Source organism: Megascapheus bottae, chromosome 10, assembly GCF_031878675.1.
Source record: "Megascapheus bottae isolate mThoBot1 chromosome 10, mThoBot2.hap1, whole genome shotgun sequence".
Taxonomy (NCBI): domain Eukaryota; kingdom Metazoa; phylum Chordata; class Mammalia; order Rodentia; family Geomyidae; genus Megascapheus; species Megascapheus bottae.
The window spans coordinates 46,333,715-46,405,803 of record NC_143518.1 but is presented as its reverse complement, the minus strand read 5'-3'; the positions used below and the strand labels follow the sequence as shown (position 1 = coordinate 46,405,803).

At 37.8% G+C, this 72,089-nt stretch overlaps 1 protein-coding gene across 1 annotated transcript; it reads left to right on the top strand.

Annotated features, from left to right (window-relative positions):
* The first annotated feature begins 39,380 nt into the window (after nt 1-39,380).
* Nucleotides 39,381-71,393, top strand: Rrp15 (ribosomal RNA processing 15 homolog). The gene is made up of 5 exons (XM_090341182.1): nt 39,381-39,540; nt 48,767-49,038; nt 51,522-51,619; nt 54,648-54,834; nt 70,123-71,393. The coding sequence occupies exons 1-5, from the start codon at nt 39,396-39,398 to the stop codon at nt 70,231-70,233; spliced, it is 813 nt and encodes a 270-aa protein (XP_090197308.1). The 5' UTR covers nt 39,381-39,395; the 3' UTR covers nt 70,234-71,393.
* Nucleotides 71,394-72,089: the final 696 nt, after the last annotated feature.

The window sequence follows — 72,089 nt, the reverse complement described above, 5'->3', positions numbered from 1 at the left end:
GTGTGTGTGTGTGTGTGTGTGTGTGTGTGTGTGTGTGTGTGTATGTTGCTGGTCCTGGAGATTGAACTCAAGGCCTGGCACTGTCCCTGAGCTTTTATACTCAAGGATATTGCTCTACCACCTTCAGCTACAGTGCCATTCTCAGCTTTTTGTGTGTGTGTGATGACTTGAAGATAAGAGTATCAAGAATTTTTCTGCCTGGTCTGGCTTCAAACCATGATCCTCACATCAGTCTCCTGAGTAGCTAGGGTTACAAGAACAAGCCACCAGGCTTTATAAAGAGGCTCCTTGCAAAATAAATTTTAAAAGCATATCTTTAGAAGGGTATTCAACACCAAAATCATGGGAAAATATTATTAGCAGCAAATATATGTCATACAATAAGAAATGAACTTAAGAAGCAAATTAGATTATTTGTGAAGAAAATCACAAATTTTCCTGTCAGATATGAGCCAAGACCTGAACACAAGGTTTATTCCTGGCAGGTAAAAAAATAGTCAATTTATTAAAACTAATTTGGGGTTAAGATGATTCCTATCAAAATTCAGGGGAATTTTATTCTGTGCCTTCAGAGCAAACAAATGTATTCTAAGGAAGTAGTATTTTAAAATAAATATCAAATGGGAGGAGGGAGAAATAAATATTGCTTTATAGATGACTTTAGTTTTGGAGAACATTTTGGAGCAGAAGATAATCACCCAGGCTGAGTCCATAGTCTAATGGTAGAGTGCCTGCCTAGCATGCACGAAGACCTGTCTTCAATTCCTCAGTACCACATACACAGAAAAAGCCAGGAGTGGTGCTCTGGGTCAAGTGGTAGAGCTCTAGCCTTGAGAAAGCCCAAGGACAGTGCTCAGAACCTGAGTTTAAGCCCCAGTACTAAAGTTGGGGGGCAGGACGAACAGAAGACAATCACCCACTGGTGAATCAGGATACAGACATGATAGTGACTTTAAGTTCTCTATCCTGAATTTTGTGTCTCATCTGCAAAATACTGAATATTTTGTTTGAGTACCTCAAAGCCTCCTCTAAATGCAAGTTAATATAACTTTTACTTCTACTGTGGCTTCTGATCTATGGAACCCCTACTTTTCCTCTTTCCCTGTGTTACTAATCTCTGTAGACTATAATGCCATTCCTCTGCATTGCTTGAGTGAGAAACCTGAATTGCTGCTTGAACATTTTTTTTCTACAATGAACTGGTAGTTTCTGATTTTTGTCCTCAAAATACATTAAAGGGTTTGTGCCAATGTCTCACCTTACCCTCCTTCAGCTTCCTGAACTATACTGACCTTATCCCAAAGTGGACTCACATTTAACTACCTGATATTTCCGGACATCAACTTTAACTCTCTTTCCTTTTCTTTCCTTTCCTTGTCTTCCCCTGTTCCTCCCCTCCCTTCCATTCTCTCCCCTTCCCTCCTTCTGTTCTCTTTCCTTTGTCTTCACTTTCTCCTTTCCTCTCTCTCTCTTTTCCTCTGGCCCTCTCCCTCTCCTTCCTTTTTCTGTTCTCTCTCCATCTCTCTTTCTTTCTCCTTTTCCTCTCTCTGTCAATGTCTGTGTCTATGTCTGTGTCTCTGTCTTTCTCTCTCTCCACCCATATGTGTGTGTGTGTGTGTGTGTGTGTGTAGGCTGTGGACAAAATCAATGTTTAACCACTTTAAAGGGAGTTATTTCTCTGACTATGGACCAAAAGTTCTAATTTTCATTACCCAGTTTATTAATACATCAGCTCTCCTCCAAGAAGTGGCCCCCCACCATCTATCTAACTGTTGATTAATTTTATACTGAATAGCTTTTTAAATATAGTATGGTATTAATTATGGTAAATGGTATCCTGAGATTCCTCTAATTTCAGTCTTTTCCCAATTTAAAGGACGCATTTACTTAATAATTTTAAAAGGCTTAGTAAAATCTTGTATCTAAAAACAGATGTGAAGTTTGTTACTTTGTGTTTAGCTTCTCCCAATGACTTTATATTTCTAATTCAAATCCCCAGCCCCAAAGTCAGTTATTTTTTTCATTGTAAATTTGTATGTAACTAAGAAAAATTTGAGGGCCTATTACGGACCCAGGAAAGATTTTGAAACCAGGGAGATTTTGAAAAGATTTTTGACTCCTGGAAGCCTCCTGCACTTGGGGGCTGACAATTCTCAGATTTGATAACATCTCAATGTTTGCTGGGCAGAAGGTACTCCGTCAACTAAAATAATCACTTTCTGATGCAGTAATTACTATTTCACTGGTGCATTCAGAAGTCTCCTTAAGGCATCTTCCTTGTAGCTAAAATTGTTTTATTGAACACAGAACTGCTTTGTGTACACCCAAGATTTAAAAAAATTAAAACATCTCCAAACCTACACACATCTAATGCATAGATAAATTTGAATACAATCTAGCAGATTCAGGGGAAGAAACAATCACTAATAAAAGTCAGCTGATGAGTAAAAACCAATTTGAAACCAGAGTGCCATTATTTTAGCCATTTCACTTTTGTCATAATGCTATGTCACTGAATTATCTTAAATGGCTGTAAAGTAGCAGGTTGATTGTTTTGTCACAGATTAAGCAAAGCATAGTTGTCTGGCCTAATCACTGACCTTCCAAGATTCTGAGTTTAAATCTGTACAGCACAAATTATTTTAATGTGAACTTCATCCAGAAACTCAAAACCTGACAAAGGAGAAGTTGAAAGGCACCTTTCTACAAAACAATTGATTTGCTCCATTTCATTAAAATGGCTAATGCTTTGATGGTTCATATTTACAATGGCTTGTCCTGCTGTTCAGTGGAGTTGATACGTTGGAGTCTTTGACACCATCAGAACTTCCTCAGTAATAAACACTCAGGGCTGAAAAGATGTGCTTCCACCTTCACTGGGCCTCTGGAGCCCATTTCCCTACCAATTTGTAGCTAAAGACATGAGAATGGCGTTCTTCATGCTCAGCTGCTCCTGCTAGTGGGAAATGGATCTGGGAAGCTCAATATACAAACTGGTTTGGGAGCCTGGAAATGTGACCTTCCTCTAAGAGGCTGTTGCTCAGGTAGATTCATTGTTAAGTATACAATTCATAAAACATTTGGCAGATAGCAGTTTTCTTTGTGACTTCTTAAAAGACAATTCAGGAAAACAGTCAAAAGGGATTTCAGTTTGTCATTTTTCTCCTGAATGCCAAAAATATATCAAATTCCATATGTCAGAGTGTCTTCGAATTAAGTGTGTGTGTGTGTGTGTGTGTGTGTGTGTGTGTGTGTGTGTGTGTGTGTGTGTGTATGTGGGGCTTGAACTCAGGGCCTAGGCATTGTCCTATAGCTATTCCACACAGATCTACTACATGAGCCACCACACCTCCGCCTTTGTTTTTTGCTGGTTAATTGGAGTTAAGAATCTCACCAATGTTCCTGCTCCAGCTAGCTTAAAACTATAATCCTCAAATGTCAGCCTCCTGACTAGCTAGGATTCTAAGCAGAACCACCAGCGCCTGGCTCCATTTACTCTGAAAGTGACTCTCAGGGTTGAATTATGTATCTGTTAAAGAGTAATTGGCACCAAGGGATGTCCATGATTTCTCCACACTAAGGCACACCACAAAAAGGCTTCTTCTTAATCTACAACCAGTGCAGAGACTGAGTTTGTTATATTATTTTTCTCATTCCACATTTTTGGCTATACTCCGGGTGATTTCACTTTCTTTCTTTCTTTTTTTCTTCCTTCCTTCCTTTCTTTCTTTCTTTCTTTCTTTCTTTCTTTCTTTCTTTCTTTCTTTCTTTCTTTCTTTCTTTCTTATTTAAATGTTATTATCAGAGTGATGTATAGAGAGGTTACAGTTACATTCATAAAGTAGTGAGTATATTACTTCTTGAACATTGTTACCACTTCCCATCTTTTTCCCCACATTCCCTGCCCCTCACCCCCTCCCAAATTGTAAAGTTAATTTCCAACATATTATCTTGTGAATACAGTAAATCCAAATATAGTCATGATTGTAGTCATGCTGAAAACAAGACATTAAATTAACATAAAATACTGTCTAACAATGTCCCCAATTGTTTCTTTTTGTAATCATCAAATGAAAAGTATAGAATTTCACACATGTGACCTTTCTAGAAGTTTAGAGGGGGATTTCGGTCATGACAGTCCATGGGCCTCATAGTGCAAGTTCAGGGTTACCCTAATAATGCATAAAAACTATTTCTTTGCGTGATAAAAATAAATTAATAGCTAGACTCTGGTGGTTGATGCTTGTAAATCTGGACACTCAGGAAGCTGAGATTTGAGGATCGTGGCTTAAAGCTAGCTAGGGCAGAAAATTCTGTGAAACTCTCATCTCTAACTACCAACAAGCAAAAAGTGGTAGATCACTAGCTTTGAGAACAAAATCTCAAGGAGAGTACCCAGGCCCTGAGTTCAAGTTTCAGGATCAGTGTGTGTGTGTGTGTGTGTGTGTGTGTGTGTGTGTGTGTGTGTGCACATACACACACACACACACACACACACACAATAATGATTTAGCCAGATTACAGATTACACCTATGATCGCAAAGCTTAGAAAGCTATACAAGGGGAATGATGAAACTAAGGCCATCCTGGGCCACATAGTGAGATCAATTCTCAAAAAAGCAAATTTTAACAAGCACATCTGATTCATTAGATTCTTCAAAGAAGCAATGGTAATCACAACAAGGGCATGGTTCATAGTAAAAGTCATTTGTTCAGGATGAAAAAAGAGATAAGAAGAAATAATTTTATGCCAGGATTCCCCACATCTTTTAAATTTGAGCAAAAATAAGAAGATTGGTAATTCTTTGACATTTTGAAAATAACCCCCCAACCTGTAAGAATACTATATTATAAAGATCTTCTTTAAAGTTCTTCATTATCAAATGAGCATAATAATGTTCACTTGGAAAAACTTAACTACATATATTACAAGAAGAATTCTATCTGTTGAAAAGCAAAATAACTTTTTAAACTGAGAAAAGCCATAAACATATTAATTTATCTTGTTTTTAATGTATATGATGCATGTGTATGTGTGTATATTTATGAAAACAGTATGTGCCTCTTACCTCTCTGTGTCTAAGCTATTCCAACTTCCCAGTCATTCATAAAAACAAAAGAAATTAAAGCTCTTTATTTATAAACATCTGAATATCTGTTTTCATAACTATAAAAGATGCCAATAATTATTTTCTCACCTTTGTTCCTTAGCATTTTAAGTGGCAAGTAAATAAAACAGCATCTATATAAACAATGGCAACTAAAAAAAACCCCTAAATCTGACACTTTCATATGTTCTTTTTATATTTATATACATATGTACATGAATATAAATATACATATATACATACGTTTTACTAACTTAAATTACTTCATGTTAATCAGTCACTTATGGTCAGCAGCAAAAGTCTTTATTTAAGTTGTAGTTCATAATCTCAAGAGAAACACTAAAGAGAATTCTAAGTCCATTCCTCACTTTCTTATTAAATTTCTAGGCTATGCTTTAAAACTCATTTTTTTCCCTGCATCCTTGTGAAGTGGAAATTTGGGCTAAAATTCTTCCTTCTCCAGAGGTAGTTTATACAAAATGTCTCAAAAATTACATACTAAGTACAAAAATCAGGTTGTCATTTCCCATATATGCCTTCATGAATAATTGTAAAGTATGATTGGCATCATTACAAATAAAAGGGAAAATATTTTTTAAAAATAAAGTCCATAGGTATAAAACCCCAAAAGCTCTGCAATGCAATCAGACAAGGGAAGAGTTAAAATATGAGAACACCCAAAAGCTTAGATGACTTTGGAAACACAGATCAAAAACAAAGAGACGGAAAGTATAATTAACTCCATTACTGCTCAGTCAAATGAAAACAGCCATGACAGCTTTTCTTATTTATGACACCAGCAAATGGCTCAGTTCCACTTCTGGATAAGGCTTTAGGACAGCATTGGTTCCCCAGCAGGTGAAACAGAAGCAAGCTGTGAAAATTTATGTCACTCGATCATGTTAGAGATAGAAGATTTATGCAGAGGTCCCATAAAAAATAAGTGATATCCTCTTATAACAATTCTTTTTCTCTAGCAAACAAAAGTCTGTACATGCAAAGCTGGAATTTTCCAAAGTGCATTTACGATAATAAAAAGCATATTGGCTTAAATATATTTTCTCTCCGATACAAGATGTTATCCATAATAATAAAAGCCTTACATAATCAAGTCATCTGTTTTACGTTTATAAAATATTTTCATTTCAGAGTTGTCTTCCCCAGTAATTGGAAAATTCATCAATGTGGTATGTGTTTATTACTGGCACAAAAAGGATGAACAGCCAAGAGAATATACAAGTCATTTTACATTTCTTCCTAGCATATCTTCCAATTTTTAATCCCACATCTAGTCTCACCTTTTGGGTCAAATCTTACCATCTCTAGGGCACCCTTACATCTCTCAGCCCATGGGAATACTAGCTAACCTGAACTTGTTAGCTTTGAGAACAGATACTGTGTGAACCCATTTGATTTTCTTATTGCCTAGAAAAATACCTGGCATGAAGTAGTTAACAATAAATGTATCCTTGGAAAAATTTCATTGTGCACATATTCTTTTATCCTAACTCAGATGGCAAAGATGTCCTTATATCTCTTTTGTGTATTTGTGCATTTGTGTGTGTGTGTGTGTGTGTGTGTGTGTGTGTGTGTGTGTGTGTCATTGTATGAATCTGTCAGTACCAAGGATTGTAGGTTAGGGCCTTACACTCTCACTTAGCTTCTTCCCTCATGTCGGTTCTCTACAACTTGAGCCATGCCTCTTACTCAATCTGTTTTGGGGGATTTTTTTGTTGTTGTTTGTTTTGTTTTGTTTTTTGTTAATCAGAGACAGTCTTGGAGACTTTTTCTTTCCCTAGATTGGTTTCAAAACTAACCTTCTCTAGGTTTCAGCCTCTTAAGTAGGTAGGATTACGGGAGTGAACTAACACTATTTAGTCCATTCTTTATATTTTTAATTTGTCTTCAATATATAGGACAATGACTTTAATTATAATAGGTGCTTAAAAAATATTAGCTGGGGGCTGGAAGTGTGGCCTAGTGGTAGAGTGCTTACCTAGCATGCATGAAGCCCTGGGTTGGATTCCTCCATACCACATACACAGAAAAAGCTGGAAGTGGCACTATGGCTCGGTGGTAGAGTGCTTGCCTCTTATGAGCTGTTGATGGGAGTATATATTGAAACAACTATTTGAATACAATTTGGTTTTACACTTATTACCATAGTTTACAAGAAAAGAAAGAGTAGAATAGCTAAACTAAGGTATAATCATACAATGGCACAATATATTGGAAAGTTATCCAAGACCCATGCACCAGTCATCATAGCGTCTCCTAAATAAGGATTCTATTAAAAAAGACATGGAGAAAACATTCATTGGCTATCATTTATATAAAGGTTGTAATGATAGTGAAACTATCTATGAGGTTGCTGTAACTGTTAAACAAATGCAAATAAAGAGAAGTACATTCTTCAAAGTGAAAAGGAATGTAGGTTTTTGCCATCTTGGGGAGGCATGGGGATCACAGAACAACAGATCTTGTGATCAGCAGTGGTTTTACTATTTACTCCATATGCTCCATATGAGTTGTTTTTTGCTTGGTTGGGTTTTTCTTGCCAGTCCTGGGCCTTGAACTCAGGACATGGGCACTGTCCCTGGGCTTTCTCAAGGCTAGAACTCTACCACTTGAGCCACAACACCATTTCTGGCTTTTTTTTTCTATGTAAGTGGTACCAAGGAATCGAACCGAGGTCTTCATGCATGCTAGGCACTCTACCCTAGGCCAAACTCCCGACCCAGAACATGAGCTTTTTACATTACTACTGTTCTTCTTATCTCTTTGTATCTGAAATCATCTTTAAAGGAAGAAAATTATCAAATGCAACAGTTAGTCTACCATAGGATAAATATCTTAGACTTTTCCCTATGTCATTTCAAAATTAAGTGCACAGATGTGAGCTGTACCCCTTAAATCCAGTACTACAAAGAGCAACCATTTCTACATATGGAAGCTCACAGGCACAGCAATGTAACAAATGTGTGATATAATCAACTTATAAAATAAAAGAAAAAAGGTGTATTTGGTCTTATGAGTCTAGAGATTTTAGCCCATGGTCAAGGTGTGCCTGTGACAAGGCCTCTGTCATGGTCATGAGAGCATGCAGGATAAACCAGGCCACAGAGCAAAGAGAGAATGAAAGACAGGCTAGAGTTCCACAGTCCTTTCGAAGCACACACTTCCATAGACCTAAACACCTTCTTCTGAGACCTCCTCTTAGAAGTTCCACCACTTCCTGATAGTACCAATCTGGGGACCAGGGGAGAGTTTGGCCTAGTGGTAGAGTGCTTGCCTAGCATGCACGAAGACCGGGTGAGTACACTCCAACTATAGAGTAGCAATGGCTAGGAAGTAACTCTGTATCAAGAGACTTAGCTAGTTTAATGGTTGTTATGGAGACCACTTGGGAAAACTCAATGGAAACCTTGGATTACATTTGATTTGAAAGGCCATCTTTAAACAAATTGAAAAACAAAATTGCTAGAAAATAAACACAACTTTCAGGTGGACAGAATGGAAAGGCCTTAAAATTCTCCTCTTTCATTGTGACCAGCCTACAGATTTTGTGAAGATTGATCACTCAGTTGACAGAATTATGTAAGTGTTTTTGTAAAGCAACATAGTAACTGGGTGCTGGTGGTTTATGTCTGTAATCCTAGCTACTCAGGAGACTAAAATCTGAAGATTGAGGTTCAAAGTGAGCCCAGGCAGGAAACCTTGAGAGACTCTTATTGCCAATTAAGCATTAAAAGAGCCAGAAGTGGTGCTGTGGCTCAAGACACCTTGAGACAAAATGCCCAGGCATTGAGTTCAAACTCCAGGACTGGAACAAAATAAATAAAGAGGTGGGTGCTAGTGAATCCTACCTGTAATCCTAGATAGTCTGGAGGCTGAGATATGAGGATCATGGTTCAAAGCCAGCCCAGACAGGAAAGACTACAAGACTCTTACCTCCAATTTAACCACCAGAAAACTGGAAGTGGTGCTGGAAGGGATTACACCCAGGCCCTGGAATCAAGCCCCATGACTGACAAAAAAAGAAAGGAAAAGAAAAAAAAGGGGGAGGGAGGGAGACAGAGAGGGAGGAAGGAAGGAAGGAAGGAAGGAAGGAAGGAAGGAAGGAAGGAAGGAAGGAAGGAAGGCAGGCAGGCAGGCAGGCAGGCAGGCACAAGAAGCTGATGTTTAAATTTGTGCATGAGAATTCAAGGCACACATGATACAGAATATGTGTCTCAACTAGTTGCCAAACTGATGGTGAACAAATGCGTTGGCAGGTTATTTTCAATTCCTATTATATGTTTTTATCCATTGATTCAGCTTTTTTTTCAAGGAGAATGTTCACTGTGGCTCTCATACTCAGAAAGAAAAAATAACAAAAGATTTTTCTCTTTTAATAAAGTTACAAACATAGCAGATTTGTATGCATAAAATTTAATCCAATGTTAGTCTTTTAATCTATTCCACAAGTTTTCTTCTTCTTTTTATTTTTTTTAATCTTTGTGGGTATTTTTAAAATTGCTTGCTATTTATTTTTGGTGCTTGAACTCAAGGCCTGAGCTGTTCCTGAGCAATTGTGCTAAAAATTAGTACTGAACTTCTTATATCAAAGCTCCAATTCTGACTTTTCTATGTTAGAAGTGAACTATACAACTTGGGAGCAAGGAAGTGGGTGGGGGGGTATTGAGGATAAAGAGATTTTTGTTTGTTTATTGTTTATTTGTATTTTAATATTCAGTTTGGAAAGGGCTTGAAGGAGGTGGTCATAAGATGCAGGCCTGAAAAGCCTGCCTTCCTTCTTATTCTTTTCTAAGAGAATAGCTTTTAGGGAAAAAAATATAAGTCAATATATAAAATATAATTTTCTTTGGTCTGCTGTGGTAGTAAAAGCCATAAAAACCATATATGAAAAATGTAAGATTTGATAAAATAGAATTTAGAGAAGGAAGAAAACCACATTTATAAATCGATTTGTTTGAAACATAAGACCTTGTATACAAGATTCCAACACAGTGAATTTTTTACAGTGAAGCTATAAACTCTGTAACAGGGATTATGAACATAGACAATATAATTTACAATATTTCCATAGATCTCAGTTACTCAGGTACTCAAAGCCCAACAAACTGAATAATGAACAGGGATAATGAACTGCACTCTGAGAAGACCATAACAGAAAACTCCAGGTGTGTAAGAATAGCTCTGGAATAAATATGTTTGAAAGACATAGTTTCTCTTTCAAGGCAAAACATTTAATGAACTGTAATGCTCTTAAGAAATGTCTTATGGGGGGCTGGGAGTTTGGCCTAGTGGTAGAGAGCTTGCCTAGCATGCACGAAGACCTGGGTTCAATTCTTCCGTACCCCACATACATAGCAAAAAGCCGGAAGTGGTGAGAAAGCCCAAGGACAGTGCTCAAGCCCTGAGCCCAAGCCCAGGACTGGCAAAAAAAAAAAGAAATGTCTTATGGGTACTAAGGTCTTTCAAGCTACGAAAATAGTCAATGTCAAATGGTCAGAGTTACAATCGTAAACTGGTCTGTTACATAGTCTGACAATGTGGATTCTCCATGTTATTATTTTTAACGTGGGATTTTTAAAAAATATGGGATGGTCATATAAATACTAAGGACCTTTATTTAGATGTAATCTTGGAGGTGGGAGGGGGGAGTGTGCTGATATTCCATAGGATTAAGTTCTTAACAGTATTTCAAACAATGTTGCAAATCAGAAATTTGCATAATGAGATGGCTTCTGAACTCTATTCAGATTCTGACTAGGTGATGCATGTTTAGTGTCTCCAAAGAGAAGGTTTTGTAGGAATGATGTCTGCTCATCCTTTCACAAACATCTCTGCCCTTAGTGACACCAAACACTGAAACTCAGGTATAAACATTAACATCTTTCACCTTCCGCCCCTAATCATATCTCACACTGCTGGGTAAACTCAACACATCTAGTTATTCAATACAACTTAAAACATGATCTGTTTTCTAGAATATGGCAAGGTGGGAGGCACAGAGTGATTCATAGATTGCCTGAGAGATCAAACTCTGGTTTCAAATCTCACTTTTATTGTTTTCCAGAAGAGCATTAAGCAACCTACTTAGTTTGCTAAGTTTTTCTTCTTTTTTTAAAAATTTTTTTTATTTTTTTAATATATTTTTTATTGTAATTAATAAAAGGGTTACATGATAGTTGCCAGAGAGAAGGTGCATTAATTCACATACATTGATACCCTTTCACATGTCTTGGTACCCATTACCCTCCCCCTACACCCCCCCCCCCCCCCCCCCCGTCTTGGTTTTCCCCCCTTCCCTATCAAATTTCAAATAACCAAATACAAATAAATTCAATATATCAGATAACAAAGTGAGATACTGTAACAATATGAGATACCCAAGGGACAGCAAAGGAGATGAGAGATAACATAGTACATTAAGGACAACAATCATTCGTTATATGGCTTTTGTTTCAATATCCTGGTATTTCAATAAGGAGGGCAAGTCCATGTTTAGCCAGGAGCCAGTGGCTCATGTCTATAATTCTAGTTACTTGGGTAGCTGAGAATGGGAAGATTATGATTCAAGGTTAGTCCAGACCAAAAAAAAAAAAAAAAAGTTCATGTGAGCTTTTCTTTACCTATAGCTGAGCACAGGGGTGTGAATCTCTCATCCCAAACTCTGTGGGATGCTGAGATTGGGAAGATCAAGTTAGTTTAGGCAGAAAACTCCCATAGCATTCCATCTCCACGTAGGGAAATGTAATCCTGGTGTTGACGGAAAGCCTAAATGCAGACACAGGCATATACCTAAGTGAGAAGCAAGATGCTTTCTTAAAAAAAAAGAAAAAGAAAAGAGAAAAGCGGGCCGGGAGTTTGGCCTAGTGGTAGAGTGCTTGCCTAGCATGCACGAAGACTCGGGTTTGATTCCTTGGTACCACATACATAGAAAAAAGCTGGAAGTGGTGCTGAGGCTCAAGTGGTAGAGCTCTAGCCTTGAGAAAGTCCGAGGACAGAGCTCAGGCCCTGATCTCAAGCCCAGGACTGGCAAAAAAACAAAACAAAACAAAAAGCTAGTGAGAAAGTTGGGAGTGGGACTCAGAAATATCATGTGAACTTAGCAAGTAGGAGACAAAAGAAGGTGAAAGAGAAAGGAAGAGAAAGAAAGAAGAAAAGAAAGGAGAAAGACAGAGAGATAAGGAAAGAAAAGAAAGGAAAGAAAAAACTAGACTCAGGTAAATGCCATCTGCAGATAGGAGTTCTATCATTCACAGGAACTGCTTAAATGAACACTGCTGACTCAGGGCTTTGAAATAACTATGATGACAGCCCTAGACAAGTTCACATAGATAATGAGGGATTATTTGTCTCTGACAATTATTGTGATGTGTGGACAAAGGGATGCATGCAGCAGTGTGATGAGGGATGCAAAAGTCATGTTCTGGTTGTTAAATTTCAGCCTATGTAACCTGAGTATGAGTCTTTGGATTCTAAAACACTGATACAAAACGTTGATTTACACAATGCAGTTCATAACAACTAACCCAAATCTGTTCTGGAAATACAAGATCCACAGTGCATAGATTTAGAGCCAGTGTTCCTAGCAGGGGCATCTTATATAAAATTGTCAGTGGTGCTTATACCATGGTATAAGCATATATTAAAAATAATAACTCCTAGCAAAAGATTGTTTTCCATTGAAAAAAGCTTCAATGATATTTTATCACTTAAAATAATTTGAAACTATTAAGGTATATCAGGGCTTTTGTCAGATCTATCTATAAATCCCCTAGAATACCTGGAATATTTTAAATTCTAATTTGGGTCCCTCATTGCTGTGATAATATAGTGTGTTTAGATCACAAGGTATAAACTCTTCTTTGTTTTACATTTACTAGGAAAGTGGTGCTGGTGCTATGAATGCAAATCCATAACTCATTCTATTTTCTTCCTCTCTCTCTCTCTCTCCCCCCCTCTCTCTCGCTCTCTCTCTCTCTCTCCCTCATACACACACACATTTTTCTCTGTATTTCTTTCTCTTTCCTTCCCTCTCTTCTTCCTTCCTTCCCTCCTTACATCCTCTCCTTCTTTCTTTCCTTTCTTCCTTGCATGCTAAACCTGGAGCTTGATTTCAGGACTTGGGCACTGTCCCTTACTTTTCTGTGTTCAAGGCTAGATTTTGTGTTCAGGTTTCTTTAAGACAAAGCTGCAGGCACCTACTCAATGTTTTCTTCACATGATAGGTTTTCTTACACGAGTCATCAAGCATTTTAGTTTTTCTTTTTGGTATTTATATATTTCTGATATCATCCATTCAATTGTAAGAGCCATTCGTGTAGAGGTAACATTTTCTTTTTGAAAAATCTCTTAGAACGTAGGGAATCATTTAATAAATTGTTTTGTAATCCTGCAGAATGAAGGAGTCCTAAAAGCAAGTATCTCAAATTCTTGTAGGCTGAACTCTGAACCCTTAGAAACCATAATACACATTTTTTTTTGTCTAAGGGTGACCTGGATCAACAATAGGATAATAATTCACAATGTGACTGTAGGTGAGTCAATTAACCTCCAAGGACCTCCATCTCTTCACCTGTAAAATGAAGAGAAAAACCAGGTTGATAACTAGAGAGCAACCACTTGTACAGTTCTGTGCCTATGCTGACTTCTCTGTACAGTGTTAGGTTTCAGCCGTCACCCCTTCTAATAACCATTCAATCTTACTTCTAAAAGCCAGGGGCCAGTGGTGGTAGCCAGTGCACTGCTTGTATCTAGCTGATACTGGAGAGTTCAGTGGTGGGGAACAGATGAGAATTGATGTCCCTGCTAGGACCACATCTGGGAAGCAATTTCAACTCTTATGCATTGGAGCCCTTGCACAGTCCCAGGATATTTGAGACCCCTCTGAGGAACCTGACCACAGATACATTCTCACCACCAGAGCCTTGGGTTGTAGCATATGTTTTGCCAGCAATGTCGCTTTCCTATTCTGAATATTTGATCTAAAACAGATCTGTATTAGTCTGTGAGCATTTGCAAATGTCTTTTCTGATCATCAATGCAGAGATAGCCCATCTTGTGAAATTACAGGTAGGAAGAAAAATCCCTTTTTCCCTCCACTCTTAGGTCTCTGTTGAAGTCCAAGTTTATGGTTGTATCTTTGTTCAATCTTCTGGAGACTAGTGAAATACACAAATTTCTAAAAAACTACAAATATGTCCCCCAAATTTTGACACTAGCATGAAGAAGATACCTCTAGAAACAAACCCAAAGAGAGAGTTGGTTTTCGTAAGACTGGTATAAATAGTCTACCGAAACAAATATTAGTAGCTAAGGATATAACAAAACCAGGAAAACAGGACGACTCTCTACATAACAAGATCAAAAAGTGAAACCTGCACAGTTTTTCACTTGAAGATAGATGGGATGGTTTCATTAACAAAGTGGGGATTCAAGTAGCAATTTCTCCCTTGGACAAGCCCCTGAGCTGTCCAGAAGCCTAAAGAAAGAATAGGACAAATAAAAACATACTTGCTATTCCACAAATCCCTGTTAACATGTTTCCTAACCTGCCCAAAGATTTCCTACTAATGCATGATTAATGTTGAGAAATGATACAAGTATGCCCATAGAAATAGCCATACCTATTTGAGTGCAAATAATAAAGCAACCTTTCTCTGGGAAGGCAATTTCAAAATCATACCATTCCAGATTATCCTGTGGGTACCTCGGAAGCTAAACAACTTCACTTTCTGCTTTGTAGTTTTGTTTTAAATTTAACAGCAAGTCAGAAATCCCATTGCTAATGCCTTAGACAATTTCTAAAACTTCATTATCATTTATTCATGCATTCACTTACTCATTCTCTCTAGAAACAATACAGGAGATACAATTAATGTGATAATGTTAATTAAGGACTTATGTAAATGCTATATAATTAGCATCTAAAAATAGTGAGCATTCAAGAAAGTGAAAGCATTGTTGACTAATTTATACTATATTCTATCTAAATTTTCACATTCTCAAATATATCAATTAAAATGGTATTCACTCTGTGTATTACAACCTGGCTCAACATATCTTTCATAATTTCTATATTTTTAAATTTCACAAAAACAAGAAAATGGCCAGGGCACTTGTGGATCACATCTGTAATCCTAGCTACTTACAAGACTGAGATCTGAGGATTGTGCCTTGAGACCAAAGAGGGCAGAAAAGTCTGTGAGACTCTTAACTTTAATTACCAAAAAATCCAGTAATGGTGCTGTGGGACACACACACACACATACACACACACACACACACACACACACACACACACACACACACACACCCCAGAATAAAATTTTCTATTTCCTACTTCCTTAAATTAATAATCGTCAATAGTTTGGTGCATAAACATTAAAAACCAAGAGACCCACTCTTAAGATTGCTTTGTAAGTCACCTTTTTATTCACAGAAGATTAAGACATGCTTACATGTCTATAAATACATTGCCAAGACTGCATTATTAATGAAGAGAGCATACTCCATTATGTGGATATATTATAATTTATTTAGCAATCCCAAAGTTCACATTATAAAGTTGTTACAATTTTATCTATTTGAAAGTCTAAGCAAATCAAATCAATCACAAGACGAGGAGAAAACGGTTTCATCATAAATTTAATAAATATGTTTAATTTGTAGACACCGCACTGCAAGCTAAAAATATGGATCTAGTCATTAAATACACATTTGGCACATATCATACCAGGATCCAAGTCCCTGCCTGGGAATGTTTGTTGATGAAAAAGTATATTATCATACTACACTCATAGTACCTCTGTTACCCTAAGAACAAATTGATCTTGTTTTGCCCAGAGAGAGGAAATCAAGCCTATTTTTCCCTTTCTATTGACACATATGAAAAAAAATTTACAATGTTGATTTAGTTGTAAACAAGTAGAGCTAGACTTAAAGAGAGATTACAGTATATTAAACACACTTGATCCTAGCCAAGAGAAATTAGTACTTGGTCTATTTCACAATCTAGGCCCTATGGGATAGACAAGTGACTTGCCGAGCCAACTTGATAATTCACAGATCCTTCTATGATAAAGCCAATAATGGAGCTGTAATTTAAGCAGTAAAGAACAAGCCTTGAGAGAAAAAGCTTAGGGACGGTACCCAGGCACTTAATTCAAGCCCCAATACTGGCACCAAAACAGAAAAATAAATAAAATAAAATAAAACAAAATGCAGCAAACAACAGTATTTATGTATGCTAAGCACTTTCCAGAGAACCTTTCAAGATTTTAATTGTCAGAAAAATTTCATGACTTAATTACCAATATTACCCTATTTTAATGATAAAGAAATGACACAGAATGGTGAGTGCCTAGAGAAGAGATGGTAGGTGGGAGAACTCCAATCTTGCTCCAGCTTCTTTGCCTTTAATGGCTATACCATAGACTACCTGAGTTTCTGATGAATAATTATACGTATATACCACATTTGCTAAGGCTATACCAAGAGACCTGGGTACCACAGTTCTGAAATCAGTTGTCATATTCATGAATGCATATATGGTAAGAAATAATAGTTCTTAAAATCCTATCTCAGGAAGGACTAGAAACTTCAATGCAAGCACTCTAATACATCAGCTAGTTGGGTTACTATAGAAAAAGAAGCTTATTGATTAGATGGTATTTCCTCGTAGCCAAGACAAATTTTTAAAACTAATATTCATCTGGTTTTATGAAGACATGAGATGATTAAACTGAAAAATCTTGTTTGGGAAGGCATAGATAATTCTGTTTGGTGGAGAAAATACTATCATGATTCAATTTGATGTGTTCCAAAAAGAGTCTGTCTATAAAAGGGAAGGTAGGGCTGGGAGTTTGGCCTAGTGGTTAAAGTGCTTGCCTAGCATGCACGAAGACCCGGGTTCGATTCATCAGTACCACATACATAAAAGTGGTGCTGAGGGGCCCGGGAGTTTGGCCTAGCGGTTAAAGTGCTTGCCTAGCATGCACAAAGACCCGGGTTCGATTCCTCGGTATCCCACATACACAACCAAGCCGGAAGTGGCAGAGACAAGACTGCAACAAGCGACAGAGAGCGAAAGCAAGCAAGCGGAGCCCAACCGAGTGGTGGCCGGAGCGAGCGGGGCCGGAGCGAGCAGGGCCGGAGCGGAAAAAAAAAAAAAAAAAAAGTGGTGCTGAGGCTCAAGTGGTAGAGCTCTATCCTTGAGAAAGTTCAAGGACAGTGCTCAGGCCTTGAGCTCAAGCTCACGACCGGCAAAAAAAAAAAAAAAAAAAAAAAAAAGGGAAGATAAGCAAATAAATTTTTGCAAATAGTAGCAACAAAACTTCTTAATGAATTTACAAATAAAATACTTAACTGGTATATCCATTATGTTTTGTATATAGATTCTGCTAAAGGCAGACTACATGGAATTATAGAAATGGGTATTCCTGTTAAGAGGAACAAAATGGAAAATTCCCCTCTTCGTTGGTAATATTAGGATCATAGGCCTCACTGGTAGCTATTAAAAATGGGTTGTGGAGAGCATACAGTTGGCAGGTTGTGTCCATGTCTTTTAGATCTGTGAATTCAATACATCCCAGGAAGCAGGTACTGGTGACTCACACCTATAATTCTACTTATTTGGGAGGCTGAGATCTGAGAGTCATGGATTGAAGCCAGGTTGGGCTCACAATGGCCTGAATGTTTAGTGGAGTACAACCACATATCTCATGGCCAGGAGGTGAAAAAGAGGAAGTATCCATCATCTAACCATCCAAATCAAAGGCATACCTGCAGTGACATACAGTCCCACCCCCTAGAGGCTCTCCACTTCCAATAGCACCAAGTTGGGGACCAGGATCTCTAACTCCTGGGCCTTAAAAGATGTGCATGCTTAAATAGCAAAATACGTCAAATTAAAATGAAAACAAGTGTAAAAGTAAAATGATTGCTTACATTCCAGTTGATACTTCATACTCTTGTGTGATAGAATTCTGCCTCTTCAACTCCATTTACAGTGTTCCTCTCTTCTCTGTCCCAGTTTATGCTGAGGATGAACAATGAATGGTCTCTCGATAACCATTTTTACAGGAGAGCTAAAATTAACTAAAAATACAGGTAGAGATTTGCAATCCTCTCACACTGCTCCATCATTTCCAGGATAGTGTTTGCAGGTCCTTAATGGTGAAAAATGAATTTTCAAAGGGTAAACAATTAGTATATAAGATACAGAACATTAAACCGATTTCATAGCCTCTATTAATCTTGAACTTGGTAATTTCTGGAAATTTTAAATCAGTGGGTTTCTTGTTACTTTCCAGTGACATTTAATAGTTAGACTTAAAAATACAGATGGAAGCATTGTAAGTTTTGGCCAAAATAATTACAGCCATCATTTGAATAAAATGCCGATATTGTAAGCCATAAAGCATATCATTACTACATACTGGTCTAAGTAAGGTTTGGTTCACAAACTACAGAGCTCTATCCAAGTCATTAAATCTACCTAAAAGGGCCTCATTTGAGAAGCAATAAAATTTTTAATCATTTTATTATTAAAAGAGTGTTTAATATGTAGCTAATTAAATGCCAAAGGCAGGTTATCTGAGTTTAACCTTCAAAAGGAAAATGATGTATCAAAGTCTGCCTCTGGCATCGTGGGATAGAAATGTCATCCTCATAATCATTGCGTGACAACTAGCTGGTGGCCTTTTCTAGAGCTATAGTTAAATTACCTGATTAAATTAATAGCCATTTAGATGTTTTAGGAACTGCACAGACCTATACTAAATGAAAATTAGATCCATTATATTTTCTGAGTGCACTAGATAGACCCTAAAATAAAACACGTATGCCATTGCTCACATTACTTAGATTAAGCAATTAAAAACTCTTTCTAAAAAGCGACTAATTCCCTGTAATGTGTAGACAACTAGATTTACACTAATGACCAAAGGTAAGGGCTTTCTCCCCCTCCCCCTGCTTCTTTATCCCTTCCCTCAGATGATTTCTCCACTTGTTTATTTTAAAGCGAAAGGTTAAATCTTGAATATATCACCTGACATGTGGCTAGATGATACAATTTCTTACCTATTTATAGGACAATGAGCAGTGATTATATGTAAATAAAAGAGTAGATTAGAAAACAGAATAGAAAATTATACTGATTGAGGATTCAATTGACTATCAGTTGAAATAGGCTAGGAAACAGCTTTTGAACTCTTTATTCTCAACAATTTAGACGTAGCACAAAAAAGAACTTATTTGTTCATAGTAATAAAATTCTTTTGTTATCATTCATATCATCAAGCTACTAATATATTAGAAAAATGCAAAAAAGTATTTAATAATGCATTTAGGAAGCAAATTACTGCTGTTTCCATGTTACTCCAGTTCAAAATAAATACAGACATGGCATAAGCTTTAAGGACAAAAAAATTGGTCATTGTTTCAAGTACTTAGAAAAGTATCTAACACTCAATACAAATTCAATAAATATTTGTTGCATTAAAGAGAACTCTAAACTATTTCCTCTGATTTAATTAATAGCATTTATTAATATTTTGAAATTATCTTGAAATTCTTTATTTTGATAGTAGGCTATTAAGCTGAATATTTGGAAAAGACTTTTTGATACCAGTCAAATTTGGTGTGCAATTATGTAATTAGTACATTAATGCAATATATCCCTTTATTTTTAATTATTGTTCCTCACAATTTCATTTCAGTTCATACATACAATACTTATCCTATACATGGATCTTAAGTGACTTGTAAAAGATACAAAAATTGAGTAATACTTATTTTCAGAATCTTCCTTATAACTACAAAGCTTAGATCTACTCTAAGATCTGCTACTTGCAGAGACATTCTGAGTATAATATGTTCATAACCATTTTCAATGCTTTCAACGTTAAATAGAAAGAACTAAGGAGACAATGGTTAGAAAGTATAAACAAAGTACTCTGGGAATCAGCAATGTTTATGTAATCTGGCTGAATGTGTATGAGTCTCCATTTTTGAGTCAAATTTTATTGCGGGTTTATGATGTACTCTCATTGTGCTAGAGCCTGAAATAATGCAAAGATGAATGTAATAACCACTGTTGTTTGGTGTAGTATGACTAAATTTGCAAAATGAATATAAAAGAGTAGTAATCAGAGAAGATATGAACAACATTAGAAATGCCCACAGTGATAATAGAGTAAAGCAGAAAGAATGAGGTAGAACACATACCAGAGACAGGTTGGGAAGGGAGCTTTCAAAGAAATGATACTCAAGATTGTCCTACGACAAAACAAAGAAGAAAACTTGTACAATGGGATATCAATTCTACAAAATTCCACTAAATGGTGTGTGTGAGGCCAGATAATTGAATACCAATATTCAAATGTCAGAATCTGATTTAATGGGCTGAAGTTAAAAGGGGAAAGAAGGCATTGTTTTATTGGTATGTTAAAAGAGAGCCCAATGTCATTCATGGTGACTGCTCTAATTTTTCAGAAATCCCTTCAGAAACACATCACACAGGACAATTCTATGATAAAGAAGACCGAGGAAATATGAGATCTGAATTAATTTAAGGAATTGTCAAGTCCAAAAGCCTTAGATTCTACTTTAAAGGTAACTGTGATGTTTCATTGTCACAAACCTTAATTGTCCCTGGAAGGAAATGCAAAAGGAGAATACCTAAAGCTTATAGGTAAGTGAGAGTGGAAAGAACTAATCGAATTACTATGCCAGAGAATACATTGGTAAATTAACCTCAACAAATTATTTTAAATGACATTTTCAGCCAATGCCTGTCTTTCATTTTAGTTGTCATGTATACCAAGAGATTTGTTATTTGACATATTTTAATACTGGCAGGAAAGCTCCTTTCAACACTCACAGAACTCTGTCATAGTCTAGATATTTATTTACACATCACCAGAGCTATTGAGAATGGTAGTTAAACCATATAACTGATTATAAACATCTCTCAGGAAACTGTGGGGTGGGTTCAGTTTACAGGCTAGAGAAATATTTAATTGATTCCCCACATTTGTGTTTGACATAAAATGTATCAAAATACCATAGGTTATAGAAATACCCACACTTTTCTGCTCATCTTCTATGTGCTTGTTACATATGAGGGTTTCTTCACTCTTTGGATCATACTTTGTCTTGAAGCCTTTCTTGTACATTATAAGGTACTCAGCAGTCTCTGTTCTCTACTTAGTGAGTACTATGAAGATCTCTTCCTAGTTATGATAACTGCAAATGGCACTATAGGGTTAGGGTTGTAGCTTAATGGCAGAGGGCATAGGTCCCAAGTTCCATTCCCATTGCCAACAGCTACCATTCAGTTTTATATCTTTTGTGTTTTGCTTTTAGACTTGAATTACCTAGCATACAAGTCAAGGCCCAACTGTGTCTAGCAAGTGAGAAATCAAATCAATAATGTTACACAGTCATTTAATTTATAAAAGTAATTTCACCAATCCACCACTGATACTGAGTTGTGGGGGGCAGGGTGGCAAGGGTAGAAAAGAATAGATGGGAATGTTAATTCCTTTTTGTATGCTTAACTTTTTAAATTTTATAGATTAATGTATTATTTAAATTCAATAAACAGATAAACAATGGTATAATCGGGAAACACAAACATTATAAGGATTTTAGATTTTAAAAAGAATAAATTCATATTTATTAAGAATAAAATAGAATTATATTCCCCAAATATAGAGCTAAATTTCAACAAAGCTTAATGAAACAAGGCACACTGTTTTATAAGGCAAAAACACACATAGAAGATTAGTTAGTAAAAAGATTACAATGTTTTGATGTCTTGGAGAGAGTAGGAAGTACTCAAGTAGTTTGTATATTCCTTTCTTCTTAAAGAAAGAATTAGGTGCTAGAGAGATTGGGGCTTCCATATTTCAACTGTTCATTGATCTGCAGGGATAAAAAGATAAAAATGAAACAAAGTGTTGCTTTTTACCTGCTCCTCTAAGAGAAAAGAGAAAAGTTGTCTGAAGGTTTATTTTTTGTCAAAATATCTACTATAGCTCTTTAGACTGCTGAAATCACCCATATCTATGATTGTTACATTTAAATAGAATTATATAGAGAGTCTACATAGGTATTCAAATGATTAGTCAGTAAACAAAAACTAGCTTTGTTGGTAATGACTTCGGAACATTTTGTAATTGTGAAGGGTTAGCATTGTCACTTTGATTTAATTTATTGACACTGCCCTCCTTTCTACAAGAATGTATTACCTTAAAATTATAGAATGAGCATATTTTGAATAATAACTAGAGTTGTTGTGGTCATTATTATTATTGTTGTTGTTGTTGTTTGCCAGTGCTTGTTCTTGAACTCAGGACTTAGCACTCTTGCTTGGTTTGTTTACTCAAGCCTGGCACTCTACCACTTAAATTCTATCTCTACTTCTAGCTTTTTGTTGGTTAACGGGAGCTGAGAGTCGTACAAACTTTTCTGCCTGAATGGATTCAGATCTCAGTCTCCTGAGTAGCTAGGACTGCAGATGTGAGCTATCGCATCCAGCATGAAAAAGAAGGAAGGACGAAAGAAAGGGAGGGAGGGAGGAAAAGAAGAAGTCTCACTGACCCTGTTATCCTCAGTTAAGTACAAAAAAATTAACTGAAATTTTAAAGCTTAGATTTGAGTTAATTAAGTGCTTTACTTTGACATTTGATTGCAAAGAACATGCCCAGAATTATTAGAATTTTTTATTTTTCTTTCATAGAATTCAAAGACATTGGTGGTACTTGGAACATCTATAAGCAGGAGGTCTTGGGTTAGTTTCTTATCCTGTACTTGTCTCAGTTTTCTGGGATATGTTTTTCACTCTGTCATTCCCCAGGAAACTTGGCCACTTACTTCTTCACTTACAGGACCTGTGATGGTTTTTATCTAGAGTTTTGGTATATAATTCTCCATTCTTGTTTCTATGTCAAGACATGTGGTGGCACTGCTCCGAAAGGTGATGATGATATAATATCATATATATGTGTATATATGTGTATATATATATATTCCCAATGAATCAGCACATAACCAGAATTCAACTTATGTTTTGTAGGGGTAGGCCTAAAATCTGAAGTTTGGATTCAGCTTCTCCACTTTCTTTGTGACTTCCAAAAGGTTTCCAAGACCTAGAAAAATGACCAGAATCTGCTCAATGTTAGATCGTCCATAGAAAATAGATGTGGAGACCTAAGAACAATCTCGGGCATTGCGTATGGGTTTCATTCCATCAGTAGAAAATCAAGAAGAAATGTGTTGGAATTTTGATTCTGATTTCTGATCTTGACAGTATTGGCTCTGCATTTAGAGAGAAAAGTGAGTATGAACACAATATTCTCTCTGAGATTATTTTCTCCAACCTTGGCCCTTTTTATTGCTCAGGCCAAATTGATTGCCATTAACATCAAAATAGGAATATAAGACTCGGTGTCCTCTTTTCACCTTTCTGTGATGCAGAGTCAGTCTTCCACCATGTAAAATTTAGTGCATCTTTGTGGATGCCTGACAGTTACATGGAGGGTCAATGGAGGGAGGTTGAAGGCAGGCAGGCAGTCTAAGAAAGCAGCCATATAATTTATAATCCTTAGGTCCATAAAAGCCCAGCAAACAGGTAAGATCAGGCACATCATCTCAGAAGCAGCACCCAGGCCTCTATAAGCTATAGACCTCTATTTCACGATCACATGACTGGAATTTCAGTGCACGAATGTCTCTACTCCAGCACTGTAGCTAATCTGCCATGGTCAAATAAGGAAACAGTAACTGGGAAGTCTAACAAGGATAGAGCCAGCATTCTCTGGCCACCTGATTCTTTCAGAGAAAGGTCATGACAAGGACAAACATAGGAAACTGCTGCTCCATCTCTGACTTTTTGACTTTGGAGCTGTTGACACAGTGCTGCACCAGACTGAAATTCTAATTCTACCATTTGTGGGCTGAATAATTGTAAACTAAGTTTCAACTTCTTCCATGTACAAAATAAACATAAATCTTCAGTCAATTGTGATGGTGCTATAAAGCCAGCAGCTCAAAGGCTAAGGAAGAGGAACCTACATTCAAGGCTAGTTTGGGCTTCATAGTGAGATTCAGACCGAGCTGGGCTATGTATGTGAGACCCACGAAAAAAAATGACAGGACTGTAAAATAGGACTTATTCAGGAGATCATGGGGTACTAATAGGAAGGGAGACGGTGAATGCAGAAGATAAAGGTGAAGGAGGTAAGTGTGATCAATATCCTTTATGTACATGCATGCAAGTAGACCAGTGAAACTCCTTGAGATTGGCTTAGAAAGGGGGAGGAGAGGGAGGGAGGATGACAGAGAGGGTGAGTCTACTTATGTTGTGGAGTATGCATGCATGGACATGTCATGGTCAAACTCACTTGTGCGATTAATTGATGTTAGTAAAACTATAAGAAAAAAATGCTGAGTTCTGGCAATTCACTTCTGGGATCCTAGCTACTTAAGATCTGCAGGATCATTTGCTTAAGTCTAGTCAAGGAAGAAGGGTTCACAATACTATATTTCTAAAATAACCAGCAAAAAGTGGGGCTGGAGGCATGGCTTAAGGGATAGAGCACCAGTCTAAGATGAATAAGGCCCTGGGCTAAACCCCAATATTAAAAAAAAAAGAAAGGAGATAGAGAATAAAATACGTAAAATATTTATAGGAGTTGGCACATAGTAAGTGCACAAGAAATATTAAATACTCATAAAATCCCACTGGTGGGCCTGGAGTTTGGCCTAGTGGTAGAGTGCTTGCCTAGCATGCACGGATTCAATTCCTTGGTACCACATATACAAAATAAAGCCAGAAGTGATGCTGTGGCTCAAGTGGTAGAGTACTAGCTTTGAAAAAGCCAAGGTCAGTGCTCAAACCCTGAGTTCAAGCCCAAGGACTGGTAAAAAAAAATCCCACTAGTATATCATTTGCCAATATGCTTTTGACAACTTGTCTTTAACTACTTTTAAAATAATTCCTCAATTTCTCGAAGTTTGGATGATCTACTTGGCAAGTTACAAAAGCTAAGTATGTGTATAGTCATTATTACCTGGGTAAAAACAAACTAAGGAGATGGTTACAAATATGTTCTGGGAAGGAGAGATTAACTATTCCATAGCCCCTGGTCTATCTTGTCTTCCAATGATTGGTTCTTGTTGTTTCTTTGACATAGCTCACGTACAAAGAGCACAAAAATCACTATGAAGATAGTCAGGGATCACAGAGAAATCTCCCATGCTGGGGCTGTCATTTGCTAATCACAGCCCCACTTACAACAGTTCCCAATGCCTTACAACAAAGAAAGTTCTATCAACGTTGGAGAACCTGAACCTCCCATTGAAATTGGTTTTCTCTCAATGATTCCTTTTGTTTGTGGACTGGAAAGATGAGAAGAGAACAACTCAACATTCACTCTTCACATATTGGATTTGAAGAGGAAATGAACCATGGGCAAGTTTTTGATCTTCTTGAAATATAATATTCTGTTCAGGAGTTGACATAGTTGGGGGGGGCAGATAGGGACAAAGGGGTGCTGCATATTTTTTGTTTCCTCTCTCATCAAATGGAAATGTGACAGCGTTAGTAGCAAACTCTCTATCCAGTGTATAAAACCCGGACAGTTAGGCATTTTTGAGTGATAATTCAATAGGATTAAATTACACTCATATGACAGCTCAACCTCACTAATGAGGTACATTTCAGTAAACTGTTGACAGAACTGTCTGGAAGGTTCCTTTAATTTACCAACATGTAACAGCATGGGAAAAGCATTAGTCAAGTTGATAAAGATGAATATGCTGTGAGGTCTAGAGGTATTTTACATTAATATCTGACAATCTGAAAGAGCTTTTGTCACCTGCTTCATTTAGCCCAAGGCAGGTACAGAATAACTGGTACCTGTTAGTATGATTGACTTACTAAAGCAATGAAAGGAATTTTCTTGAAGAAAGCTAGGTAGAAAACACGTCAGAGAAACTTTCCCTTATAGTTAACGGGGAGGATGTTCCTTGCAAAGCAGGTAATGGTTGCAAAGAGTTGAAAGAGTTTTGGGTCTTTTCAGTAAACTGCAGCAATATTTTTATCTCTCCAGTTCTTTTGAGTTTGTTTTGTTAGATTTTTTTTAAAAAATCCATTTGTATATATTTCTCAGGTGTTATTAAGATTAAAGTAAGGTCAACCCTTGCCCAATTAAATGATCTATTCTAGTCAAAGGGACAAAAAGAACATGGAGAAGACAGAAAGAGTAGCAACAAGAAAAGGAAAGCTGTCTCATGGCTATATTAAATATGCATTGAGAATCGGTAGTAACTAACATTGTGCTAACAAATAGGAAAAGAGCTGTGAAATCATATCTATTTTGAAAAAAATGTTCTCAAACAAATGTTCTAAACTGGGTGTCAGTGGCTCCCACCTATAATCTTAACTACTCTGAAGGCTGAGATTTGAGGATCCAGGTTCAATGCCAGCCTGGACAGGTAATTTGTGAGATGCTTAACTACAATTAACCAGGAAAAAGCTAACAGTGAGATGTGGCTCAAGTGGTAGAGTATCAGACTTGAGCTAAAAAGCTAAGGGACAGCACCTAGATGCTGAGATCAAGACCACTAGTAGTCCACACACACACACACACACACACACACACACACACTATTCCAAACGCATTTGAATTTCTATGAAAACATGTTATAAAGATGGTTTGCTTTTTGTTTGTGTTTATTTGATTTTAGTTTTTTCCCCTTTATTATTACTAAGGAGTTGTTCAAAGGAGTTACAAATTGCTTGCTTGTTTTTTGACATAGAGTCTCACAATATAGCCCAGGCTGGTATGGAACTCAACTTTCCTGCTCTAGTCTCCAAAGTGCTGAGATTGTAGGTATGAGTCACCATAGCTGATCACAGGATTTTTTTAAAACATTATTTAAAACAGAAAAGGATGAAAAACAATTAAGTGTTCTTAGAATAAATAATGAAGCAATCATATACGGTGGAATTCTGGACAATCATTTAAAGAAACTAGATAGATGTACATGGGTTCAATAACCATGATAACATTGCTAAGTCAAACTATCCACTGGTGTGTCTAGTCTGTTAGCAATTGCTTTTTAAAACTTCTGGAAACAAATTTATACAGTATAAAATGTCACTGGGAGGATCTATAATATTCTGGTATTATCTTTGGAGAGGGCTGTCAGTCTGGCAAAAGCAAAAGGCTATATTTCCTATGTAATTCTTTGTGTTGTTTCAATTTATCATTTTCATGGATTTCTTTTTTCTTTAATATATATATATATATATATACATATTTGCCAGTCTTGGGCTTGAGCTCAGGGTCTGAGCACTGTCCATGGACTTTCTCAAGGCTACCACTTGAACCTCAGCACCACTTCTGGCTCTTTTCTATGTATGTGGTACCAAGGAATCGAACCCGGGTCTTCGTGCATGCTAGGCAAGCACTCAACCACTAGGCCAAACTCCTGGCCCTCTTTAATATATTTTTATTGTAATTAATAGAAGGGTTACATTATATTCACCAGATATCTTTTTTTTTCTTTTTGTGGGTCATTATCCCTGAGCTCTTCAACTCAAGGTTACCACCCTACCCCTAGGTCTGGGCGTCGTCCCTGAGCTCTTCAGCTCAAGGCTACCACCTTACCCTTGAGCCGAGCTCCACTTCCCTGTTTTTTTTTTTTTCTGGAGGTTAATTGGAGATAAGAGTCTCAGGTGTTTGGGAGGGGTTGGGGAGGGGAGAGGGAAATGGAGACCAAAACTTGAGAAGGGGTATTGATGTGTGAGAAGTAATGCACCTACTATTTGATGAATATAACTGTAACCCCTCTATACATTACAATAAAAAGAAAAGAGTTTCAGGTCCTTTAGTGCTTGAGCTGGCTTTGAATCTTGATCCTCAGATCTCAGCCTCCTGAGTAACTAGGATTACAGGTGTGAGCCACTGCGTCTGGCTTCATGGGTTTCTAAAGGTATTTAAACATGAATAAAAATGATAAGTTTTTAGTCAGTATTTGTGGACTTGAGCAATGATTAGAACCCACGAATCCAGAAGCACTGGGCTGGGAATTGAACAGATATTTTAAAACTTGGCTCTGACACAGTTTCTTAGTATAAGGGCATAATTTTCTATTGTCATGTCTTCTTACACAAAATTGATATGAGTACCTACTATACAACATCTTACAGATCAGATGCAAAATATATAATAAAGTATCATCTAGAGTGTAAAAGCAAAAGGAAGAATGATTATTGCCACGGTTGTTTATTTGTAAGGCGGGCTCTGGTTCACATCAGGAAGTTGTGAAGTCAGACAGGAAAGAATTAATAGGTACAATGGGATTTTCTGTATCAGAGCAATTATATATTTGCAAACTAGCCACCTCTCTCAGTTCTATGTCCTTTAGTTTTGCAGTTGGCTGGGGAAGTAATTATAATTCTACAAAGGGGGAAATCAGTATTTGGAGTCATTCTTGGGTGAGTTCTCCTTAGGAAAAGGTAAATCAGAGAGGCCCCCGCAGTGATGAGAAGAAATTGCCTGTTCCTTTGATGAAAGTGTGTCAGGGGAGAGGTAAAAGCATACTGACTGAGTTTTGAAAAAGATGAGGAACTCAGCAACATGACATACATACACGCCCATGTTACCTGTCACTGAAACCTCAATGGTGAAAATGTGTAGATTTTGGACAGGGAACATCCTACATAGAAAAAGACACATTTTAGAGATATTCTCAAGAACAAAAGGGAGACAGGGAAAAGAGAATGGGGAGAGACGGAGAAACCCAGCATCTTCCCTGGAATAAAAGGAAGACTTGGGGACCGTGGCTGACACAATTGAGATGTGACTCTGAATACTTCATAAGTCTAAGGATCCAGGACCCTCTGACTTAACAGTGACATACTATTTCTCCCAATAGGTACTTGACCATTAAAGTTCAACACACTGCTGTGTTCAACTGAGTTTACAGAATGGAACTGCAGGCGAGTCCGCGCAGTGGACTGATTGTCCACCGTCAGCAGAACATTCGTAGGTGAGCACAAATTGCTTTTCCTGGTGCCTGACCCTTCCTAGCCATAATGATAATTGCTGCTGTGCTGCAAGATGGGCTTCCGAGCATCTCAGGGGGGCTAATGCCCTCCCCTCTGTAAGCTTACTGAGCAGCGAGGACTACATACATCTGATTGTGACAAATTACTAGTTGACCTGCTCATCATCACACAGTAGTAGGTACGTTGCAACATCACCAAAGCAGAAAAAGGCATTGCTTTCCTCTCCACAAAAATAAATAAATAAATAAAATTAAAATCTGCTTCTACATAGTTTTGCTAAGAGAGGAAATGGGTTCAGTTTTAATCCCATGAACAGTAAATCAAATATCAAATTTAAGACAATGAACTACAAAGGGCCTCCTGGAAGTCACTTAGCATTGATAAATTAGTAATGTATTATTAAATTATTCATATCTTTTTGTTCCTTTCCTACGGTAATGATATACTGTACACAGCACTGATAATTTACTTAGGCTGAGTCCATTCATTTAATTATGCTGCTAAACTTGGTAGGCCAATTGGTCATCATGAGAGTTTCCAGGCAAGCTAATCACAAATATATAGAACATGTCCCTTATTGTCCCCAGCGGCTAAGTGCTAAAATGCTATTTAGTGCTCAGAAGGTTAATGTCCTGCTTATGTAAATTGTCCAATTTAACATTCAGCAGCAGTATCATAAATTCTGGCTCCAGGATTTCATTAAACGTATGTTCAAACTAGTTGACCTTAAAGGTTAACAAGCTCAAGTTAAACAGGACAATTATTTAACTCACTTCTTATCAAGAGACTGAAGCAGACTCGCCATTTAATAGCTCTGCATACTTCACAATTAGAATTCTTATAAGGCCTCTGATAAAACTGCAGGTCATGAATTTTCATAAGGATGTCAGATGATATCTATTTATCTGCACTTGTTTTTCTTTCTCATAAACTTAAACTTTGATCTTAACATTCAATTAGAATATGATTCCATTGAGAAAGGCTAGGTGACTTGAGTGGCTTTCTTTGGGGGTCTGCAAAAAGATTTTCAACAAGGTATCTGCATTGTCATTAATGGAAATTAATGTAGAAGTCAGAGGCTCACTATTGAGCTTAACACTCAAGTGAGACATTTGGCCCAACATTGACTTACAACACTGCTTTTTTTTTCCCCAGACACTAAGCTAAACATTTGATTTTTGTCCTAAAAGACCCTCTAGATGCATATTGACCTATTGGAGAAAATGCATTGTCCTTTACAGATATATTATTGTGGGGTTTATGATGATATAAAAGCAGGAATGGTTATTATTTGAGGCAGAGGTATTCATTGTTTTCCCTGCCAGGCTTGTTGTCTCTCCTGAGCATTGTGAAATTATCAGCAAAGCTTTGGGAGGTGATTGTCACAGCCCTGCTACTTAGAGCTTGGGAGATACACCAAGAAGCTCATGAGCTGCGATTCCCACAGCAGAATGGAGCATTTGCCTCCAGGAAGCATTAAATTGGTAAACAAAAACCAGTGCGCTCTCACCCACGATAGCCACTTATGCCAAGAAAGGGACAGTAAGCCTTATCTCTTTACAAGTTCAACTATTCATCTTGCATGTTATAGGGAATATAAGAGTCAATGAGATTTTATTAATAAATCATGAACTGAAGTTCAGTTAGATGAAAGGAAGCAAATATATGTGAGTTGCCTATAGGCATATTTATGGGAGGCACAATGCATAATTCGTCAAATTTAAGAGTAATTAAGTATAATGATTTTTTAAAGGAAAATTAGAAAGGTAGATAAATATAAAATAACTCTTAGCTCAATTCTTGTTCTCTCCATTTTTTAATTCCCCCAGGGGTTACTTATCACAAGGAGCTGTTTAAAGAAATAATATAAGGAAGAAATATTTTCCAGCCTGAAAAAATGTGACAGTGTTTTATATTCTCTGGTGTTGCTCTTCATCCAAACTTCATCTTTTGAATATTGGCTTCAAATCCTTCCTGAAAGGGGCATAAATAAATGGAAATGGCTAATGGACTAAAAACACTTATGATCAGGTTTTCATAACTAACATTATTGATAGCTTCTCCCACACATGCACTCACATGCAGTGTAATATCCATTTCTAAAGTAAGATTTAGAACCCTATTTGCAATAAAAAGGCTAGCGCATACAAATAAAGAATGCAAAAGTGAGACCTGGGATGGTAATCTTAAAAAGACACACACACACACACACACACACACACACACACACACACACACACACACACAGAGGCAGACAGACAGAGAAAGACACAGACAGAAAGACAATGAGACAGAGAGAGACAGAGACAGAGACAGAGACAGACAGACAGACAGAGACAGAGACTGACAGAGACAGTGACAGTGACAGAGAGAGGAAGGGAGGAAAGGAGAGTAGGGGGAGGGAGAGAGAGCAGTGTTGGTGGGAAAATGACAGAACATTTTCAGATTTCAGATATGGCCAACTTTTTCATTGAGCTATGGCAAGGTAGTGAGTTGATAAATCTATAATTAGGAAATGACCACTCTTTCCTATTTAGTAGCATTATATGTAAACTTAGTGGAAAATAGCTTTGCACATCTGTATATTAAAGCCAATCGAAAGACTGTCATGAAGGAAATACAGCACAATGCAAATAAAGAGGCTGACAAGAGGTTACTAATTTAAATGTAGCTCTCCTGGATTTTTCCTTCCCTAGATCTCAGGCAAAGTCTGAAGAAGCAAAGCTGTCTCAAAGCCTAGAAATTCATTTCATGCAACAAATAACTCTTATTAACTTACTTAAAGAATATTTTAGTTTGTCTGGTGCTTGTGGCTTGCATCTGTAATCTGTAATCAAGAAGGTAAGATCTGAGGGTTCAAATTCAGCAGGAAAGCTCATGAGACTCATTTTCAACTAATATATATATATATATACACATATATATGTGTATATATATAATAGTTGTAATGAGAAAATACTAATCAGGAAGGATTTTATGCTTTTTTACTATTTAGATATAACTTTTTATCTGTTAGTTTGTATAATTCCCATATCAGCATAGAAAACATTTCTTCAAAGTTTTCAAACATTCATTCTAAGAGCTGGGCGCTGGTGGTTCACACCTGCAATCCTAGCTACTCAGGAGGCTGAGATCTGAGGATTGTGATTTGAACACAGCCTCGGAAGGAAATGCCATGATTCTCTTATATCCAGTAAACTATTCAAATAAAAAAAAAGCTAGGAGTGGTGTTGTGGCTTCAGTGGTAGAGTGCTTCCTTAAGCAAAAGAAGCTCAGGGACAGCACCCCGGCACAGAGGTCAAATAACAGTAATAGTCTAAAACAATAAATATAGATTACACAAGTCTAATTTATATTATATAAATTTACTACTAAATTAATTAATTGAGGACCCCATTCCCTAATTATGATAAAAATATGAAAACATTGTAATCCCCAAATCCTGATTCCCTGTCACTGTGCATCAATTTTAGAATCTGTCACTTGAGTGTTATAAAGAATATTTACAGAGCTGGCACTAGTAACTCACATCTGTAATATCCACTACTCAGGTGGTTGAAATCTTCATGTTTTGTTTCAAAGCTAGCCCAGGCAGGAAAGTTCATGAGTCTCTTACTAACTACCCAAAAGTTATAACTACATGTGTGGCTCAAGTGGTAGGACATTAGCCTTGAGTGGAAAAAGTTAAGAAACAGCACCAAGAACTTGAGCTCAAGCTCTACTACCAGCAGAGCAATCACAAAAGAATATCAATAGGTTTACATTTATACAGTAATCATAGCAAAATAATTCTTCCTTATAGAATCTCATGGTCCTGAGAATTATTACTGAAAGGAAGATGTTTTATATAGGAATGACAATAGAGATTTCAAGCATGATAGGATTCTTATTTATTGGCAAGTACTTATTTCTGTCCTTTCTTTCGTGTGAGTATAGATGGAGACCAGAGATGTTGATATACATATGCCATCCCACCTACACAGGAAGAAAAGAGGACTGAAAGCAATCAGGCCAGCCTGGTTTAAAAACATGTGGTGCATGCTTATAATCCAAGCTATGTCCAGGCAGAGGTAAGAGGTAAGAAGTAAGAAGTAAGATCCTGCCTGAAAGATAAAACAACAAAAAGAGCTGGAGACATGACTTAAGTGGTAGATGAGTTTTCAGCAAGCACAGACCCTGAGTGCAAACCTTGGGAACTCCCAAAAGAAACAAAAAGCCTGGCAGTAGTGGTTTTTGGCCTCCTATCCACTCAGGAGGCTGATATATAAGGGTGGTGGATTGAAGCCACTTCAGGCTGGAAAGCCCCAGAGACTCATCTCTGAATCACCAGAAACCTAGAGGTAGAGCTATGGCTCAAAGCAGTAGAGTGTTAGCTAGCCTTGAGCAAAAATAAAAGCTCAGGGACAGCACTCAGACCCTGGGTTCAAGCCCAGTGACCAAAAATGAGAGAGAGAGAAAAAAGAACATGGAATAAAGTACATACATACACACACGCGCGCGCGCGCGCACACACACACACACACACACACACACACACAAAGAGGAACTGCAATCCTTTCACAAATCTATTGCTCACAGACATGGATCCTTCTTGCTTGTAGACATGGGGTAGTTATAGCCAGCAAGCCTTGAGAAGAGCTGGGGTTAATTAGACTAATGAAGCACTTTGCTGGCTGTTCTCTCTCTTTCCTTCTACCCACTCCATCCTCTAGAACAAGAAACAGCCAGCATACCTCAGTTCCAACATTCCAGCTCCAACTGAGATGGTGCCTAGAATGCAAGAGAACTCATTCTCCATGAGAGACTTCAGAAGGAAACAATCCTGCTGGCACTTTAACTTTAAACTTCTGTCTCCGGTACTGTAAGAAATTAATTTGTCACTTTATGTCATTCAGTCTGAGATACTTGTAATTAACCCTAGGAAACCTGGCATCCTAGCTCCTGCAGGCAGTTCCCTGGATTCTCTGTGTGAAAGGCAGTTCTAGTTTACATAGGTTCTCCCTCCCCTCCCCCGCTCATCTTCTAAACATCTACTCAGTATCACACTTCTACAGTAACACTGTTTAGGAAAGATGGGAAAAAGCAAGCCTAAGTATTACATGTTTCCTTAAGTTCTTTTGGTGAGGGAAAATTGTATCTAGCAGTTTCTTCTGTTTTTGTCCCCAAATATGTCAGCATCTCTGCACAGGGTTACTATTTATTAGCTTCTCACACAAATCTTTCCAGGAGCAGCTATCAGTTTAAGATAAGTCAACCATATCAATTTGAGGTAGTCACCAGAACGCACAACTGTGAGTCAGAAAGAAAATGTTTGGGATGAAGAACAATCATTTCTTACCAAGTTCCACTGAGGATGGTTCAATAGTAAAACCTAGTGTGCATCCGTCATTGGCTTTGATCCCCACAGACGTGCACACACATGTACATGTGCACCGCACACACACACACACACACACACGCACACATACTCTCTCTCATACATTTTCCATTATGTATGATTTATCCAGAGTTGGATATATATGTTATGAATACATATACACAAGTCACAGGCCAGCAGGAGAAACTTCACTTCTCTAATTTACATCTTTTCTCTGTAGAAAAGAAGCTTTCCTTTTGTTGTGTAAGTTTTTCTGTGCTACCAGGTAAGTTCTATGTCAAATGGAATACTTTGTTATTACCAGGGAACCCAAAGGGATTCATTAGAGAACCAGCCTGAGACTCCAGGGATTCCATCTAGCTGAAGGGCAATAGAGAAATGAAGGACCATGTACATTCCTCTTGCTCTGCTGATACAGATTTTTCCTGCCCTGTTTTCATATGTCCCATCACCATGACTCAAGGAATAAGAGCTAAGTACACCGGTAGATCTTCAGTGAAAGCAGAAATTGAAGCACAGTACAAACGGGCCTTGAGAACTATAGATTCATGCTATAACCTGATGTGGTAAAAATGAATATGGACTTTAAAAGAAAGAAGTCTGAGTCCTCATTTAGCAAGCGATGTTCTTTGATGAAGAACATCATTATAGGTGCTGGTAGCTTCTGTGTATAATTCTAGCTACTCAGGAGGCCTAGATCTGAGGATTATAGTTCAAAGCCAACCCGCAGAATGAACATCCATGAGACGCTAATGTCCAGTTAACTGCCCCTAAAAGAAGAGGTGGAGCTCTGGATCAGGTGGTAAAACATCAGCTGGAAACAGGAAAAGTCAAACAATAGTGTGAGACCCTATGTTCAAGCCTCAGGACCAGCACACACGAAAACAACTCCATAGCGATAACCCGGTACACACAGCCCCTAGAGTTAAAACAGAGAAGCAAGTGAGACACAGAGGTGTGAATGATGAAATTTCATTTTACTCCACTATATTCTCTGAAATTGTTTTCCTTCTTTCTGAAGCTGGGGCTAATAATAAGGGTTCATGAGGAAAGTAGGAGTTATGAACAATACATGATATAATTTATGCAGAAAAGGTAAAGGCCAATGAAGTTGGCCATCATTCCATAGCACAGCAAACATTCAACAGGAATGTTGAAGGTGGCCATGAGATGATGATAGGAGATGTAGGGGAACAGGCACATCCTTCAGAATGAGTGGCATGTGCAAAAGACCATACTTAGAAGGGAAGAGAGAACAACATGCATGGAGCCTAAATTCAGCATGCCTGAAGTATAAGTCAAGGCAAGAGTAGTCTGAGAAAAGGTAGAGTGAGCCAAGGCTAATGTCTACCATTTCTCCATCTGAGCACTGTGAATAATGGGGGCCAGAGAATTCTTTGTGAGGATCTGTCCTGTGACATATATGATATTGAGAAGCATAGCAACTAGATGGCAACGGTACACTCCTGGGTGACAGTCAAAAATGCTCACAGATACTATCCTTCTGGGGACTGAGAAATGCTGGGCCAGATAGGCTACAAAAGGGACATGAGCAAAGCAGAGGAGATGGCTCTGCCCCAGCATGCACTTTTAACGTGCACAATATCTGGAGTGCATGCAGGGAAGTAGCTGAGATCTGGCTGCAGAAAGTCCACTGGAGCAATGATGGTTTGGACTGAGATGCTGAAAGGACAGAGAAAGGACAATAGAATTGAGAGACACTGGGAAGAACGTAAGAGCATTCAGCGTGTTTATGAACATGATCACTCCCCTGTTTTACCAAGTTCTCCTCCAAGCCTTGAACTGGGCTCCTCACTGTCTTACAACATCTGATTTCCATGGATCTTGTTTTGTTCAAATTCAGTAACCTTTGCTTATTACTATATTAGAAGGTAATTCTTAACTACACCTTTTATTAAGGTTGACCTTGGAATAGTGATTTGAGAAAAAAATTGCACTCCTTTCCAAATGAGAATCATGCCCCTTTTGACTTTCTACATGTGTGTGTGTGTGTGTGTGTGTGTTTGTGTGTGTGTGTGTGTGTGTGTGTGTGTGTGCTGTTTTCTTCTAGATGCAAATTTCTAGCAGCTTGTCAAATTAGCTCCTAATACCCTCATTGATCTCTATTTTATAAGAAATACTCAGGGAGAAATTCCTAAGTTTAACGGAAGAAATATAGGTGAATCTGCAGCACACTAAGCACCTGCTGACGTCAACAGAATGGTCTTCTGGTTATCTTGGAGAAAATCAACAATAGTCAGAATATATTCATTACCCTATTTAGTGGTTTCATCACAGTCTCATTATCCCCACCCTTACACTGCACAAGGCCTTTTCCATTAGCAAAAAAAGGAACAAAAGGTCATAGCTTCCCTGCAAGTTCTATCCCCTAATTAGAGAAACCCTTTACTAGAGAACATAATTGGGCCATTACCGAGTCCTTCTACAAAATGAAAAATATTCAGTGTCATGGTTGTTGGTTTTCCTGTGAGTGAGAACAGAGCATCAATAAATGTTGAAACAATAGCAAGATATTACTAATACCTTTTCTAAATATGAATTTCCATCCCTGTAGATTCAATTATTACTCTTCATATTAAAAAGAAGCTCCCCCTTTTGTACAACTACTTAAAGACACTTAAAAAATAATGAGATACTCAACAGAATGAAATAGAATTTTCCTGTTCAGGTGGTTATTTGGAATTGCTTCTGACCCAAAGTCATCCTAAGTATATAGATTTACAAAAGTTGCTGTGGTTTGAATCTGGTTGGTCCCTTCTGAAATCCATGCTGAAACGGAATCTCTGTTGTGAAATATAAAGAAGGCAGACAGTTGGGTGTGTGTGTGTGTGGTGGTTATTAGGAGGTGATCAGGATTAGATGTGAACATGAGAGCATTCATGTTTGAAAACTTGTAGCCTTATAAGAAAAGGGAGGTAGGGCTGGGAGTCCAACTCAGAGGCAAAGCACCTACTTAGCATGCATACAGTCAATTTCCAGGATCAAAAACTTAAATTAAATTAAACATTAAAAAAAAACAGAAGAGAATCAGGCCCACACATATGTGAGAACTTGCACCAGCTCAGAACTCTACCAGCAACTAGGCCATCACTGCAATCCTTTACATCAGAGAATAGAGCCATAGCTGAACTAAGTCTCTTTTCTTTAGCATTTACCCAGTCTGTTTTATTGTGGAATTAGCTGCCAGTCAAAGGCAGCTCAAGAGGTAATATTGGCACTGAGATGAAAACTCTTTTCTTCAGCAAAATCACAGAGGTTTCTCAATGCTAACAGCATTAACAAGAGCAAGGTAAAATAACCTTGTCAAAAAGATCTGTAAGTATAAATAGGTAGCAATAAAATCAGCCATGCTAAGGGGACTCTAGAGCTATAGGTGTGGCATTAAGATGTCTGGCTTAGGTCTCAAGTCATTGGGTATCAGTTGCTTTATATAGACAAGTGAGTGTGTATGGGTGTATGTGCATACATGCACGTGCAAGTGGGTGTATGTGTTCCCCTGAGCACCAAGGATTAAAGTAGGACCTTGTGTATGCTAGGCAAGCGCTCTACCATTGAGTCTTTAACACATGGAGAGACACATACTAGTTGCTTGGAAGGTGAGACTCAACACCTGTGGTTGTCCCCACCCTGTCATCAGTTCTCTGCTCCCAGGAAGGAGGGTGGAAAGCAGGTACTGGTGGATTTCCTCACACCTGGGAAGAAAGGGAGACTCTATTGAGTTTGCAACTGGATGATATATATATATATATATAGATAGATAGATAGATATAGATATAGATATAGATAGATAGATAGATAGATAGATAGATAGATAGATAGATAGATAGATAGATATAGTATTGTCAGGATAATGTATAGAGGGATTAGTTACATTCATCAGGTAGTAGGTGCATTATTTCTCACATACTGATACCCCTTCTCATGTTTTTGTCCCCATTTCCTTCCCCTCTCCCCAGTCATCTTGTTTTCCTTCCTTCCCTTCTCTATTTCAAATACTAGGTAAGAAAGTCAGATACAGTAACAACATGAGATGAACCATCAGGGCAAAAAAAGAGAAGAGAAATAACAGTGCATTAAGAACAACAATCACACAAGATTTACCTCTTGTGTCCATATCCTAGACTTCATTTCGTCTCATCCTATATGGCCTTATGTACATCAGTTTGAGCTATTGTAATTCTCTGCTAGGAGAGTCCTAGATGTGTACTAATGATCACAAACGTGGGAAACCATGGAGCCCATGTTCCTTTGGGTCTGGCTTATTTTACTTAATATGATTTTTGTTAAGAGGAAAATCAGAAGTAGCCGCTTTGCTTAAAAAAAAAAGTTCTTTTGTGAGAATCAGTGGTGGTTGGAGGGGAAAGAAGATGTTTTTTCTGCCTAATCATCGATGCTGAACGCATTTTTTTTTTTTTCCTGTTTCCTAGCTGCAGTGCAGGCCTCAATCCAGGGGCTCATGTGGCACTTTCCAGACTCACATTCACTAAGGCAGCCCAGGGGGAGAGGCCAAAGGAAGGCATTGGAGGCCAGTGGGGTCGGAACAGGGTGGGTGGACCTGGGCGATGGCAGAGCAGTGGGCTAAGGCTGTCTATTCACTAATACTTTTCTGGAACTGATTTCGTATAAGGACACTCAAGGGTTTTCCGTCGACCTCCATAGCCTCGAACCCTGGGACTTAGGGGGCCCGGGCCGTTAAGGATCGGAACCTTGTTCTTCCGGAACCACGAGCGGAAGTTCCTTTCGTTGCCGCCCCGAGGCGACTTTCCGGGGACACTTCCGGTGAGGGGGAACATGGCGGCGGCCGTGCAAGACTCACGTGTAAGTGCGGGGAAGAAACTGAAACGGGCCCTGAAGAAGAAGAAGAAAATGAGAAGGCTGGCCCGCGCCGCGGTGTCGGAGCTGGGAGGTGAAGCGGAAGATGTTTCCGGGAGCGAAGGTAACCTACGGAGGCTGAGCTTGCGAGGCCGAGGCCTGTGCGGCAGCCGTCGGCCTGTAATCCCCGCCGGGCGTGGGGAGAAGAAGGCTTGGGAGGTGGAAGCGAGCGGCGAAAGGTCTAAAGAGTGGAAAAAAACCCACAAAAATGCCTGCTATCCTTCACCAGTCCTGCTCACCAGGTGAATGATAGCGCTGGGGAGTCAGGAGGGTGGAGAAAATGGGATAAATAAGAATAATATTGGATAATATCCTCTCAGGGACCTTTGATAATGAGGGGAAAGGAGATATTTTGATTGTGTTGGCCGTTGGCTTCTCTTTAGTGACCTGTATTCCTAGCACCTGGTTTTTCTTTTTTTTTTTTTTTTTAGTTTACAAGGACCTCTGCTCCTTGTTAACAGTTGGTAGCCACAAAAAGGGAAGAGTGGTTCTTTTTCCTGATTATATTAACTATTTGCTTAAGATGATCTAGTGGCTTCCCATCTCAGAATATAAGTCCCAACTCCCTGGTCTGCATAAGGATTTGATATTCTTGGTTTGACGCGGAGTGCTCCTGTGCTGAGGTTTTCTATTCTTGCAGGCTTCACTGTCCCACATCCTAGGATGTCTATCTGGCACACTTGTCAGTTTCTCAACCAGTCTCAAAGAGAATTGTCCCTTACCTTTCTAATGTATGTTTCTAATGTATCCTAACTCCTCTCCTGGCCTCTTTTCCTTTTTTTTTTTTTTTTTTTTACTTTTTAACCCCACTATTCCTTACTCTTAACCCCTTCTAAAACTATTGGGCAAGTATTTTATGTCTCTCCAAACTGGAATATCAGTTCCATAGAAATACAAAGTACCATGTTCCCCATGTCTCTTGCAGACTGGATTTTTCACTGGTATTTAAGCAAAAGAATGAATGAAGAGGGGCCGGGAGTTTGGCCTAGTGGTAGAGTGCTTGCCTAGCATGCACGAAGACCCGGGTTCAATTCCTCGGCACCACATACATAGAAAAAAGCTGGAAGTGGTGCTGAGGCTCAAGTGGTAGAGCTCTAGCCTTGAGAAAGTCCAAGGACAGTGCTCAGCCCTGAGCTCAAGCCCAGGACTGGCCCACCCCCCCAAAAAAAAGAATGAATGAAGAAAAAACTGCTCTATGCAATTGCAGACCCCAGGTAGTGTTCTCTTCCCTTACTAAAGGAAAGATGAAAAATGATTCATTGAGCAGGAATTAGATTCTCTTTTTGATAAAGAAGGTCCTGGGGCTTGACCTCAGGGCCTGGGAGCCTTTTTGCTCAAGGCTAGTACTTTATCACTTGGATCACAGCTCTACATTTGGCTTTTTGTTGGTTAGTTGGAGTTAAAAATCTTCATGGGCTGACTTCAAACCATCATTCTCAGATCTCAGCCTTCTGAGTAGGTTGGATTATAGATGTGAGCCACTGGTGCCTAGCTTTCTGGTAATTTTTTTAGCTTTCTGGTCAATTTTGTCCAGAATAGAAACAAAGTATCAATACTGCTTACAAATTTGGATGGAAAATGGATTTGTCTGTTCCAGTTCTCTATAATTCAAAGTTCTTTTCTGTTAATGGATTATTACAATTACTGATTAGGTTCCAAGATTCTCTTAGGTCATTTACATCATGAGTTAAGGAAGTTTCTGTAAAATGTGGAAACCTAATTATTCATTTCAGTTCTGTGAAGAGTTAAATTTTGTTATGTTACAGCAACTCTAATTATTGATATGTAAGACTGTTATTGCCACGAAAGTCCGTAAGTGCTTAACTGTTTATGAATGTATGGACTTTCACTATTTACTGTAATGCTCCATAAAAGTCCTAACTAACACAGAATTGATGCTTTCAGGAGAAATACAATGTTAGCTTCCATGAGGTCTTGGTCAGGATCTTTTTTTGTTTTCATTCATCATACCTTCATCATTTAAATGTATTCTATTTATTAGAATGCATTGTAGTAACATTAAATTCTCATGCCCAACAGCAATATAACTTGTGTTTGAGTAAAACTTATCTAACAAAGGAGAAAGTTGTGTTTTTATTTTTTGTTTAGGCACACTAGACAGTACTTTATGATCTTTACTATGTAGTACCCTTTCAGGCATTTTATATAATGATATTACTAATAGTAGGCACAAAACTTAAAAATGTGTCTTGGGATAGAATCAGGAGGGCACCTATTGACAGTATGAAAGATGAAATGAAAAGACAAGGTGACCTTAGCTGCATATCTGAACACAGGGAAAATGAGAAGGCTTCACAACTCCACTAGCCTGTCTGTATTTCCAAATAAACATTGCCATGTGAGTAATTTTGCAAATACAGATCGGTTCTCAGAGCTCCTGGTTCCTTGAACTCTGTGTGCTATCTCCCATATCCTGTACCTGCTTATGCTGTGCTAGTAACATGCTCTCTCATCAGTGTCTCTTAAGGATCCCTTCTTTTGGTTTCACTGTAGTTGTTTTCATCCAGCTCCTCCATCTGGAAGAGGGCCTGGTGGTGGATCTAGGGATAATTAGATCCTGGTATTCCAGCTGGTTTCAGGAATAGAGGATCCTTACTGGAGATCCAAGAGGAGGTTGTCCAGGCAAAGAAAGTGCTTGTATCTACAGAGGAACTCACTAGGAAGCAGGGGGGGATTGGGGAGAGAATCCTGGGGCTGTAAAGAAGCTGTAGATGTGCCATCAGAATGAGAATCCTCTTCATGCTGCGTTTGTGACTTTTTCTGCTTCAAAATAAAGTTTATTATCTTCTGAAAAATTCTACTTTGCATCCCTCCTTGGGGTTTTATGCTCAGCCATTCAGTGTATCATGGCTACTTCAGGTGTTCTCTCTTTTTTTTCTTTTTTTTTAAATTTTTGTGGGTCCTGGGACTTGACCTCTGCCTGGACACTGTTCCTGAGCTCTTTAGCTCAAAGCTACTGCCCTACCCTTGAGCCAAGCCCCACTTCCCATTTTTTAGAGGTTTATTGGAGACAAGAGTCTCAGGTCCTTTTGTGTCCAGGCTGGCTTTGAACCTTGATTCTCAGATCTCAGCCTCCTGAGTAGCTAGGAGTACAGGTGTGAGTTACCCTGCCTGGCTGCATTTTCTTTTTCTAACTTGGCTTTCCAAGGCTATCTGCAAATTGTATACTAAAAAAAAAAAGACTTTCTTTCAGTGGTGTCTCCTTCACTATCATCTTCATGCACAAATTCATCCCCTCACTGCCTCCATCCGATCTGTCAGTGCCGCTTTCTCTAGTGCTTTTTTTCATCATGATTATTTTGATCATGTCCATATTAATATAAACTTAAATGATGGTAAAATGACTCCCATTGAATTTTTGGCAAATTGTAATACTTTTGAGTAGGATTTGAACTTTGATCATGAAAGAATCATGAAACAGGGATAATGTAGAGGGTGAAATGTAGTAGATGAGTGTCAGGTAGTATAAATGAATGATCCCTTACCAGTGTTCCCTGTGAACTGCCTAGATTTAGTACATGATTAATTTAAGGTTGGAGTTGTAGTGTCTACTTGGTTCTTAATTTTGTTTTTGAAATACAGACAAAAACTCCACAATCAGTAAGTTTCCTCAAGTGAAAAATAAACACAATGGCTGATACTATCTGGAGAAGAGGGTAGACTCAACCTGTAAGTTACCCTTGAACTATTTATGTTTATTGACTTGGTATATTGAAGGAGATTTAGACAGAACAATAACTCCATTCTTAAGGTGATATAGGCTGGGGAAGAAGCTTCTGTGCTCAGTAAATGAACCCAGATAAAAAAAAGCCTTTGTGGCGATTATCTAATGCCTTGATCCTGTTGACCCCATCCCATAGATACTACCCAGGTAATTATAAAATGGTAGGCATGGTAATTGCAGGGTTTTCTGGACCAAAAAAAAAAAAGCCTGAATTGTTCTGCTCACCTGCGAGGAAAGTGGTCATCTACTCTAGCCAGGACTTGATAACAATCCAATTTAGAAGGTCCTAGGAGAAAGCCCTTCATTTTTTTGACAAAATGCAAAGCCATATTTAAGGTTTAATAACCTAGCAGGTAAATGTGCTTTTCATCAGCCCATTGCTTATAGCCTCTTTAAGTAACTTAAAATAGCAAACGGACAGGCCTAAGGAAGGAAGTATATCATAGCCATACTTGAATGGGTTAGCAATTTACAGGACAGACTTTACAAGCAGATGGATTCCTGGCACTCTGCTTTTGCCTATCCTGATAGTTCTCATAATTACATCTGACAGCATTGTCCCATGGTGACACTTGCCTTTTATTTTTGGTTATTATGGAAAACTGGAATGTCTTCATCTTTTTTCCTCAAAGTGTAGTGTTTTTTTTTTAAATTAAAGCATCAAGTTGTAATATTCTAAATTTAGTAGAAATTGGCAGGCAAGTCTATGCAGCCTGAGTAAAACATGATTTACATCAGCCTGGGGAGTAGTACTTTTGCCGAGCTTAGGAAAACGAGGGGGCTTGTGCATGCTTAAGTTAAAATCAGCATGAAGACAAGGGATGGACTCTGCTGTTTCACTGAGACTCAAATAGAAATCCCTTCTCTTTATTCAAGTTTCACTCAACTCTCTGTTAAAGTAGTTAATTTCTACTGCGTTAGTTCAGTACACATTATTAGTCTAAGTTGAATCTTTGATTCCATGCCTTGAAGTGTCCCAGACATCCACCAGCTCTATCATTCTGCCCCATTAGCTTTATGATTTGGGGCATGTTTTTAACTGTTCTGAGCTTCAGTCATCCTATGTAAATAGAACAGTGATAATGCATAAAAGTGCTTTATTAGCTAGCTCTAAAATCACCTAATTTTGTTATTTTATGTACATGGCAGTCACCTGGACTGAAATCATGGTCTGAGGCATAATTAGGCCATTTTAATGAATTTCTTTTCCATTTTTGGCATTCTTTTTTTTTTTTTTGCCAGTCCTGGGCTTGAGCTCAGGGCCTGAGCGCTGTCCTTGGACTTTCTCAAGGCTAGAGCTCTACCACTTGAGCCTCAGCACCACTTCTGGCTTTTTTTTTTTTGTATGTATGTGGTACCAAGGAATTGAACCCAGGTCTTCATGCATGCTAGGCAAGCACTTTAACCACTAGGCCAAACTCCCGGCCCTTTTTTTTTTTGGCCTTCTTTAAGCACTTACATTCCCTGCATTGATGAATCTCCTTATCTTTTTTTTTACCTTTACCTTTCCTCTGAATATTATCATTTATTCAGTAAGCCCTAAGTAAATGTGCCATGTACTATTTATATGTATCACCCAAACAGCTGAGTGAGGTAGATACAGCTTTTATCCCCACTCCAGTCATAAAGAAGCAGAGAGACACAGAGGGGTTGGGTAACTTGGTCTTAGAGTGGAAACAAGACAATGCCACATCTGACTCTGCTATGACTGGTCACAGAAAGTTTCTTGTTCAACTTAATTACATTGTGTATATTTCAGATATTGGCAGTTTCCTTTCTCCTTTTCTACCACAGCCATGTAAAAATTCAGTGTGTTATGTCTGCATGTGCATGTATTTGTGCTGTGTAATCCACAGTTTAATAGTGTTTACCATGGCTAGGCATTAAGAACTTTATTAGCTCGTTTCATGATCATGAAAACTTGATGAGGCAGGTAGTTTATAATTTTTTGCAGAAATGAACACCAGAAATTACCTAACTTGAAAAACATCACTTAGCTTAGTTAGTGCTTGGAGTTGAGATTGAGCCCAGAGGACTTTTGAGCTGGTCTTAGTCAACTTTATGTGAGGGATTACACTTCATATATGGTGAAGTTCAAAGGTGTGAAGTAAGTTAAATGTTAGGCAGCTGAAAGCTCCAAAGTGGTATTTTAAGAGGAAAACCATCTAATGAAACTTCAAAGGATATAAACCTAAAAGTAGGTAATAGAAGGAGAACAACTAAACAAAAAAAATGATCAGTTGAACCTTTCCTTGGAAGAACACACCTATAATGTAGAACATTTAAACTCTTCGTTTTAATTTTTGAGTTAATATTTAATTTGTTGGACCATAAATCAGATTTTTTTTTTGCCTGTCCTGGGTTTTGAGCTCAAAGCCTGAGCACTGTCCTGGGACTTTGTCAAGGCTAGAGCTCTACCACTTGAGCCTCAGCACCATTTCTGGCTTTTTTTTCTATGTATGTGGTACTGAGGAATCGAACTTGGGCCTTTGTGTATGCTAGGCAAGCATTCTACCACTAGGCCAAACTCCTGGCCCCATAAGTCAGATTTTTATGAGATTGCCAGCCTGCTGTTTTATTCTCACATCTTACCATCCAGTCCTCAAATCTTCCTATTTCAGCTGTTCTCAACTTTTTGCCATTTTACAAGAATGTCATCATCTTTAAGATTCTCCGTGCCTTTGGACATGCTGATTTTTCCTGCCCAGAAGTAGAGCAGCAGTTTTCATACAGATCTCTGACTCAGATCTAGGATGTTTCTGGTTAGGCTCAGTGACCTAGTGCTCTGCACAGTGTGCTTGGAGTACAGAATCTTAATTCCTTGCCTTGCTCCCTTTCCATCTTTCATAACTTGCTCTTGCTTTGCTTTTTGGTGTAGGGTACTAGGCTTTAATTCGGGGCTTTAATTCCTGAGCTTTTTTTGTGGGGAGGGGGGCCATGGTGCTTGAACTCAGGGCCTGGGCACTGTCGCTGGGCTCTTCAGCTGAACTCTACTGCCCTACCCCTGGGCCTAGGTGCTGTCCCTGAGCTCTTCAGCTCAAGGCCCTTGAACCACAGCCCCACTTCCCGTTTTCTAGTGATTAATTGGAGATAAGAGTCTCTCTGCTTTGACTCTTTGGCTTTGTATTGTATTGCCGAGCTGGCTTTGAACCTTGATCCTCAGATCTCAACCTCCTGAGTAGCTAGGATTATGGGAGTGAGCCATGGCACCCCCGCACCCACTGCACCCCGCATCCCCCCCCCCTCACCCACTGCACCGGCTTCCCTGAGCTGTTTTGCTCAAGACAATGGCTCTGCCACTTGAGCCACAGCTCTACTTCCTGTTTTTTGGTGATACTTGGAGCCAGGAGTCTCATGGACTCCTAATCCCTACACCAAGAAAAAAGAAAGAAAGAAAGAGAAGATGGATAGAAGGAAGGGAGGCAGAGAGGGAAGGAAGGGAAGGGGGAAGGGAAAGGAGGGAAGAAAAAAAAAACTATGCTTCTAGGATACTATATACTACCACTTTGTAAATCAAAGAGAACAGGCTGGCCTTGAACTGCAGTGCTCAGATCTCAGGTTCCTGAGTAGTGAGGATTATAGGTACAAGCTGCTGGCACCCAGCAGTCGTATACCCAGCCGTATAAAATATCATCTGCATATATAACAAATGCCAGATTAGAAACTTCTTTAAAAATAAAAACTATGGCTGCTGCAAATTCTTTGGGACTTTCTTTTTTATTGGTAAGGTGAGTGCACAGCCTATAACGTAATGTTACAGATGTTTCAGACTTCTTATGTTTTCATCAGATGCATATTATAATACAAATTGAGTAAAGCTCACTAAAGAAAAATAGGTAAGGTTTCAGAGGTGACTTGAAGTAGTTTACGTAAGGATAATGTGTTTTGGCTGACAACCGTATAGTTGAAATTTGCTGCTATGATTTGTGTGTAAATACACCTGGATGAAACACTAGATGTCACTATTGTAGTTTTGATATTTTATCACAAACTGGTAAAGACTTAGTTTAATTCATTCACATAAACTTTTGAGTCATTGGGCTCCTTTATATTTTGATACCCGCTTATTAGATAAAGTAGTGTTTCTGGGAGTCATTTGTTATTAACCTCTGTGTAGTACTGCTGACTTTAAGCACTGGACTTAATGTATTTATTACTGGCATTTTAGGGTAGAAGTTTCAGCTCAGGGATTCCCAACAGACTTGGCTGTTTGTCACAGTATACCAGTTAAAGAGTGAACAGTAGGGAAGGGCAGAGAAAGGAGATTTGGTTAACTTGGCTCCTTGGCAAAACAGATAAGGAAGTGCCATGACCCTAAATCTTCTTTATTGTCTTGACAAGAACTTTAGATTTCAGTAGAGGAAGGAAGGAAGGAAGTAGCCAAGTTATTTCAGACGTGAAGAAAGGCTGGCTACTAAGCCACAGCTGCTCAGAAGTTGGTTTCCAGGCTGAGCTACCAACTACACTGCTGTTTCTGCTAGTCTGCTGACCCCAGCTATCCCTCTCTCTCTCTCTCTTTTTTTTTTTTTTTTGCACTGTCCTTGGACTTTCTCAAGCTCTACTACTTGAGCCTCAGCACCATTTCTGCCTTTTTTCTATGTATGTGGTACCAAGGAATCAAACCCGGGTTTTCCTGCATGCTAAACAAGCGCTCTGCCACTAGGCCAAACTCCCCGCCCTACTTGACTCTTAAATGATGAGCCAGTGTCAGGCTTGTAGTCTTCAGTTGTTGTCATTGATGCAGTTCATCAGTACACATACAAATTTGTATTTTCAAGGAAGAAGTGGAGTCTTTTGCTATCTTATGCACATCATTAGTAAATTATTTTTTCCCAAAGAAGTAAAAAATGACCAACATTTATAGTGCTTTGCTCAAACTCTTCAAAATGAAGCTAGAGTTTATTATTTTTTTCATTTTTATTTTCACCCTTCTGGGCCTTGAAATCAGGGCCTGGGCACTGTCCTTGGGCTTTCTTAAGGCTAGAGCTCTACTACTTGAGCCACAGTACCACTTCTGGCCTTTTCTGTGTCTGTGGTATGGAGGAATGGAACCTGGGTCCTCGTGCATGCTAGGCAAGCACTCTACCACTAGGCCAAACTCCCGGCACTGAAGGTGGATTTTAGTTTCTTTTTCTACATAAATTCAGAATTTTAAACATGTAGGCCAGATTCCTTAGAGAAGGTAGTGTACTGTTTTTCTAATATAGTAAATATTTTGTGTGGTTTTTGTTCATTCGTCTCATTAAGTAGGTTAATGTCACAGTTCTGTGTACTTGTCTGCATCCTGCTGAGTTCCATGGTGGTGGCATTCTCACCAACCTGACTGCAGTTGTGTTTGTATCTGCTGCTGAGTCCTGGGTCTTGAAGCCATCAGAGACCTCTCTGTCAGTGTGGACAGGTTAGTGTGGGGCTGATGGCAGCGTGACATTGCTCCCCATAGTTATTGCAGAAAAGTACCTCCTTATAGGAAGAGAGGCAGGGTAAACATCAAGAGGGGAACCAGAGGTCTGGTCAAGAGGCAACTGAAGTTTGTTTTTGCTCTTAGGTTCCAAGGGAAGCTGTGGATGGGAAGTGGATCAGTTGTCTGAAGAAGAAGCAGTAGAAGCTGACAGTGAGGATAATGCGGAGCCCTGTGACAAAGAAATGGACAATGCTACAGAATGCAGTAATGAGACTAACATGGGCTGGGCGGATGCCATGGCTAAAATCCTTAACAAGAAAACTCCTAAAAGCAAGCCTACCATTCTCATCAAAAACAAAGAACTAGAGAAGGAGAAAGAAAAGTTAAAGCAAGAAAGACTAGAGAAAAGAAAACAGGTGTGTCCTTTTCTGCTATCATTTGTTTTCTTGTTGTAGTTCTTATCTGTCCCTTCTTGTTCCTACTGTGTTTCACTGACATTTCAATTTTAACCCTGCTTTTTATGTGGGGTTGGGAGTGGGTGATGGCTAACCAAGGTTACATTCAGAACCAGTCTGAATGACTCCATTGAGCTTGCTTACCTTGTAGTCATCTAAGCAGAGCAATAGAAATGTAAACTCTGAGGAAATTTAACTTTCTCAAATCAACTAATTATACTTGGAGCAAGGACTTTGAGCTCTCAATATATTATTTTAGTTGTCCATGTGTTGGCATCACTAGCATTGGAATTATGAGAAGTACCTTAGTTAATTTTAACTGAAAACCCTTTTTTAAATAATGTAAATATATGACTCAAATCAGGTTGGTTACAGTCCTAAAAAATAGCATTTTGCTGTCGGATAAACTCATCCTTTCGTTAAATCTGTTGTCCTGTCATTAAGTCATCATTAAGATTAAAATTCCTTAATGGAAACCCAAAACGGGGGAGAAATATGTTTTCTGTTTTGTGATGTAAAAATAAACTAAGATTTTAAATCCCTTGACGGAATATCTCCCTTAAAATATTTGATTACTAGGAAAAGAGTGATTTTTCTCAAGGAAGAAAAGTAACTATATAATTGTACTTATTGATAAAGTGCAAATAGCAATGAAGGCAAAAAAATTTGAGTGTACATATCTTTCTTTTCATTTACTTGTGCTAATCTTGTTTCAGAACAAATGTTTTTACTGTTTGTGTTTGTTTTTTGATAGTCTTGGGGCTTGAACTCAGGGCTTGGGCAATGTCCTTGAGTTTTCTCAAGGCTAATGCTCTACCACTTGAGCCATAGCACCACTTCTAGCTTTTTCTTTGTGTGTGGAACCTGGTAATTGAACCCAAGCTTCGTGTACACTAGGCGAGCACTCTACCAGTAGGCCACACTCCCGGCCCTATGGATGTTTTCACCATGTAAAAGCCTTCAAAAAGGTAGAGCTGTTTTTTATTTTGTTTCTGGCCAGTTGTGGGGCTTGAACTCTGGGCCTGGGCATTGTCCCTAAGCTCTTTAGCTCAAGATGACCACCCTACCCTTGAGCCACTTGCCACTTCTTGTTTTCTGGTGGTAATTGGGGATAAGAGTCTCATGGGCACCACAATCCTTAGATCTCCACCAGCGTGAGCCACTGTGCTCCGCTTACAAAGAGGACATTTTTAAGCATCTTAGAAATATAGCACAAAGTGTGTATTCTATTATTAACTCTATATTCTCGTTGTACTTTAAGATAAATATCTGTAAAACTTCAGCATTCAGCCCCAAAATTGAATATTTGTTTATTAACTGAATAAAGGTAGAAGAGGCCTTAAATATCAGAAAATTTAATTATGTAAAATTTAATTAAAACTCTAGTGGGGACAAGAATATCTGAAGCCAGGAAGAATCGGTAATTTTTCTTTAAATCAAAGAACTTAGTGCTAGCATATCATTTATACTGGGAACATCAAGTAGCAGTGACAAGTATTTTTATGCAGCATTATACAATTATCTTTTAAGATTTCTGATTTCTTTCTTTAGGAAGGAATCAAGCTAACCTTTATCGAGAATGCAGGGATATGTTTTGCTGTTAGATATTTTCATCAGTACAGAATGAGAAATAGATGAATAGAGAAAGGAAGAAATAAAAGGAGACATTTCTCCACCTATCCTGGTATGGATGGTTTTCCTGTCTATTAGCTTCTAAGGTGTAATGAGTTATTATATCAGTGTATTTGACATTTGCTTAAATGTTGGCTTGACAGACCTAAACAATGTACCAAACAAATCAGGCTACTACTTGGAGGCCATTCTGAACTCCATTGTATTCTATGGGGATTTCTTATTTTCCAGCTCCCTTTCTGTTTTTGCCCACTGGAAAGAATATTGGTCAGAAGTTCTATGAGAGGAGATGTAGATTTAAATAAATTTGTGCAGAGGAAATTGGTCACTGTATGAATATCTGGGTGTGACACAGTTCTTTTAAAAGCTAATATACAGTCTTAGGAAGTCACAGTGGATAAGTCACTTCTTGAAAATAAAGAAGAGTGCTTAAATTTGAGTTGTCAAAGCAGATAGCCTGGCGTCTTGCCTGTGTCTTTCTGGGGTTGTGGTGGTGACAGGTCAGGTGTGTGGCTGTCTGGTGCCCTATGTTATGTGCTGGTTGAACATGCTGGCAGCTCTCCAGACTTCTGCTGTCAGTGATCCTGACAGAAACTCACTTTATGCCTCTTATGTGGCTGGCTGAGTGCTAACCACAGGCTCTCTGAGCTGAACCCCGAAAAGTGAGGTTTTCTTTTTGTAAAAAAAAGTCCCATGACAACCTAAGCCAGAATGATTTATTACCTTTGTCCTTTCAGAGAGTATCATATCAAAGTTTGCTGCAATTTTAAAAATGCCTAATATCCTTTTACGTAACAATATTTATAACACAGCTCGATAAGAAGCAGGAGTGGGAAATGATGTGCAGAGTGAAGCCAGATGTTGTCAAAGACAAAGAAACAGAAAGAAATCTTCAGAGAATTGCAACGAGGTAAGAGAGTTTTTCCTCTTTATAAAATAAATAGACGACGGCTTTGATAGTGATCGATTTTTCATCAGATTGGACTCACTAAACTGCCTCCTCAGACCTAAGTGATACATATCTAAGTCTGCTGTTGAACCCTGTATCCAGTCAAAAATTCTGGCCATCTTGTAAGTCAAGAATGTGCTCAGTGTGTATTTGGTATCAACCTATTCAGGTCATCTTGTCTTAATAGTCACAAGAACATTTCTCTAATCATGGTTGTCTGAATTTATGGCACTATCTTCTATTTATTTATAGGATAATAAGTTACACATTATGACAGCTTCATTCCTTTACTTTTTAATTTTATTTTTAAAAATCACTGGCACCAACATTTATTTGATGCTGCTGGATTCAAAGATAAGTAAATTATTGTAGCTGCCTGGTGGTCCATGCATCTCATCAGACTCTCAGAGAACAGGGACATATTCTGTGTTCTGTGAATATACAACAGGGTGAGCCAGGAATGCTTCTAGAGTAGATGACATTGAAACTGCTACTTAAGAAGTATAGCAGTTATAGTTGGTGTTACTTAGATTAATTTGGTTATTTTCTAATCCATCTAGGGTTGGTGTGATGCTTAGAGGCATGTATGACAGGGCCAGACTGCTTGAAATATTTGAAATCCTAGCACTTCTACTTACTGAATATCACGGGACACCTAATTTCTCCCCAGTAAGTTTGGTTTCTTTGAGAGTTAGTAAACTGTGGCATTAGCACAAGAGAATGAGAGGAGGAGTGCCTCCTCACATCTTCTAGGCACTTCATTTTTTTTATTGTGGTCTTGGCCCTGCTGAAGGACATTCATTTTATTATGAGCTAACAATACAGTATTTTAAGAGAAGATAGAAGATAAAGAGATTTCTGGGTCCAAGATAAAGGGACTTCATTACTTGTGGCAAAGGCTGGTCATCTCTGTGGTACAGGGCAACACTGATGCCTAGGGGCACAGTGTACTGGGGAATGTTTGTTTTATAATGTTTTGCCAGAGCTATGGCATCTTGGCAGAAAGGTCACTTAATAAAGAACAACCCCTTCTCTTCTTGAGAAACTCTAAGAATATACAAGATATGTGGTCCATGACAGATTGCCACTACTCAGAATTATTCTAGGAAGGATCCAGATATTACAGAATTTTAGAGGTGGAAGAGATTAATAAATTAATGCTATCTAGAAGAGATAAGTGAACCACTTCTATAATTTAAAATTTTCTCATAGCTTTATTTTAAAATAAAAGTAAAAGAACATTAATTTCAATAATATCTAATTGAATGTATTCAAAAAATTTGAAAAGTAATATCAAATAGTTATCAGTAAGATATAATTTTATATGTAATCTTTGAAATTTCATCATGTGTTTTACATTTATATCATATAATTCAGACCAGTTGTATTTCAAGTGCTCAGGAGCCTCTACTCCTACTTGCTGGGCAGGTTCTCTATCCCAAAGCCAAACATCCAGTTCTGTTCGGCTTTTAGTTTTTTTCAGGTAAAGTTTTGTGTTTGGCTAGAGTTGTGCTTAAGTCCAAGATATTCCTACCTATCCCCCCAAACCCCATACAGCTGACATTAGAGGCATGAGCGCCTCCCCTTGCCCCTTAGTCTTCAGAATTCATCTTGGCATGAACTTATCTAGGACAAAGATTTTTTTTTTGTTTTGTTTTGTTTTGCTTTTGACCACACCTGGGTCTTAAACTCAGGCAGGGCCTGAACACTGTCCTTGGGCTTTCTCAAGGATAGAGCTCTACTCTTTGAGCCACAGCATCCTTTCTGGCTTTTTCTGTGTACGTGGTACCAGGGAATCAAATCTGGGTCTTTGTACATGCTATGCAAATACTCCACCACTAGGCCACACTCCTGACCCCGGGACAAAGTTTTTAAATTGAGAATCTTTAAAAGCAAAGTATGGTTTTTGGAGGTGCATCCAGAGCATCATGCACATTAGATAAATGTCTTGAGATCAGGGTCTGAGCACTACCCTTGGCCTTTCTCAAGACTAGAGCTCTACCATTTAAGCCATAGTATCACTTCTGGCTTTTTCTATGTCTATGAGACTGAGGAATTGAACTGGGTATTTATGCATGCTAGGCAAGCACTCTGCCCCTAGGCCACACTCCAGACCCTCTTTTCTTTTTAAATTTTATTGTCAGGATAATCTATAGAGGGGTTACAGTTATATTCGTCAGGTAGTATAGATGCATTACTTCTCGCGTATTGATTCCTCTTATGTTTTTGTACCCATTTCCTTCCCCTTCCAATCAACTTGTTTTTCCCCCTTCCCTACTTCAAATAAATAAATGTGTATACAATATACCAGGTAACAAAGTCAGATGCAGTAACAACATGAGATTAACCGTAAGGGCAAAAAAAGAAAAGTGAAATAACAGTACATTAAGAACAACAATCACACAAGGTAAACCTCTTGTTTCCATATCCTGGAATTTATTTCACTTAGTCTCATCCTATATGACCTTAGGTACATTGGCTCTGAACTATTGTAATCCTCTGCTAGGAAAGTCCTAGATGTGTACTAATTATTACAAATGAGGGAAACAATTGAGCCTATGTTCCTTTGGGTCTGGCTTACTTCATTTGTTTTTTTCCAAATCTTTCCATTTCCTTACAAATGGGGCAATGTCATTCTTTCTGATGGCAGCATAGAATTCCATTGTGTATAAGTACCACATCTTCTTGATCCATTCATCTACTTAGGGGCATCTGGCTTGGTTCCATATCTTACTTATAGTAAATAATACAGCACATCTTTTCTAGTGCCCAAGGCTTTATTCAACAAAACAGTAAATCCTGGGCTCTTTCTTCCTCTTGTCTGCCTCTGTCTTTGGGAAAAAGACTTCACATTAAAAGTAATTCTTAGTTCTAATTGCACAAAAATTATTTAGTGAAATGTTCATTTTCAAATTTGTTTTTAAACCATTCAGGTCTTTCATTGCGATTGTTAATAAACTAGTGTTTTCTGTCACATTGCATCCTTTAGAGGTGTGGTGCAGCTATTCAATGCTGTCCAGAAACATCAAAAGAACGTGGATGAGAAGATAAAAGAAGCAGGGGGCTCTATTCGAAAGCAAGCTAAGCTGATATCTTCTGTTTCCAAGAAGGATTTCATCAGTGTTTTGAGAGGAACGGAGAGGAATACAAATGAGAAAAATTCCAAAACCAAAGAGGTAAGACCCTTATGTGGAGTCAGTGCAACAGCCTCTTGTTCTTAAACTAGAGTTTTAAAATGGAACAAAAGTCTACTATATAGGTAGGTTTGTTTATTTATTTATTTATTTTGTTCAGATTGCTTCATGCCCTTAGCACATGATTTCTTCAGTAGGGAAGTTAACCAACTGTAGATATCATGTCCCTGCTGTTAGAGTTCAGGAGTCTAGTAGGTGATGTAAGTCATTTATAGTTGGGGCTTACATCTTTCTTACCCAAAATCTAATGGTGGGTGAATACAACGGCTTCATATGAGAATTTAACCCACCGAGGTAAATGTGATGATGTGAAATGAAGAAGAGTGAGAGCTTTGGAAGTATCTCTAGATGATCATTTTTATATTGAAGTGGATTGGTGATGATCATGTGATTGGGTGATTATAATTATAAATGCTTGTCATGATTTTAGTCATAATAACTGCTTCTTTGGCTCTTTTGAGGGGAAAGAGCATACTTCATTTTTGTAATCTATTTAAATTTGTTAAAATAGCCCAAAATGTGTACAGCGGTTCTCACTAGTTTTAGTGTTTTAAGACATCTATCAGAAGTAGCTGTAAAACACATGAACACAGTATTTGGGGATTTATACTTTATGATTAAATTGTCTTAGGTTGTATTCTGGTTATTCAGAAACATTCTTACTATTTAACAAAGGTTTAGGTTTGGATAAGAAATAACTATGGGAAAGATGAAAATTAAGACTTTCTTTTTTCTGTTGATTTCAAAGAAATTTTTTGTAGAATCATTTATTTTTGCTTTGAGATTTTTATTTCACAAAAAATAAATTCAGGGGCTTTTCTCTTAATAAGCTATAAACATAAATGAAGAGGCTGAGACCTGAGGATCAAGGTTTTGAAGCCAGCTTAGGAAGATAAAACCTCCAATTAACAAGCAAAAACAAAAAACAAACAAAAAAACTACTAAACAACAACAAAAACCAAATGGAGTGAAGGTACAGCTCAATGCTAGAGTAACATCCTTTTTTTTTTTTTTTTTTTTTGCCAGTCCTGGGGCTTGAACTCAGGGCCTGAGCACTGTCCTTGGACTTTCTCAAGGCTAGAGCTCTACCACTTGAGCCGCAGTACCATTTCTGGCTTTTTTCTATGTGTGTGGTACTGAGGAATCCAACCCAGGTCTTCCTGAATGCTAGGCAAGCATAGAGTGACGTACTTCCAAGAGCTTGAGACCCTGTGTTCAGACTCCACTACCAACACTACATAACAACTTGAAAAATTTTATTTTATTTTATTTTATTTTTTGCCAGTCCTGGAGTTCAGCTCAGGGCCTCTGAGCACTGTCCTTGGACTTTCTCAAGGATAGAGCTCTACCACTTGAGCCTCAGCACCACTTCCAGCTTTTTTTCTATGTATGTAGTACCTAGGAATCGAACCTGGGTCTTCGCGCATGCACGGCAAGCACTCTACCACTAGGCCAAACGCCTGGCCCCCAAAATTTTATTCTTATATAATCTGGATTATGACATTGAACAGCATGCCCATTAGGAAAAAAAAATCTGAGAAGGTTCTTCTGAGAAGTTTGGAAAGACTTGGGTGTGCATGGAATTAGTAAATGAAAAAGAAGCAGATGTTAATTGTAGGAAAACAAAAGATGTAGCAAAATTAAGTTGAAGAAAGGAAATTATTGCCATATTGTATAACCTATTTTTGTTAGCATCCTCTCTAAATTGCTTTACCCTCCTTTATCCAGTCTCCTGCAACCACTATTTTGTTCCCTACTTCTGTGAGATTAACTCTTTATAGATAAGGTCACATGGTCTTTTTCTTTTATAATTCAATTCACTTAATATAATGCTCTCCAGCCTAATCATGTTGTTACAAATCATAGAATCACATTTTTAACAACTGAATAATATTTCATTGTGTTTATGTACTACATTTTCTTTGTTCATTAAGTTTTAGATTGCATTTTTTCCCCTAACTTGGTTATTGTCAATCTTGCTATAATAAACATGGAATCCATATGGATTTCATTTTCTTCAGACACATACCAAGTAGTATAGTGACTTAATGATATAGGAGTTCTATTTGTTTATTTTTGAAGTTTCCATAATGGCTGCACCAATTTAATTCCTTCCAGTAGTGTGTGCAGGTTCTACTTTCTCCAAATTTTCACTGTAACTTTTTTACATTTTTTTTTAACAATAGCCATTCTAACTAGAGTGAGATGATAACTCATGTGATTTTGCTTTATATTTCCCTGATTGGTAATGATTTTGAACATTCACATAGCTCTTAGTGAATTACATATTTTCTTTTGAGAAATATCTATTTAGATCATTTGTCCTTATTTAAATTAGAATATAGGTTTTATTTTTTTCCTGTTTTCACTGTAGTTTTTGCTTCTTTATCTATCAGTCTCTGGTTAGGTGAATAGTTTACAAATATTTTTCCCCCCAGTCTGTCAGTTGTTTTTTCACTCTGTTATTGTTTCCTTTGTTGTGTCAAGGATTGGTATAATCCTATTAATTAATTTTTACTTTTGTCTATGCTTTTAAGGTGTTACTAAAAAAAATCTTTGTTCTGAAACATTTCCTCAGGCTTCTAGGAATTTTGCATTTCTTTATGTTTGATTCAAGTTGATAGTTATATACAATAAGAGAAGAGAGTTATGCAAGTAGATATTTTGTTTTTCTGTTACAAAGAAGTTATCTTTCCTTCAGTGTTTATTCTCAGTGCTTTGGCCAGAAATGAATTGGTGGTAATGGGCGCCGGTGGGCTCACATCTATAATCCTAACTATTCAGGAGGTTTAGATCTGAGGGTCACAGTTCAAAGCCAGTCCAGGCAGGAAAATCTATGAGACACTTATCTCCAATAAACCACCAGAAAACTGGAAGTGCCTCAAGTGGTAGAGTACCAGCTTCAAGTTGAAGAGCTCAGCTCAGGACAACACTCAGGCCCAGAGTTCAAAACAAAACAAAACAAAACACCAGAGTTGGTGGCAGGTGTGATTATACAGGCTGGTAATTCACAAACTTAAGAGGCCAGCCTGGGCAACATAGGAAAAAGACCCTGTTTCAAAAACCAAACAATTTAACATACAAACTGTCTTGATTTTTGTATAAGTGCCAGGGCTATACCTTTTGATTACTGTGACTTTGTAGTAAATTTGTAATATACATGAAGTTGTGATGACTTCTCCTTTGTTCTTTTTATTCAGGATTACTTTGGCTGCTTGGGGTCTTTGGTTTGATGATCACAAACAGATTTTAAGATTTCTGTAGAGAATGTCACTGGAATTTTGGTAACAGTTGCTTCAGTTCTGTAAATCAGTCTGAGTAGTCAGTATTTTAATAATTATCTTCTATTCCATCATTCCATGAATGTGGATGCTTTTGGTGCTTTCTTGTCTTTGGATTCTTTTTTTTTTTTTTTTTTTTCTTTTGCCTGTCCTAGGGCTTAAACTCAAGGCCTGAGCACTGTCCTTGGGCTTTCCTCAGCCACAGCATCACTTCCAGCTTTTTCTGTATATGTGGTACCCAGGGCTTCATGCATGCTAGGCAAGCACTCTACCACTATGCCAAACTCCTGGCCCTCTCTTCATTTTTTTTTTTTTTGTTGTTGTTGTTGTTGGTGTTATACAGTTTGTAGATCCTCTGGTTAAATTCCTTCTTAGGTATTTTTTTTTTATAATTTTATAGCTTTTTTAAAAAAAATTAGAATTGATTTTATGAAAGAATTTTTAGTGAGATCTTTTTGGCTTGAATAATACTCTGATATTTCTCATCTATTTATTTTCTAATTTTATTATGCACCATGTTATATACAAGGTGAAGCAAAAGTACTTGGAAAGTTATGTTTCAGAAAACTTTTTAAAGGAAAAATAGCCAATAGCTTTTTAATCATTTTAGGGAAAGATTTTTAGAAGACTTAGAAATATTTTAAAAGATGTCAAAGTGATAAATTATGGTTGAGTCAGTAATTATACTTTATTCCTTGGAGCTGAGCCTGAATACTGCAAAGTAAAACAAAATGGTACTTGATGGGCCCATTTCAGAAGAGATAACAGTTAATACATATAAATCAGAAAGCTTTCAACTACAGCTCAGGCCACTTATTTTTCTAAGTAATATGTCATTTACAGCAATGAGATATTTCTTCAGTTATATACTTAATGTATAATTTTTCTGCAACCACGTTATATCAGTCATTGGTGTAGAGGATATATGTGACTTTGTCAGATGTGAACACATTCCACCTTTGGCAGTACACACAGCAGTAATGATTACTGCTTTGCAATGTCTCACATTCCAGGGCTCTCTGTAGGTATAGGTTTTCAGAGTGCAGTTTTACTACCATTGTCTGCTTGTCTACAGTGCTCATTTTCTTTTCCACTATCATATCCTGTTATAATCCTACTAAATTAATCTTAGGAACTTACTCTATTTTATTTAATTTTTTTTAGGTAGAGCTATGTAAAGGGATACTGATAGATCAAGAGAGAAGGTCTAAGAAAAGAAAATTTTCTAGCCTCTAAAGTTTTGGTAAAGGACTATATGTCAAAATGGAGTTTTGGTCTACATTGTGAATAAACTGACCAAGTAAGTAGTTCATTTAGGAACAAGGAAGGCAACCCTTTCTAACTGATTAGTAAACTAGTCAGCCAAGCCATAATTGTGTTATCCTGACCTTTGTTTGTGTATGTGTATGTACATATGTAGTACTGAGGTTTGAACTTATACCCTTAGACTTCCTAGGCAGTTATTCTATCATTTGAGACACTGCCTCCTGCTCTCTTCTACTCCCCACCTCCGCCCCATTTTTTTTTATTTCAAGTAGAGTTTTGGAGTGGCCAGGATTGCTGACATACATATCACCATGCCTTTTCATTGAGATGGGAGTCTGCTAACTTTTTTTTTTTTTTTTTTTTTGTCAGTGATATGGCTTGACTTCTGGGCCTGAGCTCTTCAGCTCAAGGCTACCGTCCTACCCCTGAGCCATAGCCCCACTGGGTTAATTGGAGATAAGAGTTTCACATTCTTTAGTGCCGGTGCTGGCTTTGAACCGAGATCCTCAGATCTTAGCCTCCTGAGTCGTTAGGATTATAGGCATGAACCACGAATCTTCTAACTTTTTACCAAGCCTGGCTTCAAACTATCTTTTTGATGTATGCCTCTTGAGAAGCTGAGATTATAGGTATACATCTGGCTAGAAAGACTTAGTTGGGAAAAATTCAATGTGATGTTCGTAGGTAATATTACTTTCAGGCGGGATGTGTTTCTAAGAAGCCTAGCATTAATTTAACATGTCACAAAGCAAATAGGACAGTGATGAGACAGACTCCAGTTTTCTGTTTTTGTTGTGTGTGTGTGTGTGTGTGTGTGTGTGTGTGTGTGTGTGTGTTGTTGTTGTTGTTGTTGTTGTTCTTTATGCAGTTGTCTTTTAGTCTCTGGAGGATTTTTCAAGACCCCTGTGGACACCAAAATCCAGGACTGCTTAAGATATTTATATAAAATGTTTTTGCTACTTAGAGTTGCATGAATTATGAACAAGAGTATAATAAGTACTAAAACACTTGAATAGAAATCATTTTTGAAGACAAAAGCAGAAAACTGCATAAGGGCGGTTTCCTAGCGTTGAGGTATTGAAGAACCTGCACGGAAACAAGATGCAGCCCTGGTGTTTGGGACAGATGGTCTGAGATTGGAAATGTAACTTGGGCATGGTAAGCAGTGCCTCAACTATGTAGGTTGTTAGTAATGAAAGTTTAATTGCATCATTATTTTAAAGAGGATATTGACAGAATGTCAGAAGATCTGTAATATGTTTTATTTGAAAGGTGTAAATAATGTATACAAACTTGTATGTAATGGGTTGGGAAGTATTTAAATTCTAGTTTTTTTCCTTTTTTTTTTTTTAAAGAAATTGAATGTTTATAAGAAAAAAAAGCCTAATAAATAGTTACGTTTGGCCATGGAAAAAAATATTTTGTATTTTAAGATAATCTCAGTGCTGTGTCCTGTAATTCTTAGGTTGCTTATCATACAATGTAAAGATGTGTCCATAGTATTGGGATCAAAATTTAAATCTCAGATCTTCTATTAAGAGATCTGGAATTTAGTTTTTAGCAGGGGCCAATTTCTTCAGGTTAGTGTGGTGGTGAGATTTGACTGTTTGTAAGGAAAAGAAAGGATTGAAAGAAGGGAATACATGCCCATCATCCCAGCATTACAGTGGCTAAGCCTGGGGATCAAGTTCAAGGCCAACCATCAAGGTCCTATCTCTAAAAACAAAAATGGCATTAGGATGGAGGGAGGGATATTGATGAAAAGCAGAAAACAAAATCCCTCAAACTTGAGAATTCAGTGTGGAGATTCAGAATGACTTGATCTGAGACTAGCATGTTCCGCATAAAATAAATGAGAAATTGGGCCTGGAGTGTGGTCTAATGGTAGAGTGCTTGACCAGTATGCATGAAGCCCTGGGTTCGAGTTCTCAGTACCACATACACAGAAAAAGCCTGAAGTGGTGCTATCCAAGTGGTAGAGCAGTGGCCTTGAGCAAAAAATGTCCAAGGACGGTTCCCAGGCCCTGAGTTTAAGCCCCAGGAATGGCAAAAAATAAGAATGAACGAACGAAAGAAAGAAAGAAAAGAAAGAAAGAATAGGGAATTGTAAATAAGTGAACTTCATAGTTTGGGAGGTACAGATAACAAGACAGCTTTGCCCCAGATCAGGAATAGGACAGTTGGAACATGTTTGAAAGTAGAAACTTGGAGACAGTGCCCGCTGCAGAACCTCATGAGAAATGACAAGGATGACAGTGAAAGTCAAGGAAACAGCATGACTCAGAAGCAGAGGATGTCTTGTGGATGAGACTCCCAGTTGGCCAGAGCTGTTGCTTTGTGTCTTTGAGACGTCAGCCCAGTTGCCAAATCTGGAAAGGTAAATTACACATTTTAGAGTTTTGCCCATGACTAAATTGAAAGTGTCTAGATTCAGAGAATTAATTTTCAGAGAGAGGGGCAACTCCTAGTTCAGAATATGTGATCATTCCCTTAGGCCAAATAAATACAATCACATTGCGCACATACCAACTTGAAGAAGGGTGCCTTTGGATTTACAATGTATTCCTTATATCCTACATTTGTTTAAGGAAGGTTTTGATTAAGAAGTTAATAAATAAGGACCAGGAGTTTCTCCTAGTGGTAGAGTGCTTGCCTAGCATGCACGAAGACCCAGGTTCGATTCCTCAGTACCACATACATAGAAAAAAAGCCGGAAGTGGTGCTGAGGCTCAAGTGGTAGAGCTCTGTCCTTGAGAAAGTTCGAGGATAGTGCTCAGGCCCTGAGCTCAAGTCCAGGACTGGCAAAAAAAAGTTAATAAATGAATAAGTTTATTCTCTCATAATGATCCTGGACTTAGTCAAAGGGATTTTTGTTTTTATTGTTGTTACAGATAGTAAGGCTCAAACTCAGGGCCTCATGTTCTCATTTGGCTTTTTTTTCTCACAAGGCTTGTGCTGTATCACCACTTGAGCCACACCTTCACTTCTTTTTTTTTTAATTTTTAATTTGTAATTGTAATGTATAGAGGGGTTACATTTACATTCACCAGATAGTAGGTGTATTGCTTCTTACACATTGATACCCCTTCTTGTGTTTTTTTCCTCATTTCCCTCCCTCTATGCCCTCCTCCTAATCATCTTGTTTTCCCCCCACTTCCCTTTCCTATTTCAAATAATCAAATGTATACACAATGTACCAGGTAACAGAGTTAGATATAGTAACAATATAAAATTAAAGCAAAGGACAACAAAAGAGAAGAGAAATAACAGTACATTAAGAACAACAATCACACAAGATAAAGCTCTTGTTTCCATATCTTAGAGAGATCCTTTCATTTAGTCTCATCCCATATGACCTTATGAATCTAGATTTTACACTATTGTAATCCTGTGCTAGGAGAGTCCTAGATGTGTATTAATTATTACTATTGAGGGAAACCATTGAACCTATGTTCCTTTTTAGTCTGGCTTACTTCACTTAATACGATTTTTTCCAAGTCTTTCCATTTCCTTACAAATGAGGTGATGTCATTCTTTCTGATGACAGCATAGAATTCCAGGCTGCCATTCCCCAGAGCAGCTGTGCCAAGACACCAGAGCCTTAGCACTCAGATCCTCTTACCTACAGCACAGACCTGTCGGCTACAGAGAGAGCCTGAGTGCTCAGCGCCTCACTTACCCACACCTTCACTTCTGGGATTTGTTTTAATAGCAAGTTTAATTGTATCATAATACTCATTTTTAAACTTAATTTTTTTTTTTTTTTTTTGCCAGTCCATGGCTAGGGTTCAGGGCCTGAGCACTGTGCTTGTGTTTTTTCAAGGCTAGAACTCTACCACTTGAGCCACAGTACCACTTCTGGCTTTTTTTCTATGTATGTGGTACTGAGGAATTGAACCCAGGTCTTCGTGCATGCTAGGCAACCACTCTACCACTAGGCCAAACTCCAGGCTCCTAGTCAAAGTTTTTATGAATGAAGAGGTATTAGTGTTTTTCTTTAGCCTTGGATGTTATTATTCCTTTTGTTCCTTTAAAAAAAAAAAAAGCCAACTAAATTCCTGTCAGATTCCATGGTGGGATTTCATTCTGTTTCCCTGAAGACAGGACACAAGTGTATGTGATGCTCTTAGGTCTCTGAGTCTCGGCAGAGTATGTAGGCTGCAGTTAGGAAAGCATTCTCTGTATACAACTTATACAATTTGTACTCTTGGATTACATACTCTTACCTGAAAAAACAAAACAAAACATAATGTTTAGGTTTTGTTTTCTTGTAATTAAGCCACCAAAGTAATTTTGTAATGAGGGAAAAGTATAGCTAGTTTTAATTGGAAAGTAATTTCTGTAGTGATTTTGAGACAACAAATTTCAACAGAAGTTCATTAAAAAACAACAACAAAAAACTACTGGAAGACGCTTAGTTCTTATTTTTTCGGACTTGTGAACTCTTCAAATGTCAAATGTAGAATTAGGTTAGGGGGCTCTGTTTCTCACACATTTCTTTTAAATACAACTTTGTAATTTCTTAATAGCTAGGTATTTAGTGTTTGGAATGCTTTTCAAATACTTGAATTCTTTGGTATCTTATAAGCTCTTCCTTGTGTTCTATATAATGCAGGCTTTGACTTTTAAACTTGTATATTCCTCTGGTTCTTAGACATGCTGAGTTCTTGCTCCTAAAGAAAGAAGCCTAGGAATGGAAGGACTTGTGTGCATACAGATAGTTGGGAAGCCCTTTTCAGGACTTAGTTTTCAAGTGGAGTTGGGGGTGTGGAGGTCCTGCTGCAAATGGGGTAAGATGATCCTGTCCTTAAATTGCCCTATTGCAGAGCAACAGTATTTTACTTCATCTAAAAGCTACTCTAATGGAATGTGTGGAATTCAAACTTTGTAAATAATTCAGCTTAATGTTTGTTTACTGAAAATGCTTAAATAGATTAGATTTGAGACAACAGCTGCAGACTCCTAAGCTTGAAATGAGAATGAGCAGGATTGTACACATTTTGTTGATGGGAAGAATTTGAAGCCAGTTTCTCATTGTAGTCCCTTCCTTATATAGGCAGTTTAGGGGAGGGAAGTTTCTTGTGAACAGCAGTTGTACTTCTGTGTTACAAAATAAAAACTCTTAATTCTTAGCATGACTTGTTATTAAAATCTATTCAGGAATTATTCCAAGAACTCTTCCCAATGAAAAGCGTATTTGCAATGTGCTTCAGGCTTTCCCCTGTTAGTTAATTTCTGATCCATTTTTCCTTTGTAGGTACTCCAAGCCCTGTACTCGGTGGTAGAGCACGTTTATGGATGAAATGTATAAACTGAAATAAATATAATTTCCATGGAAATTATCTTAAACATGTTCATTGTCTGTATATTTTAGTTTAATTCTGTGCATTTAGTAGGTTATTTCAGGTGATTAGGCTTTTAATATGCTGTTTTCTTATTGACTTATTGATTTGCTTTTTTTTTTTGAATAAGTTAGGTTAGAAAGTAAAGCAGACTCTAGCTTTTCTAAAAAAGCCAAAAATAGTTTCTTGGGGGATTTTTTTTAAGACCTTTTGAGAAGTTTGGGAAATGAAGATTGTAGAAATGATAGGTATGTCCATCCCCCCACCCCTCTTTTTTTTGTGTTTTCTTTTTACATTAATTTTTTTCATGCAGTTTGAAAGCCACATTTTACTAATAAAATAAAAGTATTTCCTGCCTCATTCTGCCTACTGCATAGCTTCTACCCTAAGAAAACTACTACTTGTCCTTTATGTAGTCTAGTTGGCATATATACTTTTCTGTTCACAACTAATGTGTTTATAGTTGTAGTTTTGGAATCATGAATTTTAACTGTTATTTACGGTCTTCCTGTTATAGACAAAGATTTAGTTCTCTTATGGTCTGTGTTTTTTCTGTGCTGTAAGCATAGTTAATCATTATTTGATATTTAATATTTTATCTGTGTAAGTATTGTCTACTACAGAATATTATAATATTCCATGTGTTCTTCATGATTTATAATTGTTTGACTTTTAGTATTTACTTAATCTCAGTTTAACTTTTCACAATCAAATTTCACCAGACCACCTATTTGCTATAGTTTTTTATGATATATTCTTTCTTAGACTTCTCTATTATTCGTCTGGGTCAATTGCTTTCTCAGATTGCTTCATAGATTAATTTTTTTCTGGGATTTAAATTTCTTGCAATTTTCAGGTTTTCACTTGGACTGATTTCCCATTGGTGATTCTTGTATCTGTGCCTTTTTTCCATTTACTCCTAAGTTTTGGCAAAGCATTCTTCAGTGGTTTTGTCAAGTGGGAATGGTAGTTCAGTGGCATATAGCATGGTGATGACAACCATTAGCATGTCATTCCTTGAAGTCATACTGCTGCAGAATGTTCTTTATGCTGGATATGAAGTGGTCCTTCTGGAGTGATCTTTTACTTTGATCCTCAAGATATTTTTTTTCCTGAGGTCACCTGCTTTGTCATTTTTTGTATTAGTTCATTGTTTTGTGGAAGTTACCTATTGTCTCTTAGTGTTTCATATGATTCTTGTGCAGAACATTTTCCTGAGGATACTAATGATTTTTTTTTCCTCTAAAATTTTTCTCTTTGAATATGCTTTGGTTTTCAGCTTCCAAAATCTGTGTTTATGTCATTGTTTAGCTTCTATAATCCTTAGTTACTTGTTTATGATTAGAACTAATAGGAAGATTAGCAACTTTGAGCGTGTGAATGTTAGGGTTTTGTGGTGGGATTTTTAAATCTTTATTTTGTTCAGATTTTTCATAGTTTGCCCTGGGGAAGAATCTCTGCCTTCCAGTGTCGTAGGAGTCCTGAGTCAGAAGAGAGTTGGGGTTTTCTTTTCAGATCTGTGCCAGTACCTTGCCTGTGTAGGCCAAGGAGGTAAAATCTCAGGTCTGGGGCATGGCTATGGGAAGGGGTCTCTAGAGATCCATTGGTTTCTCCAAGGACACACTTGCCTTTATTTTTGGTCCCTCCACTCTAACCCTTACTTAGAAAAAAAACCAAGACTACCAGTTCCTATTCTTTGAACGCTACATAGTATAAATAAGTTGACTATCAGCTTTATAATTGCACTATTAGGATTCAGCTTCCTTCTATTTATCTAGAGTTTCTTTATCTAGCAGGGTATCACGGTGTCATTTCCTATAATCTCAGTTACTCAGGAAGTGGATATTTGGAGGATCATAAATTCAGACTAAAGATAGCATACAAAAGTAAAAAACAAAAAAGGAGATTCTGTGTGAAAAAAAAATTGAGTATGATGGAGCAGGCTTGGGATATCAGTTACTCAGAAGGTGGACTTGGATAAAAGTGTTTGTTTGACCCTAGCCAAAAGCACTGGCCTTGTCTGCACAACAGTCTAGCGAGCACAAGACCTTAAGTTCAAACCTCAGTACTATATCCCCTTTTCCCAACATGTGTTTCTTCAATTCCATCTATTTCACTTTTGAGGTGCCCAGAGATCATATCCCCGACAGCGTGCTTGGTGCATGCTAGCACCCCAAGCCTGCTTGACCTTATAAAATCATGCTTCTCTTGTCTCTTCTGATATTGTCCTTCTAGCACATATCTTTTAAATGAGTCACTGTTCTGTAGTTTTATTGAATTCTTCACCGGAGCAGAAACTTGTTTATGTTCAACTGCCCGTTGGCCATGGGTCCTCTGTCTACTTTCTTACTGCATGTTTCTTGAGCCCAAATGTAGTGTTAAAATTAGCCACCCTAGTGCCTTTGAAATAGTGTTTTTTCTTTGCTGCCCCGCTGACAGTTGCTATATAGAAGATATGTTTAAAAATGGTAATCTATACTTGTTCACACTAAATCTGTTGTCATTTTTAAAATTTTCTGCAAATCACTGCTTTATAGCACTAAAACACAAAAGCAGCAGTGGGTTCAGGAGTAGCTATACTTAAGGCCTTCAGAGCCCAGTCTTAATGATAGATTTACAAAATCAATGTTATACTTTGAAAAATCTTTCCCTTTTAACCATGCCATATACTTGGCTTTATAAAAGTGAGCCAGAAATGTTGCTTAGAAGTATTTATCCTTCTATATATAGACTGGTGGCTCTCAGGTTTTGTGTGTGTCAGAATCACTGGATAGCTTGGAAAAATGGTTTGCTAGCACCTGTCTCCCAAAGTTTCTTATTCAGAAGTAATGGCATGGGACCATTACTGCTAAATGGTGAGGCCCGTTACACTGTTAATAATAATGTTGGCAGAGGTGACTTATTGTAATCTTCCTGTTTCTCTATCCTTCCCCTGCCTTTCTTTCTTTGCCAGTCTGGGGCTATAACTCAGGGCCTGGGCACTGTCCTTGGACACATTTTGCTCAAGGCTAGCACTCTGCCACTTGAGCCTCAGCACCACTTCCAGCCTTTGCTGTGTATGTGGATCCAGGGAATTGAACCCAGGGCTTTGTGCATGCTAGGCATCCACACTACCACTAAACCACACTCCTGGCCCTCCTTATTCTGTTTTCTATTCAGTGTTTTAAAGTGTGTGTGTGTGTGTGTGTGTGTGTGTGTGTGTGTGTGTGTGTGTGTGTGTGTGTTTTCCTGTGTTTTTTCCTGCCTTTCTGTTGCCTATGCTTTTCTGGTGCTACCAGGAACAGTAGCTCAGGCTGACAGAGGGGACTGATTCAAGGGAAGTCCTGCTGGGGAAGTATGCATAGAAGTCAGTCATGTGGCATTGTCCCGTTCTTGGTGAGACTTGACAGCAGGAAGGTGGAGTTCAGTTTGGAGCTTTAACATTGAGATGTTGCTAAACACAATATTAGTTAGGACAAGTCATTTTGTACCACAAAATTTGGATGGCAGTACATTTTTTAGAGTTTGAGGGTTTTGAACTGCTTATTTTATAGGAAAGGTGTTCTAGTTGGGGGTGTTAATTAGGAGGAAAAAAAACCTTTTCTCATTGAAGGTGGAGAAATTGACAAAGCTTGGGTTGAATTAGAGAAAAGGACCTCTTATCCAGTTAGTTAGCCTACTCAAGTAGAAACAGAATTTCTGTTTCCAGAGAACAGGTTTCATACTGTAGAAATAAGGGCTGGAGAAGTGTAACAAACCATGATTAGAGTACCACTTTCCATATTATTCCTCTTACCACGAGATGAGGAACATTAGAGCTGTGTGTCAGCCCAGGCAGCAGCACCCCTGCGGCCCTAAGAACCTACACAAAAAGAAACAGAACGAAACATAGCAAAGAACATGGCTTTGAAATGGCACATGTTTTTATGTTGGTTAAATTATACAACTGTGTAGTGTCCACATAGTTCTGAAAATTTCACCCAGAATCATTTGGTGTCCAATCTTCAGGTTTTAAGTTCTAGCTGTATTTTTTGAATCCAGGAATATAGGAGTGATCCAATAAGCTTCCTGTTCCTCCCCTTTGTCTAAAAAGAGTGAGCGTTTCAAAAAAGAAAAAAGAGCGCTGGGAGTTTGGCCTAGTGGTAGAGTGCTTGCCTAGCATGCACGAAGACCTGGGTTTGATTCCTCGGTACCACATACATAGAAAAAAGCCAGAAGTGGTGCTAAGGCTCAAGTGGTAGAGCTCTAGCCTTGAGAAAATCCAAGGACAGTGCTCAGGCCCTGAGCTCAAGCTCAGGACTGGCAAAAAAAAAAAGAAGAAGCTTTAGCAGAGTTCAATAAATAATCTCTTGTAATCTAGCACATTCCACTTGCATTTTTTCTTCAAAATTGCTTTTTGACATTAAAGTTCTATAACCTTTACGAGGAATAAATAGATACACATAGATGGTTAACATTGTCAGTCTTTGGAACACTGAGAAGTATACTTGATTATAGATTTCTTAGAGTTCTGCGCGCATTGGTATTGTATTACTTAATTAATACCACAAGGTGGTACTGTTGTACCATGGAATGCAACCATGTTTCTTAGACTCATGTACTACCTAAATCCTATTGTAACAGTGCAATGAATTGACTGCCTATTTTGCTTATTTCTTGTTTTAGTTATTTATAAATTTAGCATGTGATTAGTGTTTGATTACATGATTAGATCAGGTGATCAGGTAGAGGGATCATAGCCTACATGAAGAACATTTGGTTCAATTTTTTTTTTAAATGCTAAATGAGATATCATCTATAAAACCCTAGGAGAATAGTAAGGTTAATTCACTTTTTTTTTTTTTTTTTTTTCCAGTCCTGGGCTTGGGCTTAGGGCCTGAGCACTGTGTTTGGGCTTTCTCAAGCTAGTGCTCTACCACTTGAGCCACAGCACCACTTCTGGTTTCTTTTCTATATATGTGGTACCAGGAATTAAACCCAGGTCTTTGTGCATGCTAGGCAAGCACTCTACTTCTAGGCCAAACTCCCGGCCCTTAATTTGCTTTCTTGCCTTTAATTTATTTTGGTTTAAAGACATTTGTTAAATTTCTGTTTGTACTGAAATAATTTCCCCTAAATTGTCAAAATTTTAAAAATGGATGCCAGACCAAGACTGTACAATGTTTTTGCTTTGCTACAGGATTTTTTTTATTTTGCTTTCATCTTTTATGGGGTTTTAATATCTTGTATTATAAATAGTTCTTTATTATCTCTTGGCCTGTTCATTATTCTGTGTAAATAAAATGAACTGAGGAGTTGTTTCGGTTTCTCTTCTGTTGTAAACCTAAGCATTGAGAAGTTTGTTTTGTAGCATGGACTTTTAAATTGACTTCAGAATTCTTTGATTGTGTAATTTTTCTTAGAGTGCGGTGAAGTCAGAAGAGGGCCCAGGGTGGACAATCCTCCGCGATGACTTCATGATGGGAGCGTCTATGAAAGACTGGGACAAGGAGAGTGATGGGCCAGATGCATAATGTGGGAAGCAGACGTGCCGCCATTTCTGCTTCCGAGAAAAATCCTTCATCCTCGGACAGGAAACTACAAATTACATAGACACCATTTATTTAAAATTATTTTTTATAGGGATATATATACCTGCTTCATTGTTCCTGGTTTATAGGAAACCTTTGTTTAAAAATTATATTGTCAACCTTTATGAAGTTCTAAGCATTTTTTCCCATGGAGCATTTGTATACAGTAGCATTTCTGTTTGACCAGAGAGATGCATTTGCTAGGATCCTTTTGTGTTTATATATGTTGATTAGCTGTAAAATGTAACCCCAGCACCTAATTACAGTGACCTCTGAAGTTCATATTCCTCTTCCTGTCAATATCTCTACTATAGAGGAATAATTGGTGTCTGTATTTTCCTTTGTTTTGATAAACTGTTGAGAAAGTCAGTGTAGTAAAATGAAAAATTATTGTATTTCTCATTTGGAGTATTGTCTTTAATTTTAGCGGGTAAATGGGATTTAAGAAACATAAGAACTCTACTTTTATGTCACTTTTATATGCCAAATAACAATAATAATTTGTTAGGTGTTTTTTGCATAAGAGTGAGTTAGAAACTCTCATATTTAATTTATTCAGTGAATTAGGATGCATATTTAACATGTTTTAGTTAGTGGCTCTCATTTTTTCCTCCTCTAATTATTGAATTAGCTTAAGTTCTCTGTTATGGACTGCCAGCCATTGAAGTGATGGAGTCATTAAACAAACAAGTAATTTGTATCAGATACTGCATCTGATTTGAGACTTGCTTCCATATTTTGTCTGAAAGGTTATGAAATTGGATGACCTTTGGTGTGTAGTTGTTAAACAGAAAGAAAAGAGAAAGAAAGTAAGACTTTAATACCCATCCAAAATTTCTGTGAAACTTGGCCCAAGCTCTAAAGTTTATAAGGGAATTACTTAATAATATGATCTGTTCATTTTTGAAAAGGATCCATCTCTTTCCCCATCTTTCCATAGTAAAAATAATTCCTTCCTGCCACCCAGTTGTCCTCACTTGCATCTGTTACATATTGGAGGATAATCCTCCCTCCAAACAATGCGCTGGAACTGAGATGTTTGTATTTTCAAACCCATATGAGTGTTGCAAGTGTTGTATGACTAAAGTTAACTGAGTAACTGAGCCCCTGGCCTGGTCTTTTTTTAAATCATAAAGTAAATGTAACTGTTCCTCAGCACTTATGCAGAAATGCTGAGTATCCTGATATCAATGCAAATACTTCAATATAATACAACAAAAATTTTGCAAAAACCATATGAGATACCTAAAAACTTTTGTCTCCCCAGAACTAAAAACTGTATTTTATGTTCATGGGTCACGCTAGCAATTTCCAATTTTTTTTCTTGAATTTCACATGCTGGTAGTTAAAACAGATAAATTACCTCTTGTTGACTGAAAAGTTGTCTTGAAGCCTGTACTTCTATTCTACAGTATTTAATTTAATTTAGAAAAGTTGTGAGAGGTTTTCAGCTTGAAAGAGAATATTCACAGATTTTTCTCCTTTCAGAAATGATTTTATTTCAAAATAACTTGGAGTTGCCACTGTAAGAAAAAGGAAGTACCATTTGTGTTGAAAAGCTGTGACATGGTTTTGTCTTATAATTGAGAGGCTTCCTATGTTTCTGCATATTGCTATGGAATACTTCTTTTTAGAAACTAGTATGTATAACTAAGATTTTAATGATGAACATACTAATTCAGAAACCAATTCTGTGAGCCTCAAATTTACTATCCATTTAATTCTGCTTCCCAAGAGCTGGGATTTAAAGGTGTGCATTACCCCACCCAGCCTGCTAAGTATATATCTTTAGTGGAATG

Coding starts and splice junctions, on each gene's coding strand:
- Rrp15 (XM_090341182.1), top strand. CDS start 39,396: ATGGCGGCGGCCGTGCAAGACTCACGTGTAAGTGCGGGGAAGAAACTG. Junction 49,039..51,521: donor GACTAGAGAAAAGAAAACAG/GTGTGTCCTTTT, acceptor TTTATAACACAG/CTCGATAAGAAGCAGGAGTG. Junction 51,620..54,647: donor CTTCAGAGAATTGCAACGAG/GTAAGAGAGTTT, acceptor TGCATCCTTTAG/AGGTGTGGTGCAGCTATTCA.